Below are 71,039 nucleotides of genomic sequence, written 5' to 3'. Positions count from 1 at the left end.
CTGGTTTTTGTGAGGACAGACAAAGTCCATCTTGAAAAGCCATCTGGGCAAAGGCAGAACAGCTTTGTTCTTGGGCCGCAGCACTCCGTGGCCAGGCGCTGCTCAAACGCTGGGCCTGCATTTCCTCCTGGGCATCCACGCGTGCTCTGAGTCTGCTGCAGTTTTTTGCAGGGTCTGTGGCTTCCTGCTGAGGAGCTCCTCGTGTTCTTCTGCAGCTGCCCCCCAGCATCACTGCTGCCTCCTCTGGTGCCGTGCCAGGCGATGCGTCAGCGTCCATCAGCCTGCACTTCCTTCCTCCCAGCAGCAGCTGCTCCTGCACTGACCTCCATTCACACTGGATGCCGTCCACTTCTAGCGCCAGCTGACCTGCGAGACAGAGAAAGGAAATGTGGGATCAGCACAAATGCAGAAGCCCACGGTTGTGCCACCACCACGTACTGCAGCCTTGGGAAGCCAGCTGCCACTGCAACCTTGGTCAGAATTAAAGCAGGCACCGTAAATTAAGTGTGACTTCTGAACTGAAGTAATTGCCACAATCAGAAATAAATACTGAAATCGCTTACTGAACTGTAGGTGGTTACCTCTGAATTCTTTTGCTTTGGGGAAAATATGGACTTGGAATTGAAGGCTACAAGAAAAATAGGAGCACTTGGCAACTCAGGCAAACTGAGCAGTGCAGGGAAGATTGCTGCATTTCTTTTTCTCCTGGCCCAGAAATGAATTTTCCTACCTTAAAAGAGGTACTTAAAAGAGGTACCTTAAAAGAGAAAAGAGAAGAAGAGCCTGTCAGAGTAGACACATTACAGTCTCACATCACGGGTAGAAGCTGGAGAGCTCTCACGGCACAAAGCTCAGGGCTGCAGAAATTAAGGGTGCCTCTAAGCTTCAAAACAAGGTGAAAGACAAGGTTGAATGCAAAACATCGGCACTTCCTGCAGAGCACATCACACAGCTGTAGGCACCGCCTGAGGGGTAACAGATCAGAAAGGAAAACCTGACTATGTGAACGCAGGGACAAGCTGCTCTCTTCTTCTGGGCCTTTGTTCAGTGAGGATTTCCCCCAAGAGCGCCGCTCAGGCTGCTGCTGTCTCCAGCTGTCGGTCACTTCCACTGCTGGATGCTGTGCCCACAGCTCATTCTGCTTTGGGCAAAGCCTGCTGGGTGAACTCCAAACCAAGGTCACAGCCACGCTAATCCAGCTGGTTGGTCTGAAAGGGCTCAGAGGCCACGCATGGGATCCCTTCTGCTGCTGGTTCTCTCGGGGCAAGAAGCTCCACTCTCACAGCAGCAGCCAAGAGCCAGAAGGCAGAAAAAGCTTCCAATCCCCATGGATGTGGCTGTCTGCAAAGACAACAGCTGCCTGCTCTTCAGCACGGTGACGCTCACCCAGCAAAGCCCTCACCCAGCAGATGCCTTTCCTTACACTCAGGACTGCCTCACGTTTGTGCAGCCCTTGGCACTGCATTTCCAATCCAAGCTCACACAGATCTCAACCATTCCTTCTGTGTCAGTCTACTTGGATCCCCAGTTAGGGCTGCAGCTCAAGAGGTCAGCACAACAGGAATAGCACAACACGCAACTGGAAAACACATCTCAAGGCTGAGAAGAGCCAACCGTCTGACCTTGGGCACAACTCACCAAGAGCCAGGCCTTGCAAACTTGGCTGATCTGAGCATGCGGGAGGAGGCTGGCAATCAGACCAGCAGTGTCCATTTCAATTGCAGCTCCGTGTGGAGAAGAACGCCAACCAGTAGCAGGTGTGGATGAGTTCATTCACAAGCTGCACAAGGAGTTTGTTCTTGATTAAAAAAAGCATGCATTCCAAGTCAAAAAGGGAACAGCAGGAGCTGATATCAATGGAAGACGTTCCTATTCCCACACCTCATCCTCCTACCACAGCTTTCCTTGCCTCACCCCTCACCCCAGCTCCTGGAAAATGCCCGCAGACTGAAAGTCAGCTCTCAAATGCATAGACTCCTTTCCCATCGCTCCATTAAAAGAAGACTTCAGACTTGTTTCACGCACTCCAACTGACCGAGCAGTGGTACCACAATCGCTCCTAACACACGGAGGCCACTCTCAAAAGCTTCTAACAACTCCTGCCCCAAGACCAACATCTCCACAGCCATCCTTCTCACGTGAGTCCAGGAAGCAAATCCACAGCACAGTCTTTCTGAACTACTATCACATGAGTAGCATTTCTGGAGGTAGAAAGGCACAGCAAATAGTCCATCAGAGACATTCTGGCACATCTCCCACGAAAAACAGCATGATTCAAACACCTGTGTTTCTAAAGATAAAAAACATCCAGTAAGCAGCAACGAGAGGCTCTGTCTTTAAATCCTTCCAAAGGAAGAAGTGTTCATATCCACTTTTCCTGACCACACAAACACGGCCCCAGCTGTCAGAGCCCTTCTGCCATAGCACAAGCAGACTGCACGCACATTAAAGAGCACGCACAGCCCCTCCTGAGGTCCTGGAGCCACAGCTCCCCTTCAGAGCTCCACAGGTTACCGGTGTTTCACACTGATGCAGCCTCACTAAAGCTTCATAGGTGTCAACGAAGGCCTGCAGAAGGCAAGAGGCGGCAGCCAGAGGACAGGACATTCTCCATTTATTATCCTTTTGTTGCAATAATCTGACTTAGCCTAACTTTCCTGGATATTTCTCAGTTATAACATCTGTGTATTCTTTGGTTATGCATTAGGGTACATTATAATGTACGTGCTGGAAATTGTCTCATATTAAGCTACATCACCATCTGTTTTCCACTAATTTTTGTTCTTTGCAGTAGGCATCATAGGTGAGACTGAACTGGAAAGTGAACGCGTGACTACTTGGAAAATCAACCCACTGCTGGGGAGAAAACGACAGGACACCCTCTGCAGGTTCCTTCCCCATTCGCCTGGGGCAGTGGCAGCAGAGCTGAAGATGAGAGTCCAGAAGGCACTCAGACAGAAGTGAAAATCCAAACCGTGAAAGTAAGAATGAAGTCTTTACAGAAGTGTGTGTCACTGAATTCAGAGAACTGTTCTCAAACCTCGAAGACATGACTGTCTTCATTGGCGAGGAATCAAACGTGCAGCAGAGGAAACACTCTCTGGCTCCTTTCCCTGTGCCCCAGGTCTGTTCTGACACTGGCAGCGAGGCGCAGATCTTGTGTTTCTCAGGGGGAGAAAGGAGTTACAGCTGAATCCAAACCCAGAGTCGGCTTGGGCTGGTAAAATTCCTCCTACAGCGTCTGTAGGAATTAATGGATTTCAGGGAGAGATTTCAAAGAAAACCAGCATGTTTTATGGAATGACTCAACTTCAAAGCTGTATCAGTCCCTTTAGTCACCTGTTGTGCAACACCAAAAATGAAAACAAAACCCCACCTGCTGGGCAAAATCGGGATTAAGTGAAAATTGAACGGGTTTTGGAGCCATTTCAACATTTTTCCCTTGGTTTTTCCAGCTCAGGGAATGAGAAGAAGCTATAAAGGAGCTAGAAGCCTCTCTGGATAAACTGAAAGAGGTGGGGTAATGTAAGGATGCTGACTGCCTGAAGTGCCATTTGACTTGGTGCTCGTTATCTGGAGCCATCGTGCGTTCGCCAGCTTTAGTGCTTCTCTCTTTAAAGCACTTGCAATACGGAATTGGAAGTTTGTCAGATGGCTTTAATAGTGAAGCTGACAGGAGCTGCCAGTGCTGCTGGAGCCCTGTTCTGCGCAGCTGTCTGCGATGGGTGCATGGAGCAGCACTGAACACCTGCAGCTGTTTCCTTCAGACAGACACACAGACATAACCCTGCCTTCTGCCTTGCTGCCAGGGTTTTCTGTTATTTCCTAGAATCCTGCTAGTTCTCTTTGTTGTTTTTCTGTCCTCGACTGCTTTGCTTTGCAGTTTTTCCCTTTGCTCTGCTATCTAAAAAGTGTTGAATCCCATCCTGAACCCCTGACGGAGCAGCTGAGGAAAGGAGCCGGTGAGCCCTGGGAGCGCAGCTGAAGGCAATGGAGCTCCGTGGCTGGAAGGGGCGGAGCCTGGCTGCCCCTCCTGGAGCTCATTTAGGGGCTGACTGCGACAGGGGAGGGGTTTGTTTCTGGAAGGTTCTCCGCTGCAGAGTGGGTTCTGCAGGTGAATCCTTGGAGATGGTGAGTAGTCCTTTTCCTGCCTCTGTAATATCCTGCCATTGTACTGGTGTTTTTGCTGCTATGTGCGTGATGGCTTTCTTTCTAATTTGCTTTTTGTGTTGTGCTTCTGTCACACACGGGCCGGGGGGGGGGCGGTCGCCGCCGGGCTGCTCCGGGCCAGGGTGGGGGGGGCGTTCGCTGCCGGGCCAGTCCGGAGGGGAAGGGGGGGGTCAGTCGCTGCCAGGCTGCTCCGGGCCGGGTGGGGGGGGCAGTCGGCCACGGGCCCTCCGGTGTCAGGCCAGATTTCCATTTCTTCACATACTGCTGTGTTGTTGCAGCTGCGCTTCTGTATTGTTGTTGCTTTTTTTTTGTTCGTGAATATTAAAACGTGTTATCTCTGTGTTGGTTGTCATCCTGCTCTCTTTTCTCTGTTTTGCAGGTCAGCTCGTGCTGGAAGTTGGTGGTGTCACTGTATGAATGAAGGTCAGTTCAGGAGCAGCTGCTGATGGAAGGAATGAAGTCCACGTTAATGAGCTGAAGCATCTCCTGGTAAGGTGTCAGAGCTGGCAGTAATGTTGATGAATCCGTTGCTGTCACCAGCCTGGTGTTCATGCTTGTTTCCCAGCTTACATTCTTCTGCAGAGCAGCTGGCCCTTGCAGATCTGTGACAGCTGGGACCTAAAAAAGCTACTTTATTAAACTAAAGAGTTTAATAGAGAGTCCTTTGAGATCCTGTTGTTAATCACTTCTGTATGATGAATGATATAACTGAAATGTTTTCAGAAAAATCATTGCAACTTTGAGGAGAGTTTTTGGTAACTTCCATTACTGTCTATGGAGACCTTCTTGACTGTTATGCAGCAGATACCCTGGTTAGTTTTCCCAAGCTAGTGTTTTTATATCTGTTGTTCCTTGATGTAGATCATTAGGGATTGCCATGGAATGCTTTTATGCAAAATTGAATTGTCTCCTGTCCCTTTCTACCATTACGACCATAAGCTATTGCGCAGTTTGAAATGTTTCAGTGGTACTTTAAAGTAAATAGAGGTTCTCTAAATTGTCAGTTATTCATGTATCATCTGAGTGTTAGAAGCTGTAAGCTGCAGAAATGCACTTCAGATAGATGAGCTAGTCTTGGAGAAAGGTGTCTGCCACGAGGAGCAGATGTTTCAGCAGAGCTCTTCCAATACCAGCTCATGAGCCATCCGTGAGTCTCAGTGGATCCCTGAAACTTATGAAGGTTAACGAGGTGGAGTCCAGCACCAGTAGCTGCTGGGTGCCAGCTGGATGGGAAGCAGCTTTGCAGAAGAGGACCTTGAGGTCTTGATGAGCACCTAGTTGTACATAAACCATCAGTGTTGCTAAGGAGGGTAATGCTGTCCTGTGCCATGTGAGCCAAAATATTGCCATCTCATCAAGGAGGGGGGGTGCTTGGTGTCTCTTCATGTCTATTGGTGAGGCCATATCTGGACAACTGTGTTTAGCTCTGATCTCCTCAGCACAAAAGAGATGTGGAGCTAATGAAGGTAGTCCTAACTAAGGACCACCAAGGTGACTGAGAGACTGGAGCATCTCACGTATGAGGTGGAACTGTTGAGTGTGGGAGAGCGCTCAGAGGATCTCATCTCTGTTCAGAAATACCTGAAGAAAGTGGAAAGAGAAAAGAGCCTGGCTTTCTTCAGTGAACAGGGGGCAATGGGCACAAAGTTGCACGCAGCAGGGTCTCTCTGTGTGTGGGGAAGCACTTATGTAGTGTGCAGATGATGGCGTACCGGCACAAGTTGTCCAGAGAGGTTGTGGAAACTCTCAGAGATGTTCAGGAGTTACGTGGATGTGGTGTTGAGGGCGGCCTCTGAGTTGCCCTGCTGTAGCAGTCTGGTTGCAGTACGTGGCCTCTAGAGAGCCCTGGTAAGCTCAGCTGTTGTGTGAGGTGTATTCTGCTGCCTGCTTCTGCCAGTGCTCTCCTGGCACTCCATCACTTGGAACAAATTCACAGATGCCTGGGATGAGCTACATGTGAATGTTGTATGCTTTTTATGTTTCTGAAAAATGCCTTTTGCTGATGATTTGAGCAGTCTGGGCAGTTTGTCCATGTCAGCACCAGTGCTGTGGTGCAGAGTCGGGAATCGGAAACATCTCTGCATTTGTGAGCCTTAATCCAGTTACGTGCAGCTTATGTTGTGGATGAAGGGGAGGTTTCTGTTCCACCACAGGCTCCAAACTGGAGCCCTGCTGTGTCTAGGAGCAAGAAATATTTGTATCCTGGTGTAATTTTAAGCCACAAACCTGAAGTCTTGGTTTTGAGCCGTGAGTGGTGAAAAAATGTGTATTTTCATCACTATGACTGAAATCAGATAATGCAGCTGTTTAATGTCTTTTCATAATAGAATTTATTAAACATCGGGCATATGTATTTGCAGACCAAAAAAAAGACAAGCAAAAGATGCTGTTCATGCCTGAAGTGATCTTTAAATTCTAAGTCAAAGCTGGTTTTTTTTTTTTTTTTCTCTCTTGTATGTCTTTGCTGTGTGTTCTGATTGTCCCTTGCTTTTCCCTTCTGTCTTCCTTTCCCTTTTCTCCATTTTCCCCTTTCTCACATGGTTTCCAATCTCTCTCACATTCTCAAATTCCCCATTTCTTGCTCTTCCCCACCCCTCACACTTTCAGTCTATAACCTGAGCCTTCCCTTCCATCTCCCGCTCTTCTCCTCTCTCCTGCTTCTTCTCTGGCTGGTGTTTCCCCTGCCTCACTCTCGCTTTGCTTCTCTCTCACTTTGCCTCTCCCTTGCACTTCTCCCTTTACACTCTCCTCCCCTTTCTCCTGCTTCTCCTTTCCATCTTCCTGTTCCCTCTCTCTGTTTTTCCCCTGCACCTCTCCTTAAAGCCCCCCAGCTTTGCTGTTCTTTTGCACGTTCTTTTCCCTATTATGCTTGCTTTTTTTCCATTCTCCCTTTCTTCTGGTCTGTCATCATTTCACCATCGCCTGCATGCTTTTCCATCTCGGGAACATTCTTGAATGCACTTTCCCTCTTGGCCATGCTGTCAATCTACTTCTTACGCTCTGTGCCACCCTTCTTTGGGACTTTTATACTGCTCTGTCCACTTTTGTCTCTTTCATACTCCCGCTCCACTCATCCTCCCTCCCTCCGCTTCTCTCACTTTCCTCACACATTGCCCACCATATTTTCCTTCTTTTCCTCCCTCTTATACTCCTCTCTCATGCTTTCCTTATTTCACTTGCACAGTTCTGCTCTCACGTGTTCCTTCTTTCTTTTGCACTTTGCTCTCCCAGAGCCTCGCTTTCCCCTTTGCTGTTTTTCAGCAGTATTTCTTGCTTGCTCCCTTTCACACCTACTTGCACCCATGTCTTTGGCAGTGTACGTTTGCTGTTTCTTTCTCTCTCTACTGCTCCCTCCACCACATGACCATTTCTCTCTCCTTCCCTGCTCCTTCCACCCCGTCCATGCTCCTTCCGTTCCTTCTTCTCTCTTCCTCTCGCATGCTGTTTCCCTCTTGGCTCTTGTTTTCTCTCTCTCTGAAATACTTACCCTCTGTGTTAATCCCCTTCTTAGACACTTTTCCTCTCTGACTTGTGCTCTCTTGAAGAGCTTACCCTCTCGCCTGTGTTTTCTGATATGCCTTCTATGTGTCGCTTAATGTGTTTATCTCTTGCATTTTCCTGTCACGCTCTCTCATTTTCCCATTTTCTGTTCTTCTGTCCCCTTATTCCTCTTGCTTTCCAGTCTTGCATTCTCTCTCTCTTTTGCATTTTTCTTTTCTTGCTTGCATTTCCTCACCTACTAGTGTTTTTTTTCTATTGCATGTTTCTGCCCTTGTCCGTGTGCTCCTACTCTGGTATGCTTTTCCTCTCTTTGCTTTCCTCCTCTCCGTTGGGTGCTCACACTCTAGCGTGTGTTCACAGAGTCATCACAGAACAGCTTGGGTTGGAAAAGACCTCAAGGATCAAGTCTTCTCTCTCATGGTCTCTCACTTCCCTCACCTCTTCCATGCTTCTCCTCTTGCTCGTAAAATCTTCCCCTCTTGCATGGAGGCTTTCCCTCTTGCTTGCACTTTGCCTTGTGCTTCCTCCTTTCTCATTGAGTCCTTCCCAGGCTCTTGCAATTTCTCCCTTGCTTTGCTTCTCTTTTGCAGACTAACGTTTTGTAAGTACAGGTAGCGACAGGACAAGAGGAAATGGCTTTAAACTGGAAGAGGATAGATTTAGACTAGATAGTGGGAAAAGAAATTCTTTGCTGTGAAGGTGGTGAGACACTGGAAGTGGTCACCCCTCCCTGAAAGTATTCAGGAGCAGGATGGGTCTTTGAGCAGCCTGCTCTAGTGGGAAATGCCCCTGTCTGTGGCAGGGGGGTTGGAACTAGATGATCTTAAAGGTCCCTTGCACCCCAGGCTGTTCTATGATTCTGTCTATATCTGATTTCCTTCTGTCTTTGTGGTCTTTCCTTCTCCAGCATCTCTGATGCCTGTTTCTTCTGTTCAGTGGTCACAGTCGTGGGTTGATCGTTCACTAGGTGATCTCAGTGGTCTTTCCAGCCCTTATGATTCTGTGATTCTCTCACTTGGTGAAGGTGGTCACCTAGCAAGTAAGGTGAAGAAAATGTGGTGACATTTAATGCCTTTTTTTTTTGTTTTTCCTGGTTCTTAACAGATCAGACAGATCTTTGGCTGCTTTGCCCTCTCTCATCCTTTTCTTCTAATTTCTGCAACCTCACAATTGCGTGAGATCTGGCTTGTCCGCTTTCCCTCTTATCTGCTCTGCCTCCTATTCGTGCAGTCCATCTCATGCTGTTGCTTCTTCTTGTGCCTTTTCTCCAGTGCTTTTTTTCTTGTTCTTTAACTCTCCTGGGTTTGCTTTCTTAGCTTGTGTGTGTGCTTTCCTTTCCTCTTGCCTGCGTACACTTTCCCTTTCTTGCACATGCTTCTTTTCCCATGGGAAGGGGCTATTTGTCAGGGAGCATAGGGGTGGGATAAGGGATAAAAACGGCTTTAAACTAAGCAAGAAGAGACATAAAATAGAAACACAAAATAAATTTTTGCTGTGTTGAATGTGTGTGATTTTGCTCAACTGCATATGCCACTTGCATGTCTCACTTGCTCATGTTCCCTGTCTGTAAGAGTTCTTTTGTGATGCTGTACTTTTCTTTTTGTTCTTTATGCATGAATCACATCTCTCTTCTGCATGTGTTTTTTTTCTCTGTACCTCTCATTTTCCTTCACTCCCTTTTGTATGTATCTTGGGCTTCCCTCACTGTCTTTGGAGTTCTTGGCACACTTCCCCCTCTTCTCTCATGCTTATGTTTGCTCTCTTTGTTTGGCTTTCCCTCTCTGTCAACACTTTTCCCCTCTCTCATTTCTTGCACGCTCTACCATTTTTTCCTAACGTGGCTTCCCTTTGTAGCTTCCCTTATTCACAGGCACAGCCTCCCTCTCTCTTCTAACTCTCTCGTGCTCCTTTCCTTCTCACAGCCTCAAGTTTTCCTCTCTCTTGCACACACACTTTCCATCTCTTTGCACTGCATGCTTCCTCTCTCACGGGCAGGTTTCCACCCTTCATGCAAACTCCTCACTCTTTCACTTCTGTTTATGTGTTCTGACTTTTCTTCTCATGCAGCCCCTTCCCTTTCTTGCTTGTGTTGTCCTGCGTGTAGTCCCTCTTTCTTGCACTCATTCCCTTCCTCCTTAGTGAACTTTCCCTTGCCCCAGACTTGCATGATAACCCTTCTCAAACATGCTTTTCCTCTCCTGCTGCAGTTTCTTACCCTCAAGCTTCCATGTCCTCTTTTACACGCTTTCTCTCATGCATTTTCCCCTTTGTTGTGCTTGGTTTCCCTCTGTCGCACGCATCCCCTTTCTCCTATGGGTTCTCCCATTTCACTTCTGCTCTCATGCACCTTTTCATCCTCATGCTTTTCTCTTCCCTCTTGTGCCTGTTCCCCCACCTTCACTGCATTTCTTCAGCCATGTGCTTTCCCCCTGTAGTGCAGCTTCTCTCCATGATGGAAGGAGAGGATGCTCTTCGTCTTTAACTGCCTCACACCATTTTTCTCTGGTGCTTGCTCTTCCCCCTCCCTCATGGACTTCTCCCTCCCTCTTGCTTAGTCTTTTCCTCCCCCCTCCATGCTCAGTCTTTGCTGTCTCTTGTGTACTTGCCATCTCTTGCACACTAGCACTGTCTTGCATGCTTGCTCTCTCTTCTGTGCACTTTTCTGTCACAATTTTTCTCTTTTGTGCGTGCAAACCATCTTCTTCTTTCATCCATTCTCTCTCCCATGGCTTATATCTTTTTCCTGTGCCTTTTCTCTTTCTTGCATGATTTCCTTGCGCTGACACTTTTCCTTTTGCTCATTTCTCATGCTCTCATTCTCTCTCACATGGACGTTCCCGCATGCCCTCCTCTCTTACTCTCCCATTCATGCACTTCCCTGTTCTCCCTGTGCCTCGCTCTTCCTCTTTCTCTGTGTGCCATCACCCAGTTAGTTTTGCTCTCTGTGTGTGTATGCCCTAAGTCCATCTCATGCCCATTCACCTTCGCACATGTGCAGGCTTCCTTTCCCATTCCTGTGACACTGTCCCTATCTGTTTTCCTTTACCTTTCTCTCTCTGGCAGTTTCACCCCCTGCCTTCTGTTTCTTTATGCATTCAGTTTATCCCTTGCCTGTTTTCTTGCCTCTCCATTTTCCCTGTTTCTCACATGCATTTTTCTCCTTCCTTTTGCTTTGACTGCCTTGCACTTTCCTTTCTGTGCTCTCTTCCTTATCACCCATTGCACACTTTATCTCAGGCTTTGTCTGCATGTTGTTTTTACCCTCTTGCATGCACTTGCTTGCATGCTTTCCTTCTCTCTCTTGCATGTGCTGTTGTCACCTCTTTCTCATGTCTGCTTGCCTTCTAGACTGCATGCAGTTTCCCTCACTTCCATGCTTCTTCTCTTAGAAGGAATAAGGAGAAAATGCTTTTCTCTCTGTCATGCACACACAGTCCCTTTCTCTTTCAGGCTCCTTTTCTTTCTCTCTGTCACGTTCTTTCCATTTGTCTTGCTTTGGGGCCCTCCCCTTTTCTCGTGTGCTTACATGCCATCTCTTGCTCTCTAGAGCTTTCCCTAAACAGGACCACTTCTTCCCTTTCAGCTTTTACTGCTGAGTGTGTCATATAGCACAGAATGTTCCTTTGGTCAGTCTGGGCCGGCTGTTCTGGCTTTGCCTTCCCCAGCTTCTTGTGCACTCCTGCAGTCCCTGGCTGAGTGGCAGCATGTGAAACATAGGAAACCTGATGTTGCCCAACCTCTGTTGAACAAGAGTTAAAACACTGACATAATATCAATGCTTTTTAGTCATAAATTCAAAACTGTGTACGAGCTATGAGGAGTTAACTCCACCCCAGCCAGAGCCAGCCTACCCTCACTGTTAAGCTTTTTCTCTCAGGACCTTGCATGTACATTTCCCTTCTCTTGCATGCTTTTTCACACCACCTTGTTCTCTCTCTCTTACAGGTTTCTCGGTTGTCCCTTTTTCTCTCTACTTCTTTGTTGAGTTCTGGGGCTTCTCTTTTACTTGCATGCACTTCTTTCTCCCTCTACTAGCTGTTTCCCTCTTCTCCCTACTAGCTCTTTCCCTCTCTTGCATTCTTTCGCTTATGCATTTGCTTTTCCTTTGCCTCACACTCTCTTTGCCATTCATTCTTTCTGCCATGATCCCCTGCTCACTTGTGCTCTTTCCCATTCACTGCTTTTTCCATTCTCTTGCTATTATTCCTCCTATTTACCCCTTGCTGTGTTTCCCTCCCCATCGCTGTCTCTCCTAATCATCCTTTCCTGGACTCGCTTCCCTTCTTTCCTGTTCTTTCTCATCCCTTCCTCGCTGTCCCTACCACTGCCTTCTGCCCCCTGTTCTTTTCACTCTTCTTTTCCCCCTCAGTTTCCACCATTCATGCTCTTAATCTGTCTCCCCTCTTGTTCCTCCTTTCCTCGGTCATGTTGAGTTTGTCCTGCTGTGTCTCTTTACCTCTTGCTCGGTCTTTTCACTTTGCCTTTTTGCTTTTGCCTTCTTCCCTTACCTCACTTTCTGCTGCTCATGTCTATTCGTGCTGTTCCCATCTCCCTCTCCTTTCTTGTTTGCTTGCTGTCTTACCTTTGCTTTTATTTCCACGTGCCTGACACTATTTGCTTTTTCCCCCTTTCAGCCACACATTGCTTTCTTTAGTCTGCTTCTGTTTTGGTCTTTGCCTCAGTGCTGTCTGTGCTCCTTTCCAAACCTCTTTTCTTGCTTACTCTTCTCTATTTTTTACCTTGCTCATTCATTCTTTCTGCATCTTTTCTCCTTTTCCTCATATTTTCCTATGTCCTCTTGTTTGCCTTCTGTCCCTTTTCTCCTTCCCTGCACTTCTTGCTTCATGCCTGCCTTCCCCTTTCCTTCTTTGCTCCTTGCTTGCCTTTCCCTTGCTTCTTTCTGCTCTCCACCTTTCTTCGCTCCCTCACAATCATTTCTCTCCCTTCCCATTCACTCTCCCAGTCCATCCCTCCTTCATGCTCTTCCCTTTGTCCCTCTCCACACTCCTCTGCCCGCTGTGCTTCTTTCCTTTTTCTTTCCTCTTTCTCTTTTCTCTGCTCTCCTATCTCCTCCTCTGCTATTTCCCCTATGTCCTCTCTTTTCTCTCTCACTATCTCTCCATACTGCCTCTCCCTCTCCTGCCATTGCACAGGCTTCTCCCTCCTCTCTCTCACTTCCACAGCCCCCCTCCCTTGTACATGCAGTTCTCTCCATGCACATTCTCTTTTCCTCCCCTTTCCCTCCTCTCCTGCTCTCTGGTCTCTGCTGTTCCCTCTGACAGCTGTTCAGAGAGCTGTTTCTTGTTCCCTCACTCTTCCCTTCTGTTCACTCCATTTCCCTGCTATCACTCTTATTCCTTCTGTCCCCGTTTCTTTTTCCTTCTGTCCACCCGATGATGTTCAGATCTCTTCAGAGCTGTCTCTTCATGTCCCTTGGTCACTGAACATACTCAAATTTCAGAGAGTCATGTGTCCTCTGTACTCCACATTGGACCCCAAGGTGAGAGCTTTACAGTATCACCAAAGCTACGGTGTGAAAAATCCTGTGCTATTTTCCTGCATTCTGCTCAGTTTGAGTCTGTTGAGGAGGAGTGTCTGTAATGAGTGCAGCATCTTCCTCCAAAGTCAAAGAGCTATGGCTCCTAATTTCTTGCCTAAGTGAATAAATTTCTGTTTACTCGTGCTTTTGTGCTCCGTGGTATTAAAACTGTCTCATCATTTTCAGAAGTGCTAGCGTGTGGGTTTACAGATCCTGCAGTACTCCATTCTGCTTGCAAGAGAGTGTGTGGCCCTACAATCTTTATGTTGAGCATTGTTTTTAATTATTCAACTTCATGCAAATTCTTGATAACTCCAGCACTCCTGTAAACTTGCCAAAGGAAAAGAATGTGTGATACTGGGGCTGAATGGTGACATCACTGCATAATCCCAGGAGTGTGTCTCCTTGCTCCACAAGGAGTAATGAGGCTTGCAGAGGAGTCTACTGCACGTTGCACCAAAGAGAGGACTGAAGAAAGTTGGAAGCTGTATTCATCTCTCTTTTCAGTACTTTGGGAATTTCTTCCTCACAATTCAGAAATAGGAATATTCTGGATGAAGCACAGCACCACCTTTATTTCCTCCCCTCTTCTGGTTAGCAGGGGCTGTGTGGTGCTGCTGGGTTCTCAGTGGTTCACGTTCCTGCTGAGGCAGAAGTGTTGTCGTTCAGAAGGGCGCTTCCTGAAGGACAGGGCTGTATTTGTACATTTCCTCTCACATAGAGATGTCTGTAGATGTGAGCTGTATATTAGCTATTGTTCATGGTCTGCCTTGCTATTTTTCCTGTTTGTGTATTCGCACATTGCTGGAGATTTTGCTGGAATTTTAAATCACATGGCAAGAATTCGGACAGCAGCCTACGCTTACAATCAAGTTGAGGTTTTAAACTGTGTGTGTGTGTCAGGTTATTGTTGTTAAGTACTGTGAAAAGTAAATCAACCTTTTGAAAAACACTGTCAGGTCTGTTGCTTTAAGTGGTGTGATGAGGTTCTTTAAGAAAATACAGTTTATTTATGCTTGCTGCCCATTTACGTGAAACCACATGGCAGAAGGACTTTGAGTTCTTTTCTTCTTCTCTTACCAGTCTTACTTGGCACGTATACGTGGCAGGTCAGTGTGGTTGTTTCCTTCTGGTCCAGTGTTCTTTGCCAGCTGATAGGATTTTGCTTGCCAGATGCATGGGATGTGAGCAGCCAAAATTCTATCACAGTACTCTCTGACAGTTGGGGATTTGAGCTCAGAGCAAGTTCTTATAGTCCTTAACAGAGCTTCATGTTACAAAGCACGGTCAGTCTAGCAGGATTCAAGACATTCCAGCAGACTGCACGTAGCATCTTACTGCATTTCCCTCGTTTTTCTTGGGTTTCTTCCGTGAGATAATCTCAAGTAGCTGCTGGGTCTGATAGTTGTTCTGAAGAATTACTTGTTCTTCTAATAAGACAGGCATTAAAATTTTGTGCTTACCAATTCTCAGGTGGATAGGATGAATGAAACGATGTTCAGAACAAAGCAAAAAGGAATGAGTATTTTTCACATCTGTCTTTAGTAGATTGTGTTTGGAAAGTGCCTTGAAATCTAAGCTCAAAACAGCTTTGAGCTTTTATATTGAAATATTAGAATTAACTGTGGCAGATGTAAGATACAACCACAGGTGGATAAGCTTCCTTTGTAGTCACTGGAGAACAAGGATGTATGCTACTCATTTGTGGGTAGAATTAAAATGAGTTATTTTGGAAATGCTTGCGCTTTTGTCGTCAGTGTGCTGGTACTTATCCAGATTGTCTAATGCTCTGTCACACATGCTGTGGAAGTAATACATGAAAGACTATGGCAAATGAAAATGCTGTGATGTGGAACTCGGGAAATGCTCAGTGCATCGTTGTTCCAGCTGCCGACACTCAGTGCTCCGTTTCTGCTGTAGAGCTTTCAGCTGTGTCCAGTCAGTAGCGTGCAGGAGGTGCAGGGTGCATGGATGGTGACAGTGAGCCCAGATGGCTGATGGCAGCTCTGCTGGGCCACATCTGCTGATGTTTGCACGCTGTCACTGCTCCGCTCTGTTCCGTGTTACTGAAGGTGTCTCCCTGTTGTGCTGGCTGATGGTTGGAGGTCTTGGCTGAGCTTCCTTTCACTGACAATACAAATCCCAGAGTGCAGTGACAACCTACAAAGAATTACACTGGCTTACATTTCTGCATAACATCAGCTGAGCTCTGCTTGCTGAAGCAGTCGTCGTGCTTGTAGAGCTGCTCAAAAGTGACTTTCCCTTCTAGTCTGATGTGCAGCATGTGGGGAGCAGGAAACATTAAGTATAAAAAGTAAGAGAATTTTTGCTTATATTTGAGCAGAATTTTTTCTATTCTGGCTGCAGGTTTTTGTTTGTTTTTACCATCAGTTTTCAGTCTTTGTGCTGTGGCCAACAAAAATGGACTGCTTGCCTCAGGCAGCTGTGGATAGGACTGTACGTGGGCTGCTCTCCTTGTTTTTATCCAGGATTTTCCTATCTGCTTTTTTCACACTGTTTCTTAAAGTGCATAAGTTCTTCTCAAATGTTTGTTGTTTGTTGCGGTGGCAGGAGTGATTTGAGGAGGGAGCCCTTGTATTAGTTAAGCCACAAGATTAAAAATAGCTACTGTAATGGAAAAATGCAAGAAACTGACTCTGTCCTCTGTACCAAAGAGTGAGAATTAAATAATCTGTGCCCCTCTTCCTAGAAGTGCCTTGTGCCACTGTTCATTTGCCCTGTTGGACTGCTATATTCTAAACTGGTCAGTCTGGCTTCAGTTAAGTAACGCTTAAAGTCTCTGCATGGCCTGCCTGTCTGCAGCAGTCTTTGGGTGGAATGCCTGTTTACACCTTTAGCTGAGATGACAAAGAGCTGCTTGCTTACACAGGGGACAGGAAAGCCTGAAGGTGCACCTTAACAGAAAATCAAGCCAAAGATTTCCTCCTTGTTCCCTGCTTGTGTGACACTGATGTAAAATGCTCTCTTCAGAAGTGCTTTCTTCAGAAACGCTAAGTGGATTTGGGGAGAATACTTGCAGAAAATTGACTAACGTTCAGCTTCAAAATAATCAGGAGTTTTGTTTTGCTTGTTAGGAATTTCAGTTATTTGCTGATACCTTACTGCTTCACAGTCTGAACCTGTAACAAGAGCAGTCTGATTTGACTTTGCTGGTTTTCTTGAAGCTGAACACGTTAACACTTCCTAAGGATTAACCTGAGTAGAGCTTGATGGGGAACTCGAGGCACGGCAGCAGGCATGTGCAGCCCTGCGTGTGCGTACAGCGCTGTGCTGCACAGGAGCAGTGTGACAGAAGGCACATCGAGCAGAGCACTCAGTTTGTGTGACTCCATCTTAAAGGAGGGATGGAATTCATCATTGGCTGTCACAGCTTAAGTGGAGAAAGGGGGATTGGAGAATCAAATTAACTGTTGGAAAGGAGTGGCTGCTTTGTGTTGTAGAAATGTGAGGATTATATTGCAGTGCTGCCTAGAGTTCTGGTTAGCAATCTCTTTGACTGCAGCTCTGAAATAGACGTGGATATTTGTGCCATTGAAGTGCTTTCTTTCCTCTAAGGGAAGGCAGAGTCTGATCCAGTGAGGTTCAAAAGAAATGCAGTCCTTTATGAAGAATCAGTATGTGGGGAAATGAGCACATGCAAGGCGTGAACTGGGAAAGTGGGCATCTTTCAAGACTCTGGTCAATTTTTAGAAGGGATTTGTGGTCTTTATTAAAGGTTGGTTGGTGTCTAGCCATAAGAGTTGCTGTTCAGGCCTGGCCCAGAATCACACTGGATGAGAGTAGGGTGTATGGGAGAAACAAGGCACATTTATTCTTGCAAGACTAACGGGTGTTTTGTTAGAACTTGGAACTCTTACATCCGTAAGATACTTTGCATTCAGATTGACACTTGGAGTGCTGTGGAGTTTGTTTCTGGCTCAAACCTTTGGCTAGTATGTGGAAGACAAGTAACAAAGTACCAGCTGTTTCTCAGAGAGCACTGAGCAGAGATCTTGTAAACTGACACTGCAGGAAGACTAGAAAATGACACTAGTATAATAAAACTAATACAGTAACAGTTACCTTCAAATGCACCTGTTCAGTATCCCCAGTGAGAGGCAATGGGCGCAGTGGAGAGCAGCAGCACACAGGAGATGGAAGAGCAGAACTGCTGCAGTTTGAGGTCTGTTGGCAGCACTCTCAGTGACCTCCCGACGTGCGTTCTCCACCTCAAGCAGTGATGGCACGGAGGCGTTCCTCACTGATCCGTGTGCATTTGTCTGAAGTGTCTCCTTAATGTTGTGGTCAAATATGAGAACAGTGCAGAGAATTTCTGAATTCCTGTGGAGGCATTCGTAGGGCTGCCTGCGGAGCTTTGTAGCTTTGTTTAAAACTACAAAATGTGTGGTTCCGTCTGCCAGATATTCCGTATCAATGGGAAATGTGCTTTTCCAACAGGAGTGCTTTTCCTTTCGTGGTTTCGGCTGCGTATTTTTTCGATGTCTAGACATCGAACTGGTTCTGTTAGAACATGGAATTAGTATATCTAATTTACACGCCTCTCTTTCTGCTCTTCTTCAGATATGAAGAGGAATTAACTGCTGCAGAGACATTTCAGTAAGGAGAAGTTGATGCTTTAGATGCGCCCTGCTGCCTGCTTTTATTTTCACTCTGAAGCGCAGAGGGGTTGCCGGGTGTTCATTACTGGCCAGTCTAGCTGCCGGGATGTTGGGCCAGGTGCATGACCTGCTGCAGCCATCTTTCTCTGCTCTGCTAGTGGCTCTTCTGCAGTGACAGAATCCAGCTGCAGTAACTGGATTCCCGACTTCTGGAGTCCGCTCCCCCATTTTGATCCCCAGTATTCCCCACTTGGACCCCCTTTATGTCCCATACCAGCCCTCCCCCCCCCCCCCCCCCCCCCCCCAGGAACACCAGCTCTGCCCTCCCTCCATCCCCCAGACCCCTTTTCCACTCATGGAAGCCTCACTCTCCTTTTCTCCTCCCCCCTACAGCCCCCCCCACTCTCTGCCCCCAGACCCCCTTTACACCCCACAGAAGCTCTTCACAACTCCCCATTTTCCCCTTCCGCCCCTCCCGCCATCACCAGACTCACTTTCCACCCCACAGAAGCCCCACTCACACCTTCCCCCCTAGATTCCACACAACCCCCTTTCCAGTCCACAGAAGCCCTACTGAACCCTTTCTCCCCTCACAATTTCCCTCATCCCCCCTTGGAATCATGCAGAAGGATCTGTGTGAGACATCGTACAGACGTTCAGGGGCATCCAGGGGGTTCTGGACTCATGCAGAAGAGTCTGGAGATGTCCCAGAGGGGTCTTGGGGTGTCCCAGGAGCCCCAAGTTGGTCCCGTGGCACCCTGGAAGGATCTGGAAGTTGCCACTGTGGGCCCAGGAGCTCTGAGGAGGCCCCGGGCTGATGTGGGGATGTCCCAGTAGGGTCTGGTAGGGTCCAGGGAGTCCTCATGTGGGTCTGAGTGGTCCTGGAGTCATCCAGAAGGGTCTGTGGATGTCCCAGAGGGGTCTTGGGGTGTCCAGGGGGTGCTCATGTGAGTCTGGGGGTCTGGCCACCCCTCTCACCATCTGCTGTAACATGATCACAGCACTCTCATCAGTGGTTTGGACTCTCACACTTTGTCAATTGTGTCACCGAGAAATCATAAGAATTGGAATCGTTGGGGTTGGTTAATATGGACTATTATTTGTACTCTAAAGAACCCATTCTTTGTTCAGTGTATTACATTTAGTTTAGCTCCTTTTAGGATTGGTTTTGATCCGTGCTTATTTTCCTATGAATACAGAAGGTGGAGATGTGGGATAAAGAAAGTTGTTATCTTGCTAATGAGTAAAAAGGCTCAGCAGTAACTTGAGCCAGACGTAAAAGGAGGGCATGGGGGGTACAAGTGACTCTAGGGGTCAGAAAAGGGAGTCAGGACGGGGAGAAGTAAGGGAAGACGGGACACTGGGGGGCAAACTGAGAGGAGTGGGGGATGGTAGGAGACTCTGCAGATCAGAATGGGGAAATTGGAGTGGGGGGACTTAGGGGGATGGGGAATTCTGGGTGTCAGAGGGGACTGGGGGGGAGATGAATGTAGGGGACAAAATGGGAAGACTTGTGGGGGCGCGGGAAAGGGGACACAAGGGATGGGGGTGGGGGACCGAGGAAGTAACAGGGGGGAGGGGTCAGACAGGGGACCCTGGGAATCAGAATGGGCAATAGGGGCAGACGCTGACGGAGGAACTGAGGGGACGGGTGGAAGAGGACTCCATCACTGAGAATGGGGGAGTTGGAGGTGGGGGATGGGGGGGAGGGTAACCCCGGGGTCAGACTGAGGTACTCAAGGGGTTGTGGGCCACCCGTGGAGGGGATGGGGGGAAGGCAGTAAAATACCCTGGAATGAGGGGGTGGGGGGGAGGGCGGGCACAGGGCCTGAAGGCTGAGTGGGGCTCGAGGGGCTGTAGGGGGGGAATGCTGGGTTAAAGCCTGCTGTCTGGGCAGGGCACCCTGCAGGATTCGTAGTTGGGTTGCCGGCTGGCCTGGGTGATCCTGCCTGGGCAGCAGTATCCCGGCTGGCCGGGGGTGCCCTGCCAGGCCAACATCTGGCTGGCCAGCCAAAGTGGGGAGCCGTGCCTGGCCAAAAGCTGTCCTGCCAACTGACTCGTCTAGCTTTGCCAGGCCAGAAGATTCCCAGCCAGCCGGGGGGACCTCGCCAAGCCAGAAGGCAGCAGGCCGGCCGGCCTGTGGGTCCCTGCCTCCAAAAAGCCGGCTGGTCAGACAGGGGGGCCCTGCTGGGCCAAAAGATGTCAGGCTGACTGTCCCGGGTAGCCCTGCCTTGCAGAAGTCTCCCAGCTGGCCGGGAGGTCATACTAGGCCAAAAGCTAGGGTCCCAGCATGGCCAACAGCCAGCCAGCCAGCAGCTTGGGAGGGCCTTGCCGGGCCAAAGGCTGGCCAGCCGGCCCAGCGGGCGCTGCCAGGCCAAACGATGGCCATCCGGCTGGCCGGGAGGGCCCTGTGAGGTTTCAAGCCGGCTGGCCCTTGAGGCCCTGCCAGGCCAGAAGTCTCCCGGCCGGCCGGGGGGCTCCGCCAGGCCAAAAGCTGGCTGGCATGAGCAGGGGGACTGTGGCAGGTCAAGAGCCGATAAGCTTGTGATCCAGACAAGTCCAAAGAGGCGCTGCATTTCCTGTGGCACCAAGTAAAGCATCGTGTGACGCTCTGATGCCCTCTCCCAATTCTTTCTCCCTCCAGCGGCATAAAAAGAGCTGGCATAAAAAGACGCAATGACACCGTCACAGGTATTCTGGAGATGTTTAAAGGAGGAGGCTTTATTGATGGTTTTGCCCCTCTACATTTCACTCTAGATCTCCTTGTTTGGCCTGGAGAAGGGAAGGCTGCGCGGTGACCTCATTGCAGCCTTCCAGTCCATGAAGGGAGCCTCCAAACAGGAGGGGAGTGGACTCTTTGATGGTGTAGCTAAGGTCAGGCCAAGAGGAAGTGGTGTTGAGTTGAAGATGGGATGTCAGGTTGGACTGTTGTTTACAGAGAGAGTGGTGAGATGGTGGAACCGGATGCCCAGAGAGGCTGTGGATGCCCCGTCCCTGGAGGTGTTCAAGGCCAGGTTGGATGGGGCCCTGGGCAGCCTGGTTTACTATGAGCGGTGATGCGGATGGGATTCATGCCTCTGTTGTGCAGCCTCCAGTCTGTCTGTCGTGTGCACCCCGGGCCTGAACCAGTGTGGGTAGGGTGTGTCCTTCCTGCGGGGTGGGGTTTTGGTCCTCGGAGGCTGACCCTCGGGAGACCCCGTTTCTTCTTTGATGGGTGGCAGCGATCCAGGTCGCTTGACGGCAGACTCCTCAGGCAGGCTGGACTCACCACGCAGTGGTGATGGTGCCATCTGCTTGAGTGCTTTCTGCACTCGCATGATCTTCCTTGCCTTCTTCCTGAGGAGTTTCACGGAGTCGCATGCCAGAGGGAGCCTGGATGGTCTGCCTTGAGGCTGCGCAGACTCAGCCCTTGAGGAAGCTTGGGAAGCTCTTCTGGAAGGCGGTCTTGGCCTCAAGGACATGTGATGGGGTGAGGCCTTGGCTGCCTGCAGTAATCGCGCCGCACCCTTATGCTGGTCTTTTTCAGCCCCCTGTTGCTCCTCAAGGAAGCTGACACGTTTGGTTCCCGGTGCTCGGCGCAGGTCTTGTTGGCTTGATGTGCCCGCCTCCCCCTGCAGCTGGCAGGTCACCGGCTGCTCTTGGGCTTCAGGCACTGTCCGGATCGCTGGCAGCAGACTGAAAGGACAGAGCGGGAGGGGTCCGCGTGAGTGGCTGATGGCTTTGGGGCTGCATGCTGCAAGCCTGAGCCAGGAGCCTTGGCTGCCACGCAGCCCTCCCCACAGACTGCTCACCGGCTGCCCCGTGGCTCCTGAGATGCACAGAGGGGCAGCCCTGTGAGCTGGGGGGCTCCTGGCGTCCCCATCCCAGCACGGCGGGTGCTGTGTTCAGCACTGTTGGGCGGCCGCAAACAGGGACCCTTTGGGGCTAGGGAATGGGCTCTCGTTGGGTCACCCCTGTGCACATGGCAGCCCGGAGCCCTCAGCCTCACCTGAACCTCGAGCTCTCCTTCCGCAGTAAGCTCCTTATCCGTTTGAGTTCTCCTCCATCAACGCTGTCTGAGCTCAACCGTTTGATGAAGGTTGGACGGTCAGCAAATCTCACTGCAGTGGGGAAGGCAGAGGAGATGCACCGTCAGCCCTTTGGCTCACTCACCAGGGGTGCTCAGGCCTGCTCCCAGAACAGCCGAGAGGGCCGCTCTGCTCCCCCCGCTGCTGCCATCTGCACCGCCCTCGGACCCTCCCTGACAGCATCCCTGGCCCCACTCCTCCTCTCTGCAATTCAGCTCTGTTTTGGGACTGCATTAGTGGCGTTGGCTTTGGGAAAGAGGAGCTGGGTGGTGATGATGAGGTGGCAGGGTGACTTTTGGGGACCGTATCCTTCCGCTGGGGAGGGCAGGGCCTAAGATCCGCACATCCTCCAGACAGTGCCAGGGAGGAGGGCACGTCACTCCCAGCGCCTTAGTGAGGGAGAGGCCGACAGTTCCTCATGGGAAGAGGCCATGCTGAGCTGGCGTGAAGCTTTGACACAAGTCAGAGACCGTGGCTGATGGTCAGCAGGGGATTTCCCATCTCAAGTATGTTGCCCGTGCCACGGGAAGGAACCGGCAGCTGCTTTACCTTTCTTGCCCTGGTCCAGAGGTGGCAAAGTGCCTTCTTTCTTTGTTGTCTCCTGACTAGAGAGGCTTCCTGAGGACTTGCGGTATACTGCGGGTGGCAGTTTGGGTACAAGCTCCATTTGAAACCTGCGGGACAGGAGAAGACAGCGAGCGGTGTGACGCAGTGCTCCAGCAATCCCTGTTGTTCTCTCTGACTGTCTGCTCACAGGCACATTTTCATGCTGCATTAAGCACACTACTTTCTAAAGCCTTTTGCAGGGTCAGTCGGGATAGGTGAAGGGGAAACAGTTTCAAACGGCAGGAGGGAAGCTTTAGATTGGATATAAGGCAGAGATTTTTGACAGAAGGGTGGCGAGGCACCGGAGCATCTTTCCCAGAGAGGTGGTGGGTGCCCGGACGGGCTTTCAAGGTGGGGCTGGACCAGGCTCAGAGCAACCTCCTCTGGGGGTAGGTGTCCCTGTTCCCTGCGGGGGAGTGGGACGAGGTGCCCTTTCGGGGTTCCTTCCAGCTCACATCGCTCTGTGATTCCGTGACACACGCTCACGGGCAGGACCGTCAACGGACACAGGGAACAAGAGCTACGGCACGAGAGCTGAGCAGCTGCATGAAGCAGCAGCTACAGCCGCCAACATACTCACATGGGAAAGACGACAACGCAGCCAGAGAGCGCCAGGGAGGACACCGGTGCCACCCGGGACACCACCACGTCCAGCAGCCAGGGGGCCTGCAGGGGAGAAATGGGGAGGATGTGGGACGTCCTCGTCACGGCTGAGGCACAGGGGGCACGAGGAGCCCAAGGCAGGGAGAGCTGGCAGCAGCTCAGCACTCGCACGGCCCGAGCAGCCGGCAGCTCCTGGTGGGCCACAGCGGGCACAGCAAGGGTCACGGCAGTGCCTGGGCCACGGAGAAACTGCAGCTCACCTTGAAAGCAGCTCTTCTGAATTTCTCTTTCCCTGACAGCTTCTCCAGGAAGTCAAAGAAGTATTTCATTTGGAAGGTCAGTCCATCAATGAGGAGCACGCCGACGTCCTTTAGGACAATGGCAACGTTCTCCCCATTCTGCAGGCAGCCGGAGAGCAGGGACATGGTGCTTTGGATGCCTGTCCTGAGTGTCTCCCAGTTCAGAGAGGCAGCTGCGGCCGCCTTGCTGTATTTCATGGGCTCCACCTTCCTAAGGACTGAAAAATGCAAGGGGCAGAGTTGATGATAGGGTTGGTTTTCCACAGGTGCTTCCCTAGAAGTGCTTCTGGTGGACATCCGCCAGAACGGCCCCATGTTTGGACGGGCTCCTCAGAGGGGGAGGTTTGCCTTTGAGAATGGAGGCGGTGGCCGTTTGCCCTGTCCACGAAGCCAGCAAAAGTTTAATCCCGCCTCCTACCTGGCAGGGACTCCTTGTGGGGCTTGAGGTGGTGCGTGGCTATGAGGTTTGAAGCCAGGTTAAACACGGGCCACTGCAGAGTCACGGTCCCTTCGTCAGTCCGGACCTCTTTGGGGACAGTGTCAAAGGTGCCGAAGGTGGGAATCCAGACCCCAGAGTGCTGAGCCCTCTCTGCTTTCTCTCTCTTCTCTCCTTTGCTCTCAGTGTGCTAGGACTCGCTCTCCTTCAGCGGCCGTTGCCTGCGTTGGTCTTCAAGCAGGCGATACGGAAACAAGCACTGTTCCAAAGTGCTCTGCCCGGAACGTTGATGACCTGTTGTCAGGAAGTTGCTCAGTTTTGCATGTTGTAGAAACAGAATTGCTGAATTCTGTGACTAAGTCTTTCCTGCAAACCTGCAGTAGCTGTTAAATGTCCCAAGCAATGTGGGAATAGTGTTAGGGATTAGCATCATAGAATCACAGAATCGCAAGGTTGGAAACGACCTGCAAGATCATCCAGTCCAACCACCCTCCCATTCCCAGTACCACAAACATAGCAAACATCTTGTAGGGTTGTTCTGTGAGGATAAGCAACTGCCAGCGCAAGAGCACAGATTGAACAAGCGTCAAAGAAGCCAGGGCCTCTACACAAGGCCGGACTGTGTGACTCGGTGAGAAGGTTGGGGTGTGACAGGCAGGCATCGAGATGCTCCCCTTTGTCCTCCTTCCGAGCTTGTCTCTATGCAAGGGAGGCCAGGCAGATATCCAGAAACAAGGACCAAGTGTGGAGGGAGGGTCAGAAGTTCATTAATGAATTGGAAGTTTACGCTTAGCCAGCAGAGATCTCTGTTTGTCCAGTGTTTGACCTCACGGTCTCTTGCTGATGGGAAGAGAGCAGATGTTTAGGGGGCATGGAAAATCCTGTGTCGATCACCATCAGAGAAGAGATTTAAACAGGAGAGAGTTATCATAACCTAGTATGGATCGTTCAGTGCAGAGATGGAGGGACATCATGGCTGATCTGTACAGGGACAGTCTGGGGCGTACCTGGCAGTGTGCAAGTCAGAACAGATGGGGGTTTCTGTTGGTTTGTTGGTTGGTTTGTTTTGAGGCTGTAGGTGTGAAAGATGTTATGTAATGTCCATGAGGAAGTTTGTCCACACAGTGGAAGAGCAAACCTCATTAGGAGACGCCTGGGATGAATGCTGACTGCAACGTGCTGCCTGAATTTGCCTTTAACAGCGGAGAAAACATCCATAAATAAATAGACTTGTTCAATGTACTTTGGGCTCTTCCTCTTTAAGTGCACTCCTGGTAGCTCTCCAGTTATCTGTACAGGTTCTGAAGGCTTGAGGAAGATGTCAGGACGGCGCAAGGCACTTGAGGGCTCTCTGGGTTGTGCTGGTCTCCTTGGGGTATCTGGTGCTGAGTCCATAGCCCAGAAGCACGTTTAGCATCTGTCCACAGAGTGAAGGTTCTTGTCAAGGCAGTTATTTCAGCCTTCTGAGTGGAAGTCCCCACAGGTAATGGCTCGGTGTCATGCACCTTGTCAGCAGCAGTTACTGCATGTGCTGCCTTACAGTTTCCTTGTCTCACAAAACTGCTTCCGTCCATGAAGCCGGGAATCCTCAGCGTCGCCCAACGGTTCCTCCTGTAGCTCTGAGCAGCTGGCACAGAGTCTCCGTGCAGTCGCACACTGCTGGCTTGGAGGCAGCCCTCCGCTGGTGTTCTGGGTGTTCAGCAAATTGCTTCCCTCTCTTGGATCAGTTGTGCTTTCTGTTGAGAAACTCGATAGCCATTAAATCAAGAAATTCAGCAAACTCACATCCATTGCACACCGTCCTCCTTTGTCACTGTGGCATCCACGTACTGCAGTAAAGTTGCACCGTGGCATAGAGGAACCCAAATCTCAGGCTCACAAGCTGACCGGTTCTCAGAAATCATCGGGCTGCTCTCACAACCCTGGCAAACGCTGTCCAGGTTAACTGACTTTTATTCTGGTCAGCGTTCCCTGACCTCGGTCCGTGCACGAAGGTACCAACACCCGTGCCTGCCTGCCCCTTGGCTTTCACAGAGCCCGTCCTTATGTAACAGTCTCGGTTTCTGATCGGGTGTCCCAAGGAGTCAGCCCACCGCCCAGGCAGGACCGCTGCAATCAGCGGGGTGCCCCTGATGTGCGGAATCAAACTCTCTAGCCCACGTAAGGTGAAAAGAGCAGATACGTTTTATCTCAGCGCTGCGCCTCACGCCGGGTGCCGGGGGGATCGCTCCTCCTAGCTTGCACGCCACAGAGTGGGGTCTCGATCCATTCCTTAGCCAGGCCATACCTATTCAGTAGGATTTCCCAAGACCCACAGACATATTCAGTACTTTCCCGGGAATTCATTTACATGCTGTCCCCCCTCCCCAGGGCACGCGCTGTAGCTTCCATTGGATGAAGGCTCGACCTCTTCCTCCCCATTCAGTGGTCGTTTGGGATGAAGTCAGTCGTCTACCTCGCCGACCTTTGGCCCAGTTTTGGTAACTCTAAATGCAGCAGTTGCTTTGATTTACTGTTCGTTTGTCACAGTGATGATCTTTGTAGCATCATCCAGGGCACTGCCTGCTCTGCTCAATATGAGGAGTTGGACTCCATGCACACAACCAGGGGTTGCATCCAAGATTGAGTTGGGGGTTAAAATGATACAGTTTGACCTCATGTCAGAGGCCCCTTCAGTTGCTCTTTTGCTGAGGGCCTCTTGGCAAAACAGTATCATAGAATCACAGAATCACCGAGGTTGGAAAAGACCTCAAAGCTCATCCAGTCCAACCGTTCACCCATTCCCAACAGCTCCCACTAAACCACGTCCCTCAACACAACATCCAGCCTTTCCTTCAACACCCCCAGGGTCGGTGACTCCACCACCTCCCTTGGCAGTCCATTCCAGTGCCTGACCACCCTTTCTGAAAAGTAATACTTCCTAATGTCCTAATAGAATAGTCTATAATACAAAAGTTACAATATTTGTACTTATTATTTCATCTTATCTACTAAGTGTGCCTAAGCATGGAAGGATTACCTATAGGACAAGTGATAGGGATTAGTAAAGAGCTCCTTCATTGGAATGAAGAGAATCCCCAGAAGAATCGTTAGTACCAACAAATGACACTGGATGGCAGCAGAGACCATAAAATTCTCATCTTGCTGGTTCTAACTGCAGGAACAGCATTTCATTCCCGCAGTAAGTCCGATTCTTTATAGATCTATTTAAAGAGATGGTAGGCCTGTTGGATTCACTCAGTTTCAGTCAGCTGTCCCAGTTCTGTTCCCTCCCAGCACCTTGGGTCCTTCTCTGAGAACGGCCTTGGCTCTGTAGAACGCTGCTTATCAGCCACCATAAACATCCTTGTGTTATCAACATTGTTTTTCTCCTTGAATCAAAAGGACAGCATCATACCAGAAACTCTGAAAACAGCAGTTCTATCCCAGCTGAAACTAAGACATTTGCCGACATAAAGAATGATGAAGGACATCAAAAAGCAGAAGGAGCGAGGGTTTTTTTTGCATCCTTCAGCAAGGTGGATCACACTGCTCCCTGTGAGCAGCAATCTGTCTTGCAGTTCAGAAATACTTGGTAACCTTTCTGGAGACTGCAGCTCTCTGTAGATTTTTGTTCTGAAATTTCTCAGTCAAAGTCCTCCTCCACAGGGCCTGTTCAGTCAGGAGTGAGCAAAAGGCTGAACACCACAATCAAGCAAGCTCCTCGTGTTTCTCACCTTGTGAATTCAGCATCACTGCAACTTGAGCTGTGCGTTGGACAGAAACCTTCCAGTGCTGCCGGGATAAAAAGGGTGCAGAATTGGCTTCAGGATATTTCACAGGCAAAAGAATTCACAGAATCTGATTCAAAATCCCGAAGTATCAAATAAGCAGGACAAAAAAATGGCTTCTAAACAAACGATTAAAATGAGATCTTAATGGACGGGTAAAAAGGAGGCAAATAATCTCATGTTCACTGTCAGCATCTGTTTAAAGTGACTAATTGTTGCTGTTAGCAATGCTTTGGTGTTTTTCTTGTTGTTTTTGTGAAATGAAGCCATATATTGCATGTATATAAACAAAATCCACTAATACCTTATTAACTATATTAACTGACGTGAAGAAGTATTTTGGTATGATATTAAAGCTTATTTATACAGCTTTTCTTTGATTGCCAAATGTTTTGTTTTGGTTTTTAAAACAAAATTGAATCTGTCATTAAAAAAATCAATTCTTAATCACGTGCCTTATGTCAAGGCTCATTTGTTACATTCCCATCCCTCTCGCTCACCAATAAAGGAGCAAAATTCTTCTTTTTGATAAATTGGGAAAAAGGGAATCTGAATGGTTTTAGTGTAAATGCAAATGAACTTTTTGGAGTGGGATGAATATGGGAACTCATATGTCATGAATTAGAGTGACAGACCAGGAGAAAGGTGTATATTTCACATATTATTTGTCCTGATTACGTTATACTCTGCTCAGCTTGTAAAGAGATGTATCAAGGGGAGTGGTGTTACTCGTGTCTGAAGTGTGGACAGCAGTGGTGGAACAAGTTTTGGGGATTGTTTTGGGGAAACTTCAGGGTAAAAGGAGTAATTAGTGGAAATGTTAATAAACTAATAAGACAACAAAATAGTGCTATGGAAGGGTCGCAAGGGAAAGAAATACCAGCAAAACAATCAAACAAACAAACAAACCCCTCTCAGGTGTGTGTTGGCACATTGGAAGGATGCTGCAGGAGGGCCAGGGATCCACTGAGAGATGGGGGGGCTGGAAGAGCCCAGAGAGGGCTCTGCCCCATTGGAATGAAAGGAATGTGTAAATTACTGAGAAAGGGGGAACAATTTCTGGTTGCAAAGATGAAGGATGGGAATTTGGGGAGCAGATCTATTGCTTAAATTACAGCTGGGGGAGCAGGATAAAGAAGTTTATCTCTCGGTGGATACGGGTGCCTCTTACTGCCTGTGGATGATTTTGTAACAACAGAAGGAGCCAGTGCCCAATAAATGAATGAATGAATGAATGAATGAATGAATGAATGAATGAATGAATGGCTTGCTTTTTGGGATTAATTGAATATAGACTGAGAAAACAAGTAGGAATACATAAATTGTTGTACATGCCAGGTTACTCTGGCAAGAAATTAAATACAACTGAAGCTAAGGATCAAACAGTATTAACTGATTGAGAATTCTAAGTCTGCCCTTAACACAAACAGGGGAAAACAAGGCTGTAGCCCCAGAAGTTACAGAGATCTTGAATAAGATACGCTTAGGAGTGTGGGTATCAGGGATACCTGGCAGAGCCAAAAATGCAGCCCTGAGCAGAAGTGAAGTTAAAAGCAGGAGTGAGCCCAGGCAGGGTAAAGCAGAGCCCTTTGAGGATATGTGACTGTAGAAGGATCAAAGATAATTTTTGAAGTTTGGATTACTAATTGAATATGAATGCAAATACAGTACTGCAAAGCTGCCAAACTAACTAACTAACTAAATAAATAAAAATGGAAAAGAAGTGCTATAGTTTGGAACAAGATTTGAGGGTAAGCAATAGAACAGTTGCATGTATTCACTAAGTGGTGAACAATCCATACTTCATTAACCATGTTAAGGAATGAGTAAGTGGAGTTTACCTTCTGGACTTGAAGGATGTCTTTTCCTTTGCACTCAGGGCTCCTTACTATTCTCCTGCCTGTTCTGCAAAACCATCCAACAAAACAAGTTATGAAGAAAGAGGCGGGGAGAAGAAAAATAGAATGACATTCTCTGTGACAAATAATATTTTATGTGTTAGGATTTTTAAGCACTGCATTTATGAAATGTCTTTACGTCAAGCTTTGAGTGGAAAAAATATAATCCAAGTTTAGTTATCTGCTCAGAGAAATGGTAGCGTAGAGAGCTAAGATTGAAGCCAAGCAGCAGAACACACTGCTGTACAGTGACCATAAATTAAACGGGTGTAACAGAGGATCCTAGCGAAGGGAAAGGAGTAAGAACAGCCTCCTAGGCACAGCACAGCAACCCATTTAGTCTTACAGGTATGACTGTGTGCAGCCTGTCTGCCTGCAGAATGAGAGATTAGGACTCAGTGAAGCAGAACACGCATTCTGACCCTGTGTGTGGGTACTTCCATAAGGTTGGCACACAATGCACTTCTTCATCCTCACAGTTTCTTCTGCCTCCCAGTTCTACCTGTGATAAGCTGACACAAGAGAATTCCAGAATTCTCAATATAAAAACAACAAGATAATCTATCACCATGGGTGTAGTTGAGCTTCAAAACAACCCACAAGTGAATCTTGCTTCTCACCCATTCTGCTGGTTCCTACCACCAGTGGTCATTCATTCCCAGCAAGAAACACTAGCCAAAAAACAAATACACTAAAAATGTAAGGTTATTTTTGTATTAAATTCTTAAATTAAAACTCAGGGAATGTTGAAACAAGCAAAAATGTCAATTATTCAACCACTTGGGATTAGTGATCTAAGATACACGTGGCATTGCTCTGCTAGGCAGTCACGAGGCTGTTTTCAACATGCCACATGCAGCCAGTTCTCCCATTTTCTAGGCTTAGAGCAACTTGGATCAAGTCTCAGGGAGAATCTGAACTCTTGGGAGAGGTTTGTGTTCATGCCAGAAAGCAGAGCAAGCAAGCAGAAATCAGAGCTTGCACAGCAGCCCAGCTATGGGCCAGTTACAGCCCTCAGCTGCAGTGCTGGCATCGTTAGCTGATTTCTGATATTTAGGAGGCTTAAATTTCAACATCTAAAAAGCAAACAGAAGCCTAATATTGCAGCAGGAGGGGTCGTGCACTGAAGTTATTTAAGCACTGATACGAAACTTGAGTTTGTTGGAACTGTATGTTATATACACTTGGTCAGCAATTATCAAACTCAATTTATTATCCTTTTTTAAAATTTAATCAGTTATTATCAAGCTCAACCCTTGTGCTGGTCATACCACCTGTAAAATCTCACTCTGTGGCAATCACTGTTTGCATTAAAGTTTGAGGGACTTAAATCTCATTGCTGCTGTGTTTTTTTAGGCCCATCTCAAGGCATGGGTCTGTGGGCCCCCACCCCATCAGTCACGGAACCAGGTGAACCAGGCCTGGACCATGGGCACACATTCCATACGCAGCTGTCAGTGAAAGCCATTGACCAGGCTGGGCTCACACTGCAGCCTTTCCTTGCATTTGTTGGTCAGGTTTGTGTCGTCGTATGTTCCTGTGAAGTGTTCCTCATTTATGTCATTTCGCATCTGAAAAGTTCTTGACCAGAAACAGAAAAAATTTAGTAACATTATTAACCCTTGAAATTCATTGAAAACATTCCCAATTCTTTCCCTGCCTGAAGAGCAGCAAAGTGGTAACTTAAAGTTCGAAAGAAGTGATGGAGACTTCTACCTTAGTCAGCCGTGCTGATGAATGTATCCTTCTGGTTTGTGCATTAAGGGCTGTGGATTGTTGTAGCCCCTGTAAGTAGCTTCTGGATGGGAAAGTCTCATCCAGGAAAGAGCCAATAATGTGGCTCACATACAGAACAGACTCACGGTTCCTTTCATGAAGGAAAACCTGCAGCACAGTGCTGTGAGCCATAGCCCCTATCTAGGTGTTAGTGGGCATTTGTGTGCAGAAAAGCTCCACCAGAACTACCTCTGACACTGCTGTGAGTTGGGTATCAGGCTGGTTGGTGTGGAATTCTCACACATTCCTGACGCAGGCTAAAGGTATCATTGCATAACAGAAAAAATCAAGCTTGGAGCTGTACTGTTTTGTGAGGGATATCCTAACACCTCTGCCAGCTCCTGTGTTTCCTTCCTAGATCTCAGAAGTTACTTGTATTAACCTAGGGTCAGTGCTTGCCTCTTACACTCAGCAAAGCTAATAGCATTTGGAGAGCTGTGGGAGAGTCCTCTCTACGTGTACCTGGCCATTAAGGGCAGTAAGTCAGTGAGCAAACGATGGAAACCAGTCCTGGTCAGAGCCACTGATCAGCAGGGCCATCTGAGAGCATAGAAAGGGTGATCTGGCCAAGGACTCCTCAGGGGTCTGCGCTTCTCTGGGTTATGTGCTCAGCTGTGTCGCAAAGGGGAAATGGGGGCTGTGTCCCCATCTTGGGCAGAGACCTTGGGCAGCCCGGCAGGAGGGCTGTGGGGCAGCAGCAGCTGCAGGAGGCTGCCACGCTCTGCTCTCTGTGCACTGTCACACCATCCCTTCTCAGCTGCTTGTAAAACCTAACAGAAATGCTTTCTTCATTCACCTTCATTCACTTAAAGGTGCTGAATTATCTTAGCATGACAACCAGGGAACAGGGGAGCATCAGAAAGAACGCTCACTTTTTAAGCATCACAGAGGCTTAGTCATGAGCTGCAGCAATGTTTTACATAGGACCACAGTTTAAGTCCTGGCCCTCTCGACTTCCCATGTGTTGAAGATGGCTCTATTTGGTATGGCACTGAGCACATATTTCAGCTCTGTGATCCGCAGCCATGACTTAGTTAATGATCTCAATAAATCCTGCTTACACAGAGACAAGAAGAGAATTATGCAAATGCATTTCTGTACCACATCTATTGATAACTGGAATCGTACCATTAATGAGCCCCAGCATATCAACACCAATAACTTCCTTTTTGTAGCAGATACGAAAAATGGGGTAGTTTAAGGAATTTTATTTCAGTCAAGTTACATCTGCAGAACGTGTAGCAAAAGTTGACAATTTTGTGAGAAGAGGAAACATGCCGTGGGCATATACACATATACACATATACACATATACACATATACACATATACACATATACACATATACACAAAGGGGGTGGTTAAAACTATAAGAGCTGACAAGATTTCTCAAACACAGCTGTGAAGGAGATCACAAATTACATTTCCAAACCGATTTTTCTAAAATGATGATTAACGTCTCAGCACAGCATTGTGCCTTTCTGAGCAGCAGTCACACTTGGCAGCTGGATAAAGTGTCTTCCGCCAGTCTCTTGCAGACCCACGCATCCCCTCTGAGCCTCTGTCTCCTGATACCAACTGCTTCATCCTTACTGAGCCCACACACTTCTAGTTCAAACTTCATGGATTCTTTGCCAAAATCTGGCTTTGTTTGGCATTTCAGGGTGCAGCTGTACAAAACAACGGAGAAGCAGAATAATCATTTAATCATGTTTCAAAGCTGGCGTTGGACAATTTCAAATGAATAAAAGCACTTCATTGCAGTACTCCACTGGCATTCCTATTACTGAGAAAACAGCCCAGGATGAAGTCAGCTGAGAGCTGTGACACCCAAATCCAGCAGTGGTACCTTCTGAGGTCCCTTCCAAATCTGAGGATTCTGTAATTCTGTGATCTCTTGGCTAAATATTTGTGTGTATTTTCGTAGAAGATATCTTTTTCCTAAAACTGAAGATATTACGGAACCTTTCCACACTGAAAGCTGCAGAACATCCAACCATGCAGACAAATGCTTCAGCTCCCCAGTGTGATCATCGTACAACTCTGGAATAACAGCAGGAACGCCAACCAACAACTTCTCCACAACTAATATCAAAGCACTGCAAGTTCTAAAATCAGCATAGAATCCAAAGCAGCAGAGATGGGCCAGGGAAGCACGGAGACAGGCATGGAGCCAGATGGATCCTTGACAGGATGGCAGAAGACAGGCTTGAAGCCATGTTTCGAGTATCCTATGGCACTGCCCCTACCACACAGCTGGGGAATTGCCTGTGCTGTGCTGCTCTGCTGAGACTGAGCGCTTCAGATGTCAAGGAACACACAAGGTTCCATGAGGCTTTTCTAGCCCTGAAGTATCACAGTGCAAAAAAAAACACAACAAAACAACAAGGTACTTTCCAACCTGAAGTTAATAGTTGCAGTTTTGTTTGTTTGTATCGTGTCTAATGCTACATGCAACAGATTTGTCCACTAAGTAACTTCTGCAACCTTCAGACAGCCACATGTAAAAAGAGACAGAGTACACCAATCGTCATGTCACAAACACACTAATACTGCAACTGTCACAAAGATCAGAGAAGGCAGGAAGGTAAAACAGCTTGAGAAATGAATGTAGGTTGTGGATGTAAAAGGCAGAGAGAGAAAAAAAAAAGAAAAAGAAAGTTCTTCAATCTCCTGTTCAACCTCGAACATGCAGGACTCCTTTCTGTAACATCTGCAGCAAAAATTACGTAAGGTTTCATCTTCCACTGTTGTAATCTAGTGCCCATAGAAGTGCATCAGTGATCTTGCATGATGCTGTGGGCAAGGGAAACTGATGCAGAATGATAAAAGCTTTTAGAGGTAAAAAATCTCACTTAGATTTGTTTCCAATTACTCGACATGCTGAATTATTGGTGCAGTCTGGACGCTTGTCAAATTAGCTGGGTAGGTTTGTAGTCCCAAGTGTCTTGAACTTGTAACAGTGCCATCTTATATTTAACAAAGCACTAATTGGATAAGCTTCCAGATCAGAATACAGAAGCTAAACTGCATTTAACCAAACTGCAGAACACAAAGTAATCCTTTTATTATAGACACGATTGCATGCATCGACCATGAGACAGCTGATAACAGGATCTTGCATGGAAGAAACACAGCGATAATTAGGACAGCGGTCCTGGACTTCAGGAGATCCAACTTTGACCACTTCAAGGGCCTAATATCCCATGAGCTAGAGCACTGCAATGTAAAAGTCCAATAGAGCTGGTAGACATTCAAGCACCACTTCTTCCAAGCTCACAATTGGGGAATCCCTATGGGTAAGAAATCAAGCGCAGGTGGCAGGAAACCTACAAGGATGAGCTCAAGAGAAATCTCAAATGGAAAAACGAAAGTCTATGAAATGTGAAAAGGGGTCTGTGCACTTCGTAGAAATACAGAAATGTTGTCAGGACATGCGGGGTTACAACAAGGAAGGCTAGGACACTTTTGGAATTATATCTGGTGAGGGAGGTCAAGGACAACAAGAAGGGCATCTTTAAGTCAATTAATAGCAAAAGGAAGGTGAGGGAAAGTGAGTCCCACTGCCGAATGCACTGGGTGTCCTGGCAACAAAGGACACTGAGAAGGTGGAGTTACTGAATGCTGCTTTTGCTTTAGTCTTTACTGATAAGACTGCCCTGCAGAAACCCAGACTCTGAAGGTAAGAGAATGAGTCTGGAGAAAGGAAGATTTCCTGATGGTCGAGAAGGATCTGATTAGAGATAGGCTAGGCAAACTTAAGGCACACAGATCCATGGCTTTGATGGCATGCACCCACAAGCAGTGGGGGAGCTAGGAGAACTGACTGCTGAACAACTCTCTTTCATTTTTAAAAGGCCAGAGAGAACAGGATAGGTGCCTGAGGACTGGAGGATAGTCGTGTCAGGTCACTCTTCAAAAAGGGCAAGAAGCCAAGAAACCATGGGCCAGGAAGCCTCACCTCTGTCACTGGGAAGATGATGGAGCAGTTTATTCTAGATGTCATCTCCAAGCAGTGGAAGAAAAGAGGGTTATCAGGACTGGTCAACATGGGCTCACCGATGGGAAATCATGTTTGACTGATCTGGTACCAATTTATTTTATACATCCACATTTATTTATCCACCCTGTTTATTTTACACATCCACAAGTCTAATGAGATGCATCCCAGTCCTAATGGCATTGGCTGATATAATCTCCAATCCACTCACAATGATATAAGTTGTGGCAATCAGGTAAAGTCCCTGGAGACTGGAAAAAAGGTGACATCATTTAAAAAGGATGACCCAGAGAACTACCGACCTGTCAGTCTCACCTCTGTGCCAGGAAAAATCACGCAACAGATCCTCCTGGAAGCTACATCTAGACAGGCTGCAGAGTTGGGCAGGGAGGAATTGAATGCGATGTAACATGGGTGAGTGTAGAGTCCTGCATCTGGACAAAAACAACCCCAGGTACCAGGGTAGGTTGGGACAGACCTGTTGGAGAGGAGAGCAGGGGAAAGGGACCTGGAGTCCTGGTGGACAGCAGGATGACCATGGGCCAGCACTGTGCCCTTGTGGACAAGAAGGCAAAAGGCATCCTGGGGTGTAATAGAAGGGCTGTGGTCAGTAGGAGAGAGAGGTTCTCCTCTCCCACCACTCTGCCCTGGTGAGACCGCATCTGGAATATTATGTCCAGCTCTGGGCCACTTTGTTCAAGGACAGGGAACTGCTTGAGAGAGTGCAGGACAGAGCCACAGAGATGATGGAAGGAGCAGAACATCTCCCTCACAAGGACAGAATGAGGGAGCTGGGTCTCTTCAGCTTGGAGAAGACTGAGGGTGACCTCATTAATGTTTATAAATATGTAAAGGGTGAGTGTCACGAGAATGGAGCCAGGCTCTTCTCAGTGACACCCAGTGATAGGACAAAGGGCAGTGGGCACAGGCTGGAACGCAGAAGGTTCCATGTAAATATGAGAAAAAAATTATTTAGGTGAGCGTAACAGAACACTGGAATGGGCTGCTCAGAGGGGTTGTTGGGTTTTCTTCTCTGGAGACATTCAAAACCCACCTGGAAGTTCCTGAGTGACCTAACACAGGAGCGCCTGCTCCGGCAGGGGGCTGGAATAGATGGATCTTTAGAGGTCCCTTCCAATCCCTGACATTCTGTGATTCCATACTAAGGCACATAGAAGGCAAAGAAGTGATACAGGAGAATCAGCATGACTTCACCAAGGGCAAATCCTGCTTGACCAACTAGCGGCCTTCTATGATGGTGTCACTGTATCAATGGACAAGGGAAGAACCACTGATGTCACCTACCTCAATTTCAGTAAGGCCTTTGATATGGTACCTCACAACATACTTCTCTCCAAATTGGAAAGATATGGATTTGATGGGTGGACTGTGGACAAAAAAGGGGATGGAATCTTCAGCTGAGTCTGAAAGGACAAGGGGAAATGGTTTCAAGCTCAAAGAGGGTGTTTTTTAGATAAGGAAAAACTCTTCTACGGTGAGGGTGGCGAGGCACTGGAACAGGCTGTCTCATAATGCGGTGGATGTCCCATCCCTGAAGACTCTCAAGGAGAGGTTGGATCAGGCCCTGGCCAACCTGATCTAGCTGTGCATGTCGCTGCTCCTTGCAGGGGTCTTGGACTAGATGGCATTCAGAGGTCCGTTTCCACCTCTAAGGATTTTATGATGTCATGACCAGCTGGGTAGACGAGGAAAGAGCAGCGAATGCTGTGTACCTTGAATTCAGCAAGACACTGAATTGACATTGTCTCCCACAACATCCTCATAGGTAAGCTTAGAAAGTGTGGGATAAACACTGGATAGCGAGGTGGATTGAGAACTGGCTGACAAGCAGAGCTCAGAGGGCTGTGATCAGTGGCACAGTCTAGCTGTGCCTCCCTTATGAGGAAAGGCTGGGAGACCTGGGGCTGTTCAGCTGGGAAAGAGAAGGTTGAGAGGGAATCAGTGTTTGCAAATACCTGAATCATAGGTGTCCAGTGGATGGGGTCAGATGATTTTCAGTGGTGATCAGCATCAGGACAAGAGGCAATGAGTGCAAAGTGGAACACAGGAAGTTCCATGCAAGCACCTTTTCATCATTGTATGTGAGGGCATAATGCATTTTTTGAATAGCAGCACTAACCAGACCTACCTGGCACCCATGTCACAAGTGAAGATAGATCAACTTCACTGTTGCTGAACCCAGAAAGACTAATGATCTGGGTGTGAAAGACTAACTCACTGTGATCACAGAAATCACATTATTATTAGCTACGAGATATGGTTTAGTAGCTTGTGATACTAATAGGAATGGGAGGGTGGTTGGACTAGATGATCTTGCAGGTCGTTTCCAACCTTGCAATTCTGTGATTCTGTGACCAGCAGTTCAAGGGAGGTGATGCTGCCCCTCTGCTCTGCTCTCACTGACACACCATCTGCAGTACTGCGTCCAGTTCTGCAGCCCTCAGCACAAGGACACGGAGTTGTTAATCAGGTCCAGAGGAGGGCCATAAAGATGATCAGAGGGCTGAAACACCTCACCTGTAGGGAAAGGCTGAGAGAGCTGGAGCTCATCAATGTGGAGAAGAGAAGGCTCCAAGCAGACCTTGTAGTGGCCTCCCAGTACCAGAAGGGCCCTACAGGAAAACTGGGGAGGGACTTTTTATGAGGCCAGGTAGTGACAGGACAAGGGGAAATGGCTTAAACTGGAAAAGGGTAGATTTAGACTACATATTAGGAAGAAACTTTTTACGGTGGGGATGGTGAGGCACTGCAACAGGTTGTCCAGCAAGGTTGTGAATGCCTCCTCCTTCCAAGCATTCAAAGCGAGGCTGGATAGGACTTTTGAGCAACCTGATCTAGGGGAAGGTATTCCCTGCCTATAGATACTAGATAATCTTAAAGGTCCCTTCCAATCCATACCATTCTATGATTCTACTCTATGATTCTATATTCATAAGGCTATTCTTGTTCTCTAATTTGTTGTGCTACTTGAATAGAATAATCTTGCACAGAACTTGCTTAGAAGATGCAATTAAATCTGCTGAAGCATAAGGAAACAGACTGCTGGACTTTCACCCAGCTGCAAGTAAAGAAATCCACAGAGCTTACTCTAACTGCAAGATAAGGAAGTAAGAAAGACTAAATTGAGACTCTGCAAGCATTGGCAGATCTCACAGTCCTGAAGATTGGAGAAAACAATCCACCAAGAGACAATGAAAGGAACCCATCCATAGCAGGAAGATCTCCAACCTCAACAGTACTATCGGTCTTCGTGGCCGACGGGGAACATGCAGCAAAAGGGCATTTCTCTGTGCAAGGTCCTTCTTCAAGAGCAATCACCTCGAGTTTTTTGCGTAACTTCAACTCTGTATGGCTTTTATTTTTTTTGGTGGGGAATCAACCACCAGCCTAAGAAGCCTGTATCAGCAGCTGACCACACTAACAGTAAATAAATGTTTCCTATTGTCTGGTCTGAACTTCCCCTGATGCAGCTCTGGGCCATTCCTGATCGTCCTGTCATTGGTTCCCAGGTAAACACAGCACCTTCCTCTGCTCTCCCCTCTTCAGGGAGCTGCAGAGAGCAAAGAGGTCATCTCCTGGCCTTTTCTTCTCTGGACTAGGCAATGCAAGTGCTCTCAGCCTCTCCCCAGAGCACACACCTTCCAGTCCTGTTAGGAGCTTTGTTCCCCTCCTCCTGGCTGCCAGGGCACACCACTGGCTCTGATTAAACTTGCTGTCCCCACCACCTCTAGACCCTGTCCTAGTACTGCTCTCCAGACACTTGTCTCCTCATCTGTATGTTTGTTCTTATTCCATTGCTGGTACAGTGTCTGGCATTTTCCTCTGCTGATTGCCTAACGCTCTGATCTATCTAGATTCTTCTGCAAGGTCTCCCATCCCTCCAGGGAGCCTCCAGCACTTCCCAGTTAAATATCATCAGCTGTAGAGGATGCACGCCTCTCCTGCGTCCAAGTCAATGGGAGCCCCATTCACTGTGACTCTTTGAGCTCTGCCACTGAGCCACTCAGTATAGCCTGTACCTGTCCATCTCACATTTGGATGACTTGTCTGGAAGGATGCCACGAGGGACAGGATCAAAGGCCTCCCTGAAATCTAGAAAGATCACATCCTCTGTTTTCATACACAAAGTGAGTGGCCTTATCATAGAACAAGATTTGACGACCAAGACTGGCTGCACACATCTCTCTTACAGATGTTGAGGCCACCAGGCTGTTTACCAGGCAGAGCTTCAGCACACAGAAGCGTTTTTACCATAATGTTGTGCTGAACTCTAACACTTACCCCTGGCTTGCTGGCTGTGTTGTACTGCACGTCATTTGTGATGGAATTCTTAAGTGGACGCGCTTGCCACGAACCTTCCTGGATTGAAGCAAGAGATAGGTTGTGACATCTGGTCACAATTCCACCTGAAAACAAGAGTATTTAGATCTCTTCAGAGAAGTTGCCAGTACAAACAAAGCTTAGCATTCCAAACGTTTCTGCATGTCTGGAATATTTTCCCCTTGATGTGCAACGTTCACACCTGATCACATCAGGCTAGTTTCAGACCTTAGCTGCTCACACAACAAGTTTAAGATAAAGAAGCAGACTGCTCTTGTTTTTGCTTGAGAGCAGTACGATTGCTGAAAGTGAAATGTAAAGCTGGTGCCAGAATGGCTCTACTGAAGTGAATGGCAAAGCTCCTGTTAATGCATTTTGCACAGTATTCCATCTGAACTCCCATTTTTGGGGGTCATGTTTCAGCCCAGCTCCAAGGAGCATCAACATTCAACTTGATTTTCAGCAGCTTTTTGACTACTATGAGAACCATGGGTAAAATGCTTGATAGACTCACAGTGCAGTACAATCAGCTTGAATTACTTATAAGGCATTAGAAGTCCTCTGATAAAGGACTATGAAAATATCACAGACTAACATGGAAGAACTTCTTCCCCTTGTAGGTAGATTGTTCTCATTATTTTCTGTACCTGAAAAAAAGTAGACATGTCTCTCCTAGGTAAAACTTACATTTTATATCTATTCCTACTAAAGTTATATGGAAATCTTAACAATCCTTCCAAATTCTACCACTTTCTATTTAATAGAAAGACAATTCAATTTCAAGAAACAATTTTCAGATTCAGGTTAAAGCCAGAGTACTCATCGTGTTTTAAATCTCTTCTGCAGCTTGGAATGTCATTAGTGACATTGATACAATATCTCTAGAAGCACTCAGTTTAGCTTTTCTCATTTATTTTCAAAAGTTACTGGAATGGATTCATTTCTTTAAGAGTTTGTGAGCTGTAATTCCCAAAACTTGTTTGGTTGTCTGGGTGAGGAGTTGATATTTTCCACTTATTAATGAAACATTTCAGAGCAGTGAGTTCAGCCAGCACCTGACACCTGCTGTGCATCCATAAGTTTCTGTTTTGAGTTTATCTGGACTTCCAGAGATTCATCAGGATTTTAACATGGTAGAAAATAACAGAAAGGCTTAGGAAACAAAATTAAAGGAGAAAAATAGAACAAATGTGAACTTCAGAAATGTAGTTATTAGCTACAGATAGACTGTGGAGTTCAGCAGGGGTGCCTTAGCTCTGAAAGGTATGAAAGATTTCATGTTTGAGAAGAAGCAAGCATTAGAGTCTGTTAATACAGAAAGGTTATTTACTGCAGTAGTGAGCTTAAATACAATGAGTTACATACATTTATTACCTCTGATATTAATGCTGATGTACTCTCTCTGCTCTGGTTGTGAAACACAGCAAGTTCTGTTACACAGTCTTCATCAAGGTGCCCCAGCTGCAAGAACAAGACCTGTACTGAAGAAACAGCTTCCAAGTCATCTCTCAGAGCCAATATCACCATGATAGTCTTCTGATATGCAGCAATCAAGTCAATAGTTAGCCACCATTTCAGATTTTCTATTTTAAATAGTTAGCATCAGGGCTAAATACTGCAAGGAGTAAACAGAGTCACGAAACTTCAACAACTGGTCCCTCTGTGGCAACAGGTTCTGCATTCAAGTACAAAAGCCTGTCAGCAGATGAGATTTTCACTAGAGCAGAAGTTACACCTCTATCCCCTCTTAATTATTCAGTTGCACAGCATGCACAGCACAGTGCTGTACGATCAGCACAGCTGTTCTTCAGAGAAACAGTGGCACCCAGAGGCCAGCAGCAGCCATTGGCTGCAAATACACAGCAACTTCTCAGTATCCACAGAGGAATCTCCCTCACACCCCCAATTCCCACCCCCACCCCAACCCCGCTACCCCAACCTCTCACACAGGTCAGACAATTGAGAGATAAGGAGCACAAGCACAGTTCCAGAGAATCATAGAACGGCTTGAGTTGGAAGGGACCTTAAAGACCATCAAGCTCCAAGTTGCAAAGCTGCAACTCACCAGATCAAACTGCCCAGGCCTCATCCAACCCGGCCCTGAATACCACCAGGATGAGACATCCCTACCTCCTGTTTGATCCACCGCACCTCTCAGCACGGGGCTGCCTGCAAACTTTCTGAAGGTGCAGAAGAACTGCAGACAGTTATTCTTTTCCTAAGAACTTCAAGGTGCCTGGAAGCACAAATAGAGACCAGCAGTTTTATTCACTTCACCAGAAGGAAGGTCAAACACCTGAGCTGTGAAGAACAGTTACAGCACCTATGGTTACAGTAAATGTTCCACGAGCATTTTGTAAGTGAGACTGCGTAGATACAGCCCAAAGGCACGCTCAGTACGTTCAGCTTCCTTTGAGAAACAGCTTTTGTGTACAGATCACTTTTAATTACACAGCACAATTAAGAACATCCAAATGCAAGCTGCTCAAAGACTGTGTAATTATTAAAACTGCAATCATTTCTATAACCATTAACTAGTACTACGTGACTATTGGAGAATTTTCAGCACAAGGCAATGCTAACCTTTTCTTCAAGGACATCAGGCGTGGAGCAGTTTAACTTGTTTAAACACTGCATATTTTCTAAGCACTCCATCAATGTTTTGAGCTGATGCAACAGCATTTTGTAGATCACTCTGAATAGAAGCAGCTCTTTTACCTGCAGCAGTTGGTCAAGTAGCAGCGTGCTGCTAGGGGAAAGCCATTTTGGAACAGTGTGTTTTCCTCTCTGCAATAAAAAAGTTATTTTCTTCACTAAAATAAGAGAGGATTGAGAATGAACCTTGAACAACTAGCTCAAAAGGAACTACTAAATTACTTGGATGATATTGACATCTCTTTTCTTTCAAAGCGTAGGAACAGAGATTACAAACTCTGCTTTAAGAACAGCATGAATAAATTTAATGGTAAAAATTCACACGTGCTTGGCTGAGGGCAATGCTGGAAGGGAAACTGCTCACAAGAGCTACAAAATGCCCAACAGCACAACAGAAATACTTTGTTCTAACAGCAGTTATGGCACATAGTCAATTTCCTTAAGTATTTCCAAAATGAAGTGATGTGGAGCATTACAGGGAAAAGAACACTGAACACAGATGCTGTGATCCTGATTGGATTCAAGCAATAGACTTAAACCAATTCTGAATTTTAGATTCCAGGATATCTCAGGATCTGTAACGTGTGACAGTCAATTACACAACAATGCCTCGGTGTCTGCATTCCAAGCACTTTTCAGATCACAGCCACATAAAATTAAAACAAATTCAGTGCAGAAATAGCAAGCCAGTATCTTAATACTTGTGAGAGTATCCATTTTTTACTGCATTCTGACTCAGTTCTGAAACTTGCTCATCCCAGTTCACTTAAACAAGTTCCACCAGTTCAAGCACTGCAGCCCTCAGCTCCTGTGTGCATCAGACAGATAGAACTAAATGGTGCAGAAACAATCTTGGACAGCTTTAAGAGCTCCATTCTGCTTACAAGCTCTCAGTCCAAAACTATCCACAATTTTAAGGAAATGTACACCTGAAGCAGTTGGATCATTTTCCATTTGCCACGTTCTGCAAATTGGAGTAGTGATTAGCACAAAGGATTTTCTGCAGTCCTGCAGAAATGGACAACGTCCTAATTACAAAGGGACAAGGGCTCAGTGCACAACACAGTTCACACCAGCCTGAAAAGCCGTGTCACTTGATTCACATGCTCAGGTTGTTGTGCGCTCTGAAAGGAAACAGAACGAACTGCTGAATTCAAAGGCAATCAGTGGGGTCCTACATTTCCTCCTGGTTCTGGAAGAGGAAATTCTGAATATCTGAATAATATATAATTCTAATTATCTGAATAATCTGAATAGATGCAGAACTTTGCTCTTCCTAGACATGAGAAGAGCTGGCATTCAATAACATTCATTTCTGGTAAATCAAACGATGCATTTATATTTTTACTACAGGTAGTACAGGGAGCAGCCAGTTGAAGAACCAGATACAGAAATTAGCCCATTGGCAAGTAAATACTTCTCCTTAAACTCTGCATGCTATCATATTATATAATCAGGCTACAGCGCCACATAGGCCAACACAAGTGTAAAACCAGATCCACAAAATACTGGTAGACAAAGCAGCAAAAAAGGGGACAATATTCAGCAGACAGGCCTTTCCACACACAGCACAGCTCAGCATGTTCTGCCATCAGAAAAGCAAGGCCTCTTGTCATGCTCAGCTATTTCCCTTCTCAGTGTATTCTAGCACCATCAATACCTCCTGTTGTCCTCCTGTAGAGTGCCATCACATTGCCATCATCAAAAGGAAGAAACCCACACAGCAGAGCATACCGCAGTGCATCCATGCTCCAAAGATCTGCCTAAAAAATAAAAGGACAAGTTTACAAACCTGAAGCACCTAAAATGCCTTACTGACAGATTGTATTGTCTGCCCTTGCCAAAGGCCACATGCAGCCTATGAAAAGCTGGCTCTTTCCCTCAGGAAAAAAGCCTTATGGCTCCAGAGAAAGCATATGACCCTAATTCAACTGCTCTTCCGCTCAACTTAAAGCACTACTAAAACCAATATCTTCATCTTAGCTCATCACCCTTCTGCAGTACCTTATACCTACAAGGATTTCACTGGCAAAAATGAAATCAAACCCATCACAAAGGATTTGGCACAGTTAAGTGTTACTGGCTACAATGAGAGCTGCCAGCAGTCAGCTGTGAGGCTCTGCTGCTGTTCTCTTTATGTACAGGCACAACAAGGCTCTACACCTCACAGTGCAATTCTGACTGTAAAGAAAAAGGAGGCTTGAAAAGCAGTCTGGGGAAAACAAATAAATAAAGCAAGAATTAGAAGCCATCAACAGCGGTGCAATGGTACCCGAAAGAATTGCTCCATCTTTAACAGCAGAGCAATTCAACAAGCATGAGGGCATTTCAAACCAGACCAGTTTGGACAGATGAACAACTGCAAGTAGTGGGTTCCAAAGTTCTAGACATGAAATCAAAGCTGGAAAAACTCTTCATGTTTTCATCTCTCAATTTTTAGTACATTGTGCATTACAGTGGAAGCAAGTCAACACAACTTGGAAGCTAAAGACAAGTCTAACAAAACATGTAAGATCCTGAGACTGCACAAGAGTTTGACCAATGATGGACAATTAGCAGAGCAAATCACTCTTTCAAAAACTTACTAATAGAAGGAGATCTCTGAAGTTGCTGTTTTATAGAGCCCCAGAGTAGGGAACAATTGGTGGAGACAGATGAGGATCAGCCAGAGACAAACCAGCCAGCTGTGTGAACTGCAGCCCATTGCACTTTTCAGTCTGTGGCCATTGACAGCTTCTGAGAGCCATGGAGCAACGCAACCCAGCAGAATTCAGGAGGGGAACCAAGTGAGCGTATCTGAGCTCTACTGCCTTTAAACGCTCTCTGGGGAGGGAAAGAGAGGAGAGGTGCAAAACAAACAAACTCTGGTCTGCGTACCTCTGAGCCAATATAGGCTTTGCCCTGGATTAGCTCTGGTGCTGCACATGCTGGGCTTCCACAGCATGTGTTCAGGCGGTCATCAAGGCCTCCCTGGAATAACACAGAAAATAGAAGAGTTTGCTTTAACAGAGTTCATGCTTTCTGTAAGGACACTTCAGAAGCCTCAGAGGCTTCTTCTCCTGGGCATATTTTCATTCATTATACATTTGGTTTTCATTCAATAGTGACCTCACTAAGCAAATATTGTCTAAGACCATGAGCACTGTACAACTATACAGATCCCAAGCTGCTCACTTATCTGATGTATCCTTGGAATGATGCATTATTTCCCTTAGCTGATCACCTACTAAGATGAACTGCCTGTGCAAACACAAAACTGAGAAAGAAGTCATGCAAGAGCTGTTGTGTTTGAGGCTCGCTGGTCATTTAGAACAATTTAATGCAATCACTTTACAAACTTTACAAAGAACAACTAATAGAATACTTCCTTATTCAGAGTATCCTATTACTCTACTTGGATTTTGTGCTAAAGAGGTCAGAGCAAGATGACATTATACCACTGGGACAACAGCCTGTTGGTCTTGGTTACCTGCGAGAGGCTCTAAATTTGGCCAGGAAAAGCGATTTGAGGATAAGTAATTCTCTTTGAATCAGGAAGGCACTCTTCCCATTGAATTCTTTCTTACCAGCACCCATCTGGCATGTTAAGTAAAGGCTCCTAGAAAGCAGTTTTAAGATCAAGAAACAATTCAGTTCAAGCATAAACAACCACAGGATCTGTTTGTCACCTGCAAAACTCATTTGGTTTTATCCATGATCTCAATCTACACACAGTTCCTTCGAAGAGATAATGGCATGCCAGCCCAGTGCTCCTATGACAGGCCCTTGCATAAGACAGGTGATACACGTACAAGATTATCTACGGCCTACACTATGAAAATAGGAAGTCTGGGTAGAGAAAAGAATCTGAGTGTGCTTCTGAGCAATCTGTTCACTCTCACACAGCTAAGGCCCTTCCAAGCAAGATGCAACTGCATGTCAACCATAGAGACAGCTTGAATTTAGGGTGTTTGGGCAAGTCCCTGTTGCATACTGTAGAAAAACATGCATTACTTGGGGGCACATTATATTTGATTTCAGATACTCTTACCTTTGGCTTTGCACAGAGTCCAAAATCTATCAGCTTCAAATTATGAGAAACATGTCTCTCATCAATCAGTGGATTTTCCTGGTAAATGAAAAAGCAGTCAGGAATTATTTTCACCTGAACACTCAAGGAAACATACTTTCTCTTCTGTTATTTCTTGTTGTGGTTAGTGGTTAGCAGTCTACTAAAAGTCCTCTCTCTTTCTCTTAGAGATTTTCAGTGACTGCTAACAAGTTCCCATATTCCAGGTGGGAAATACTGGTTTGTATCTGTTAGAAAGGGCCCGGGGACTAGGAGGACAAGTGGTGAAAGACCACAAGATGAATGCAAGCCAGCAGTGTGTGCTGACAGGAAAAAAAGCACAACAGGATAATTAGCTGCATTAAAAAGCAGCACAACCAGACCAGCACAAGCCACCCCTGATTCACACTCATTGGACCACATTTACAATACTGTATTTAGTTTTTGGCCAGGAAAGATAACAACCTGAAGCAAATTTTGTGGATGGCCTCCAGTCAGTGCAGGGAGCTGAAGCTCCCACTTTGTGAAAAGAAACTGGGGAGAAAGAGGTTTGTTCAGAGTGCAGAGGAACCTCATGGCAACTTCTAAACGCCCACAAGGGAGGGATGAAGACAGACTGAGAATCTGTACAGCAGGTCATGGTGGGAGAGTGACAGAAAACAGTCGTTCACTGAAACAGCAGACTGGATATATAAGGAAACAAAACTGCTCAAGCATTGAAGATTGCCCACAGAGAGCATGCAGCCTCATCCTTGGGAGAGGTTGAGGATGAAAACGAAAAAGCTCTGAGAAACTTGGTGTCAGGATTCTCAGAGCAGCAGGTTCAGGCACAAATCTCTAGAAGTCACCTCCATTCCAAGTTACTGTCTGAGCCTGTGAATCCATCAACTTTTCAGCTGGAAGCCAGTTCCTTCCAAAAAGTACAGGCAATGCTTTATTTTTCAGAGCGGAAAGATTCTTTAGATATAAGGATTTCATAAGATGCCTAGGAAAATCCTTGTGCTGTAATGATTTGCTTTACTCAGCGATATCAACAACTTAAGAAATGCAAAGTTCTAACCTACTTGTGTAGAAAGACTCAAACCTTCCAGTATCTAACCCGTGCTTAAAGCCTTCAGTGAGGCACAAAACTGGAGCAGTCTACATAACAGACTGACACCACAAGGGCTCTCTCTAGATACAAACTGCAACAAAGGGCGTAAGGAAAGTGTGAAAACAACATTCATACCAGATCTGTGTCTCTGCTCCACTCCCATTAGGGCCTTGATGTTTTACTCCCCTTTCAGAGGAAGATACTTCTTCAAGATAACAAAATCCAGCTCAGCTGCAGAACATAGTATCGAATGGTAATAATTATCTAACATTTTCTGTAATGGAAGAGTTCTAAGCACAAGATAATGAAGGGTGTCTGAGTTTCAGCTTGGATAGAATTGTTTTCTTCAGTGTCTGATATGATACTCCAGTTTTGCTCTAGATTGCACACTGACATCTGTAGTTACTGCTAGGCAGTGTTGCACAGAGCCAAAGTCATTCTCAGCTGAGAGCCCAAGGAAGTGAGAGGGAACAGAATTAGGATAGCTGACTTAAACTGGCCAAAGGGATATCCCACACCATATGACATGGTGTGGAAGGAGTTCTGAAGGGCATAGAAGTTCATGTAAATCTCTTCTACTCCTAGGAGCCTAACTGGACATCGACTGGTAGGTGGTGAGCAATTGCTTTTGCATTCATCGTAACTGTTATCCTTTTCCTTTCCTCTATCTCAGTAAATAATTTTATCTCAACCCATGAGTTCAACTTTGTGTTGTTTTCTCCCCCCTTCCATTATCTCCTGCAATTCACTGGAAAGGAGTGGATTGAGTGAAGCACTGCGTGATGCTCAGGCACCTGCCAGGTTAAATAAACCACAACCACAAAGGGACAACTTTCTCTCCCAATGGAAAAACACGTTCATTATTATTTATGAAAGACTGAATACAGTTCAAACTTACTGGTTTGAGGTCTCTGTGGGCACGACCCTGACTGGGAACATAAGCAATTGCTGAAACAGCCTGTTGAAAAAAGACTCGAGCTTCCTCTTCTGAAAGGTGGTCCTTAGAAACAATATAATCAAACAGCTTCCCTCCAGGACAATGCTTTAACGAGAAAGGTAAAGGTATCTGACAACGTGTTTAGAATGCATCAGAGAAAAATAAGCAGCAGTGAGAGCACAGCAAGCACAGGACACCATTCCCCGTGCTCAGTCAGAGCAGTACAGAGTGCTCCAGTTATGCCATGGGCCAGCACTGTGGCACACCACACAAGCTACACAATCTGACCCTTGCCTCCAATCTGGTAACTGAGGCACTGCACTCAATGTCGTGGGTGGCATAAATCACTCAGGAGATGGCAACAATGTGGGGGCTCTGGTGTCCTGCAGACCTTGCAGATGCTACTTTAAAAACTGAGTGTGAGTTAGGAATTAAAACCAGTTCCCTTACTGTGAATGCTGATTAATGTCTTTTACAGAAAGACAGAATACAGAACATTGTATTCTTAATTTTAAAACCAATGAATCTTGAACCCATTCACCATTGAGATATTTAAGAACCATTTCATTTCAGTTTTATTTCTATATTATTGTCTACTGCTAAAGATAAAAATAGTAGCCTTAAGTGTGGCACAAACACTATTTCTTACCTCCAAGACCATGAATATTTTCTTTGATGTCTCTGTTACATGATGCAATTGGCAAACATCTTGATGACTTCAGTTCTTCATGGCACCAATTTCTGTTCCAACATGAGGCAAGCCATCCTTAAGAGACCATAAAAGCAAGCTATGAAATTGCTGATTAATTTGGCACACCAGGTACCACATCTGACTACTGTGTAACATAAGATGTCAAAGCCTGTATGTGACACAATTCAGCATCAACTCAGCAATGGCTGACATTACTCCCACAGGAATTCTAAAACACAGATCAGAGAAAGCTGAAAGGTAAAATATCCAGTATTTTCATTAGCACTTTGTTAAAATTGCTGCAATAATGTTGAACTTCCTCCATTTTACAGCCAGAGAGTATTGCCCTCTGAACAACGAGGAACAAGATCTGTGGTGTTCTGCTCATCTTTTTCCAATCCTACAGCATCCTTCAAAAGGCAATGGCACTAGTATGCTGCATTTCTATATACCACCTCCCTGTGTTCTTGTGAACTCCACAACTCCAACAGAAGGTGTTATCATATTTAAAGATCTTTCGGCTTACCCCTAAAGCAACTTGGTCCATGATTTTTGTTGCAACTTCTTCACCAGTAAGATGCCGTCCGAGTTTCACCTTTGTGAAACCACCTAAAATTCAAAACAAAAATGCTTAAAGTTGAGTGTGAATTCTTCTCTAATATAATGGTACAGGGAAAGCAGAGTACCTAGCATACATTGTGTGTAATGTTTTAATTAGAGGAAGAGGTGATCAGCATAATTAATTCCCAACTGGTTTCAAAATTCAATTTCAAGTTTATACACATGAAACCTGATGTAGGGATCTTATAAGAGCAGTTGATCTATTCTCAGATAAAGAGAGTGCTGAGTCAGACTGTTAGGCACACTGTTTTTGTACAAAGATCACGCTTACCCGTTCCAATTGTTTCATATAATTCATAGTACTTGAGAATTTCCTGGTAGTCGATGGCAGACATCCTGAATTCCACAAGACCTTGAGATCCTCCAAGCACCTGCAGTGAGGAAGAGCCAGCAGGGTTTACATCTTACTTAGGACACACTCTTAGAAGCAGAAGGGGCAGCTCCAGCACCGCCCATCTCCTCACCAAAGCGCATCCCGTCTCACCTGGCAGTAACAAATCACACTGCATGGCTTGGACTTCCCTACTGCTAACAGTACAGAACACTGCTCAGAGCTTTGTGCCACAGAGCAGCAGCAGAGCTGGACTACAGCTTTAGAATCATAGAATCACAAGGTTGAAAACCACCTGCAAGATCATCTAGTTCCAACCGCCCTCCCATCACCACTGCTCCCACAAGCACTAAACCAGATCTCGTAGCTCCTCATCCAGACGCCTCTTGGACGCTGCGAGGGACAGCGACCCTGCCACCTCTCTGGGCAGCCAGTAGCCTATCCTAATTCTGTTTCTCTCCCTGAGAGAAAAAGTTCTTCCTTCCGTCTAACCTAGACCTCTTCTGGTACAACTTGGGGCCATTTCCTCGAGTCCTGTTTGTTGCCTGGGAGAAGAGGCCAAACCCCTCCTCATCACAAGGAGCTTCAGGAAGTTGTAGAGTGCTATGAGGCCTCCCCTGAGCCCCCTCTTCTCCACACTGAACAATCCCAGCTCCCTCAGCCACTGTTCATAAGACTTGTGCTTCAGACCCCTCACCAGTTTCGTCGCCCTTCTCGGGACACATTCCAGGGTCTCAATGTCTTTCTTGTAAGGAGGGGCCTAAAACCAAACACAATACTCGAGGTGCTGCCTCACCACAGCTGAGTACAGGGGATGATCACCTCCCTGCTCCTGCTGGCCACACCATTTCTAATGCAGGCCAGGAGGCCACTGGCCCTCTTGGCCACCTGGGCACGCTGCTGGCTCGTGTTCAGCCAAGCACCCCCAGGTCCCTTTCCTCTTCACACACATCCAGCCACTCAGCCCCAAGCCTGTAACGCTGCATGGGGGTTATTGTGGCCAACGTGCAGGACCCGGCACTCGGCCTTGCTGAACCTCGTTAGGAAGCAGCGGGAGCCTCTCCCCATAGGGCTAAGCGGCCCAGCAGCGGTCTGTCCGTTAGCAGGGCCGCCTCAGCTTCGGTCCCACCCCGCGCGCCGCTCCGGCACAGCGCAGCCCGGCCTTTCTGCAGGCCGCCCCAGGAAAGGCCGCTCCACCCGATGAGCCCCGCCGCCTCAGCGCAGACACACGAAGCGCTACTCCCAGCCCCCCAACCTCCTTTCCAGGGCGACCCGGCCTCCGCCGCATACCAGAACCGCGCTCCGACGGGCCGAAAGCGAGCGGGGCAGCCGGCAGCTGCACAGAGCGCGGCCCGGCCGGCAGCTCGCGTTCCAACTTCGCTGTCGGAACGCTCACTTCCGGTCAGGGGAGAGGATGGACCAATCACCGCAGCGCCGAAACCGGAACGACTGTTGTCGCGCAGTGCATGATGGGAGGAAGGTAGAAATGGGATGCAGAGCGGTGCCACAGCAGCGCCACGTTGAGTGGGTCTCCGGCTCCACTGCCGCACCGAAGGGAGATGGAATGCGGTGGTGAAACTGAATTTACGCAGCCCAAGGAGGCCTGGATTGCCGCATAACGCACGTTAATGACGAATCTGTCAGAGCCGTTTTATCACTGCCCCCAAACGCACTTTGAGTGCTGCAGGAGCATCAGTGGAATTTTGAATAAACTTAGCATATTTTAGCAAAGCTGCAACAGCTGCGTGACAGAACTTTGGGAAAAAAATAATCTTTAACGAATGTTGAATAGTGTGATTTAATTATCATCCGGTAATTAAATTAATCAAAAAAAGGGAATCACCTCCCAGCCAATCAGCTCCCAGCCAAGCAGGTGTGACCAGCCCGAGCTGCTTCTACACTCCAGGGCCCATGGAGTCTTACCAAGGGGTCTCCAAGGACTCCCCTGTTGACCTCCGGCTTCCAGTGCTCCCTAATGTGCCACAGAGGTTTGTCAGGGCCCCACAGTTTGCTCTGCAGATATCCAGACACTGCAGATTGCCCCAGAGCAATCATGTGTGCTGCAGGGGGGCCAAGCGACATCTCAGAGCACCCTAATGCCTTCTGCATCCTGCTCAGTTTCTTGGTCAGTTCCTTTAGAAAGAAAGCAGGACAGGAGGAATGGATGTGATGCGCTCTCATCGGGAACTGAGCTACTCCAATCCTGAGCTCAGGCAAAGTCTGCTGTCCCAGCCCACCACATCCACTGTCTCCCCCTCCGTTGCCCAAGGACATTTGGGACCTCCCAGGAACTGGAGGGTGCCGACCGTCTCATGCCTCCTCAGCTCCTATGCAAGGCCCTCACACCCTGTGCTGTGAGCATCACCAACCACCACAGCCAGCTATCTGCAGGCTGAAATTCAAGCTCCAGCACAAGCACCTTCAGAATCAGCATCTCCAGCCCATGGCTTTCACCACCTGGCACATCTCCAAGGCAGTTTCTCCCTCTGGGCAAGTCAGCAGTGCCTCCAAAGAGTTTGCTGTCTCGATAAGTCTCTGCTCACTGCTTCTTCTGGAGGAAAGCCCCGAGGAAAAGCTTTGCCACAGAGCCCCATAAGACCCCATAGAGCCCCATAGTGGTGGGAGCTCGCAGAGAGCTGTGGTGGGCTGCTGCAGAGCACGGCATCCTGCCCACGGGCACGGAGCAAGTCAAGGTTCTGCGGCTGGCAAAGGGAACCGTGCGGATGTGCCGCGGCGCTTCCCCCTTTGTATCAGCAGGAGGAGCCCCGCAAAGCCCTCGGCCGTGTCAGATTGGAGGCGCGGAGCAACTGGGGAAACGTAGAACGCACCTGCGTGTGCCGAGTGGAAATTCATGGCAATTCGCAAAAGACAGCAGAGATTTTTAGTAGCAATAATGAGAATAAAAGGTCGGTTACTTTCTGCCCGCGCTGAGGGCGGTTACTGGAGCGGCGCGTTGGGGCCGGGCGAGGATGGAGCTGCGGGACCGACTGGGGAGAGGCGCGCGGGGCCATGTGACGTCATCGCCCTGCGCCGCGATGAGGCGTCCGTGCGGAAGTGGTGCGGGGCCGCGCGTTGCTCCAACGCCGCTGGGCAGCTCCGGGCTCCGAGCGCCGCTTCAGCTTCTACAAGTGGGTGTTCGGGGGGGCACCGGGGTGGGGGCCGCTCTGCGTTGGCCCCGTGGGGCTTCTGTAGTGCTCAGGGCCTCTGCTCGGTATGGGGAGGTGCGCTGTGTCGTCCCGCCCCCAATCCAGGGTACATCGCTGCCTCGTTCCCCTCCACGGTTCGGCCATAAACTCCCCCAGTCCCTCTTTCTGTCCCCCAGGGTCACACTCTCCCCCCGATCCTCCCCAACACTGATCTTTAGAGACCCCCCAACTCCAGTTCCCCCATTCCTTTTCGATCCCCCCCGCCTCCCCCCCAGTTCTCCATTTTTACCCCCAGGGTCCATTTCCCACCCTCACCTCATCCCCCTCATTCCTCCCCTCCTTATTCCCCCATTCTGATCCTCTCCTCCCCTCCTCCCAATAGCCCCTTCAGTTCCTCTTGCCTCAGATCAGATGTCCACAACATAGACACCTCCCTGTGAGGTACCTCACTACTGCTAATTAGTGAGCCACTAATGCTCACATGTGGAGATTAAGGATAGGAAGGAGCTGTTCAGATGCAAATATCTGGTGAAATGGGGGCTGTTACTCCCAGAGCGTGGAAGGAACGTTCCTTTGTCCAACAACACCTGCACTGTCAGTAGATACCCACATCTGGGACAGCTGAAGCTGTCCCTGCTGTTCATTACGAGGGCAGCCTATAAAGGGATTTAGCTGAACAAATGGAGTCGTGTGCCACAGGAGCATGATTAAGCTTATTTCTTTCTCTTCTGCTTTATCACCTGTATTTTCTAGATCTTCCTTGACTGCAGTGGCTGTTGTGTCATGGACATTCCCGTGTGTCCTCAGCTGTTATCAGCAAGTTTGTCCCAGCTTTTGTGTCTTCTTGCAGGACTTTATTGGATACAGCTAGTGATAGATGGAGATAAAATGAGGGATTCCTTTGCAAACTGTATCCTTAAGTGTCCAGAAGTGAAAGAGCCTACGACTCACGTGCAGTACACCATGAAAAAGATTCTCTCATTTTGGTCACTTGAGCTATTAAGGATAGCATCGTTAACTGTTGCGTGGTCTTGATCAGGCTGCTTCCCAACTGCTTGATCAAGGAGAGCAGGCAGAAGCCTTTTGTCAGCAATCTGAGGTGTCTGCAGATCAAGGAGCCTATGTGTGCCCATGTGCCTATGGGAGCTGCAATTGCCCTGGCATTCTCTGGCCGAGCAGAACAACAGGCCACCGAGTGCAGCCAACTTCTTCACACAGCTGCTGGGGGGAAACACAGGTGATGCTCAGCTGGGTCTCACACTGGCCAACAGGGAGCTGGTCAGGGCTGTGATAGTCAGGGCAGCTTTGGCTGCTTTCACCTGACATGGACCTGATACTCACAGAGGAGGGTGAAGGCTCCAGCTGATAGAGTTTCCTTACAAGTAAAGGAGTAGACAGGGGTGGTGCGGGCCTACTGTTGTGTTAATAAGCACAGGAGCAGAGAGGGCTGATGTACCTCACGGCTTCTTTGCCTCTGTCTTCACCAGCAATGCTTCCCTGGCTTTCATGCCTGAAGGCAGGATTCCAGAGCACAACTACCAAATGGTGGGAGAACTCCTCGACTGCAGCCCTGCCAAGAAGGTCTTGGGCTTCCCTGGGAGACAAAAAGCTTCACCTGTGTCAGCAGTGTGTGCTGGTAGCCCAGAAAGCCAACAGTATTGTGGACTGCAACAAAAGAGCGGTGGGCAGCAGGGCAAGGGAGGCGATCGTCCTTCTCTGCTCTCAGTTTCTCAGATACTGAGAAACGTGTTGGTGTTTGATACTTGCGGTGGATTTTATTTTTTAAGTGAGCACTGGGAACCAGTGAAGTTGAGCAGAGGAGCCTTAGTGGTGTGGTTGTATCAGGTGTGCCTGATTTCATCATGATAGGTGGCCTCTTAGTAGAGTTCAGGCTCTGACCCCTCAAAGCAGTAATGGGACGAGTTCTGTGTGATAGCAAGGCTAATGCAGAAAGGTTTTGATGAAGCTGTCCCAGAAGAGTTACCGATCCTTAGCAGCCTGGCTGGTGTGTGCTGTAATTACTGAGACACTCCTTCCTCTGCGTTTGATGAAGCAGATGCTGTTACATAAGATCCAGTGCCTTAATGCCCTTAGCTTCAAAGCACGGTGAAGGCAGTTGGAAGGCAGGAAGGTGACAAGTTGGAATCATATTGTGAGCCCAAATTCAGCAAACCATTACTGCTAAACAGGGGCCTCAGGCATGTTTTAAGCTTTTCTGATTCCTGTGAGACTTGGACGTCTGTTTATAGGCTTGCAGTGCAGGTGCCTAGGAGCCATGTTTTTCCTAGGGAGAGCGGTGTGCTTGCGTACCTTGTGTGCTCTTCAGCAAGGACATGGTAAAACCCAGTCCTGGATGTTGGGTGAAGAGCAGGGAGAGAGTCACTGCCATGGAGGAGCACAAAGTAGTAGCCAAGGGATAGGAGAAATAAGAATGCCCTTTGTTTCTTTTCTCTAGGATCTCAAGAACTATTGACAAACATGAAAATATTTAATATGCGCATAAAAAAGGATAGCAGTACTAACAGTTGGAAAAAATAATGTGAGGTACCCAAGTTTCACCCCAGGTCAAAAAGCTTTGGAACTCTCCAGAGTAGAGAACAGTTTCTCTGGTTTTTCATTTTGCTGAGCACTGAAAGCATCAGAGAGGACTTGCTGGCATCTTGCTGGCACCCCCACCAGCTCCCTCAGCAGCCCAGGACGGAGCCCGTCTGGTCCCATAGGCTTGTGACAGTCCAGATGCAGGAGGAGCTCGCTGACTGTCTCCACCTGCATCCCTGGGCTGCGTTCTGGGTAGCATCCCAGACTGCAGATTGGGGCATAAAGTGCCCTGATGATAACTGATCTGCCTTTTACAGGCAGGGGTAAAGAAGGCATTGAGGACCTCAGCCTTCTGCTTATCCTCAGTGGTCACATGCCCCGCTGCATCAAGAGAAGGGTGGAAATTCTCCTTGGTTCTTCTCTTACCACTGATAGGTTTATAAAAGGATTTCTTATTCTCTTACTGCGGTGGCCAGTCTGAGTTCAAGTTGGGCTTTTGCCTTCCTAACTTCCTCCCTGCGTACCTTAGCAACTGCCTTGCAATCTCCCCAAGCAGCCTGTCCTGCAGTTTGTCACCTTACTGCCCTTCTTGTCTCCCTAGAGCCCATCTGACAGGAAAACATTATTTGAAGACTCATTTCAACGGGTATAGCATAAAACATACTGGTAGTGGGCATGAGAAGTGGAATTGAAGAAATCTGTTATGTGTGCATCATTCTTAATGCCCTGCCACCTTAATAATGTTGTTTGGATAGAGACTAACAATACCTAGCAGCGTACAGCCATGCTTGTGTATCTAAAGATCATGCAAGAATGTGAAATTCTGTCTCCAAGTGTCGCTGTGTCCATGAAACAAATATAAATATATAAATATATTTTTTCTATAAAGACGAGAACTATTTTGGAAATGTCCTAAAAATACTGCTCAGAAATAATTTTGAACAGCGTTAAGTTTTAAAGCATTGTAACTCGGTACTGATTTTATAAGAGCGAGCTGCCAGGGTTGTTGTGCACCATTTGTTCCAGTAACAGTGGTGATTTTTTTTATTTCCTCACAGTTAAAAGCAGGAATCGGGGGCTGAGGAGTAGAAGGGATAAAAAGTCAGTTAAAACTTCTACTGCTGTAACAATAAATAATAATTTTTTAAAAATCTGCAAACTTAGGCTGGTTTGTGTGTCTGGAGAGGTAAAACGTTTCGCTCAACAACGATGAAGCGATTTTTAAAAAGCTTGGGAGGTGAATGCGTTTTAAAAAGCAGAAATATGAAAGGTGGAAAGTAGTGAATCTGTGGTGATGGATCTTGGGGGTGTTATCGCAAGCAAGGAAGAAAGGGTGAAAGAGCTTTTGGGATGTTTGCGAGTTGAAATAGGAGCTCTGAATCAGCTTTGAAAAAGCAGCAGTTCTGTGCTGGGCAACGTGCTGCTGGAAGGTGCAGTAAGTGAACGTTGGGTTAGGAAACTTCAGGGGTTGGTGTTTGAGTAAAGATGGGTGAAATTGAGACCTGAAAGGGAAAAAAAGATCCAAGGCTTGATTCTTGAGATGAAAGAACCTCAAGTAGGTGTGCATGGGAGGTGGTGTCGATCTGCCTGAGGGCAGGGAGGCCCTGCAGAGGGATCTGGATAAGCTGAAATTGCTGGGCTGAGGTGAATGGGATGAGGTTCAACAAGGCCGAGTGCCGGGTCCTGCATTTGGGCACAACAACCCCATGCAGCGTTACAGGCTTGGGGATGAGTGGTTGGATGACTGTGAAGGGGAAAGGGACCTGGGGGTGTTGGTTGGTGCTGGGCTGAACACGAGCCAGCATTGTGCCCAGGTGGCCAAGAGGGCCAGCGGCATCCTGGCCTGCATTAGAAATGGTGTGGCCAGCAGGAGCAGGGAGGTGAGCATCCCCTGTACTCAGCTCTGGTGAGGCCGCACCTCAAGTGCTGTGTTCAGTTTTGGGCCCCTCACTGCAAGAAGGACATGGAGGCCCTGGAACGTGTGCAGAGAAGGGCAACGAAACTGGTGAGGGGTCTGGAGCACAAGTCTTATGAACAGCGGCTGAGGGAGCTGGGATTGTTCAGTGTGGAGAAGAGGAGCTCAGGGGAGGCCTCATAGCACTGTACAACTTCCTGAAGGGAGGCTGTGGTGCAAAAGGGTCTGGCCTCTTCTCCCAGGCAAATAGTAGGACCCGAGGAAACGGCTGGAAGTTGTACCAGAGGAGGTTTAGGTTGGACATGAGGGGAAACTTCTTCTCTGAGAGGGTGGTCAGGCACTGCAATGGCTGCCCAGGGAGGTGGTGGAGTCGCCGTCTCTGGCAGCGTTCAAGAGGCGCCTGGATGAGGAGCTACCAGATGTGGGTTAGTGCTTGTGGTACTGATAGGAATGGGAGGGGGGTTGGACTGGATGATCTTGCAGGTCGTTTCCAACCTTGTGATTCTGTGATTCTGTGATTTTTTTCTTTGTAAGAAGAATACACCATTGGTCATCCTGGGACTTCCTGGGTTTTAGAAACCAAACAAATACAACAGCGAGGGAAAGGCAAGCTACAGGAAAGAAATTCACACTAATTGGCCTTTAATCAAGCTTGTGAATAAATTCTGCTACGTACCATGTGTAACAGAATTTACCTTAAGAACAGTGTCAGCCCATTAGCGTTCTGTGCAGTCTGAGAGTGAAGGAGTGCTGTTTAAGGTGTGAACTTCAACATCATCTTATAGAGGATTTGCTCAAACAAAAAGAAACAATCAAGAAACCCCTGCACACGTGGCAGGCAGGAGGTAAATTGAATCAGTAGAGTTTTCCTCTTAGGGTATGTTCTGTGAAGGCTTTTTTGTGGGAAAGGTTTGAGGGATGAGGGAGGAGGAATTGCTTTCGTCATGAGTCATCCGAAAACATTGTGCAGAAATTGTAACACTTGCAGAAGGAACTTATTGGCATTTTGCAGTTGTGCAGGATGCTGATTGGGATGGAGAGTAAGGAGTATCTGCAGGAGACCGTTCTCTTCTGGTTTTAGGAACCCAGGCAGAGCTCAGGTTGCAGCCTAAGTAATATTCTTTTCCATGCTCTGGGTGCTGTGTTACGCTCCCCAGAGTTTCATCTCTCCTTCAGATTCCAGTTCTCCTGACAGGTTAGGCTTGAATTCAGCATATCTGCTTCTCCCTGGTTTCGGGTTCTTCGGGTCTCCTGCCTGCTTTTCACCTTTTTATTAATGGAGAGTGGAGTTTCTACCACAGAGCAAAGTTTCAGGATTAACAGAAACAAACACGAACTTTCCAAACGGACGGAGTCGTTTCTTGGTAAGCTGGCAGTCCTGCTTATCTTCACCATATCACCTGACCTGGATTTTACCTTGTCGTGGATAATGACTGAGATTTCTGGGGACAACATCAGATGAATGTAGCTCTGCCTTTTTTTTCCTTCTCCAAATGCCTCGGGACTGCTGTGCTCTCATTAATGCCATCAGTGAGTACATGCTGCCTCCTATTTGAGCCTAGAATGCTTTCCATAGCAGAGTAGTTGGAAATGCAGGGTTTTAACTTAAAACTGTTTGCACAGAGTGAAGGTCGGGTTATCTACCCATAGTTATTACATTCTCATTTCTTTTATAAAACTTGTTGTCATCCATACACTCTACTCTGTTGTCATCCGGCCCTCTGCTCTGGTTTGTGTGGGACTTTTGGGAAGGAGATAGGGGTGGAGTTTCTGGCGTGCCCTGATGCCAGGAAGGCGGTTTCCAGTGCTGGCAGCCAAAGCTGCCTGGGCGGTGGCTTGAGCTCCCAAGCGAGCTGTCAGCCACTTGTTACCTGTGAAGGCCTTACCTCCCTGGCCTTCCAGACCACCTCCACCCACACCCGCAGACCCCCATCAGCAGCTGGTGCGTATTGTAGGGCCAGAATCCACTCCGAGCTGTGGATTCTCTGTGCAGTCTGAAAATGAGCAAAATGTTTTCCGATGCATAAAAACTAGTTTTTTTTAATGGTAAATTCTGGGATACACAACTTCTATTTTAACAGCTTGCATTCTGTATCACTGTACAGAAAACCCTTCCTCAGGTTCGGCTCCTCTGTGCCCTGTTGCTGGCCGCAGAGAAGGGCTGCCCGCTGGGCACAGGGAGCGCCTTCTAGCCGCCGTCCCCTGCCCTGCAGCCCCCTCCTCATCCCGTGCAGAACGCCACTCACAGCAGCACAGGTGCCATTGTGGAACCTTCCCCATGTCACAGCCGTCACCTTGGTCACTGCCGTCCCACCCGGCGCACTCGTCTCTGAGAGTGCTGGGCAGGTGGCAGCCATGTCCAGCACGAAGAGAGCGAGAGCTGAGGAGGAGAGAGCGGTTTTAAATGGGAAGAGGGAGCTGGGGGCCCCAGAACCGAAGAGGAGGAGGGGGCCCACCATGACCATCAAGCAGAGGAGGGAGAGGAGGAAGGGAGCCCGGTTCCATCGCGCCCGGGCCAGCGCTGTGAGCGACCATGGGGAGCCCATGGAGGTGGATCCGCCTCCAGAGGAGCCCATGGAGGTGGATCCGCCTCCAGAGGAGCCCATGGAGGTGGATCCGCCTGCGGCACAGCTGGCCTGGCACCACACCACCGTGCCAGGCCCTGTGTTGGCGCGCTCACAGCTCCGCCATCGCTGGTCCGGGCGCTCGGCCCCTTACCCTCTGCGCGGCCCCCGCCCCCGGCATTAGCTGGGTGGCATTGCTAACATCTGCTCCTCCTCCACCTTGTTGCTCCTCTGCGGTTCTGCAGGCCCCCAGTTCCATCTTCCCCCTGTAGGAGTTAGGTCCCAATTCTGGGCTTTGTTGTTGATTTTAGAGTTAGTTTTAGTGTTGAGTTCAGTTTTAGTGTTAGGCATAGGTTACTGTTAGGAGTTTAGAGTAAGGCATAGGTTACTGTTAGGAGTGTAGAGTTAGGCATAGGTTACTGTTAGGAGTGTAGAGTTAGGCATAGGTTACTGTTTGGAGTTTAGAGTTAGGCATAGGTTGCTGCTGCCAACTGGCAGTAAATGCTGCTCACTCGGTAAGCACTCCCCTGATTTATCCTGCAGAGAAATGAGTGCGACTGCCCTGAGAAGGGAGGTTTGATGGCATCTGCGATGAATTGAATTTCTGTCTTGTGACTTTTCTGTTGTAGAACATGGAGGAGCAGAGCGTGAGTGGCTGAGAAATTTAGTTGGGACTCAGGGGAGCCATAGGTGCTGTGTCACAACCTTCCTGAGCGGCCCTTGCAAGGTATGTGTCTCTTACTGTAAGCGTGTGCTAAGGCAGTGCTGTTCAAACACAGCTGGTGGCACTGTCTGCAACAGATCTGCTTTCTGTTAAGCTTTTCCCTTCTTTTATGTCCTCCTGTCCTTTTCAGCTCCTGCTCCCCTCGCCTGCAAGTGGAGCAGTGCTCAAGCTTGAGGAGTCTTTTTCTCGGCAGGTGGAAAAGATGGTGCAGCTGCAGGTTTTGTGTCCTTCGTTGTTCTTGGGTCAGTAGAGCAAGGAGATGTTCAGAACAGCTCTAAGTCAGCCTGTAACAGCAGTGTGCGTGAGAGAATAACGACTCTTTCTCCCCTCTTGTAGAAAGCAGCCTCCTTGAGAGCAGGGGAGCAGCAGGCGGCCTGCTGTGTGGCTGCTGTGGGCATTTCTCCCAGCTGAGATCCCCGAGCCCACGCTGGCAGAGAATGTGCTGCGCCACCATCTCTTCTGTGGAGCCACTTTGCAGCTTCTCTGCGTTAGCTGCAGTCGTGCCAGTTTCCAGGTGCCATAAGCCAGTAAGTCGTGCTCTCTGAGGCTGATAGAAAGGCACGGGCAATGGGCAGGGAGGGAACAATCTGTAGCTGTGGCCTACGGTGGTGTGCCCGGCACTGCTGAGAGTGCCGTCGTTTGTCCTGCCCTTCCTTCCGTGTGCGCGTGTTCCTGATGCACGCCAGGAGCCTTGGAGTGCAAGCTCTGCTGCTGCTGCTGCTGTGCTGTGTGTGCTGCCAGGCAGTGTCCAAGCCCTGTGCAGGCGCTGCCTTGCAGGAGATGGCTTTGAGTTCTGGTTTGTGTGGGACTTTTGGGCAGGAGATAGAGGTGGAGTTTCTGGCGTGCCCTGATGGCAGGAAGGTGGTTTCCAGTGCTGGCAGCCAAAGCTGCCCGGGTGGTGACTTGAGCTCCCCACGCAAGCTGTCTGCCACTTGTTACCTGTGAAGGTTCCCTGACCGTTTCTGCCTTGATTCTTGTAGGACTGGCACAGTCTTGGGACTCGGTCTGGTGAGACAGTGAAGAAAGCCAAGGCAAGTGCTGCTCTGCTGAGGAAGGAAGCCAAGAAGGAGAGCAAGAAGAACTGAGAAGGGCTTGAGCGAGAAGGCCCACAGGATACTCGAATCAGCTGGAATGCTTCCTCGGAGGTGGCACCAAAGGCAGCGGACTGAGTCGCCTGGTTTTCTGGCATGGCCGTGCTTTCCCTGTCACGGACAGTGCAGCGGAACTGAGGCACCTGGAAGGGAAGGGCTTGTGCTGCATTCCAAGCAAAGAGGGCTTGCCAGAGGCAGGTCTTCATCTATGGCAAGAGATGGAGAGGCTGTGTTCCTTCCGGCTGCGTCTCTTCAGGGCCGGAGCCGGTCTAGAATGAGATTGAAGTACGGCTAGCCGGGCCTGGAGGGAGAGGAGCTGACGTAGCCACAGGGTCAGGCTTCTCCTTATGTCTGACTGGAGGCTGAATGACTCATTGCTAAGCAGAAATCCTGGACACTGTGGTTTCGTTTTGGGCTGTGCTGATCAATGCAACCCAAATCCTTTTGTACTGAATAAAAGCGAAACCAACCTTTTAAAATGGTGCTGCCTCTTTCTGTAGCTGGTCAAAAGGTCCCGTGCTTGGGCTGGCAATTGTGGGGCGATGAACCGGTCGGCTCTCCCCTGAAATTCTGCTGGTTTTCCCCCATTTCCTTGTTGGTCTTCCCAACGGGTGGCCTTTCAGCCCACCTGTAACTGCTAGCGACAGGCTGTGAGCATCCCTTTGCTCTCCAAGGACCGCTAGCAAAAGCACGAAGGAGGGGAAGCAGCCCTGGAGGAAGAAAGGCGTCCCTGCACTCAGCCCCTTGAGCTTGCCTTCCCTGATGGCTTTTTCAGCCTTGGGCTGTACTGAGGGCTGCCGTTTGCCCCAGGAAGCCCAGCTGCACGCAGCAGCCGTGGCCTGCACGTCAGCCTGGCGTTGAGGCACGAGGAGTTGAGGTGTGGGTGGGACGGCATGAAGAGCAGCGCTGGGAGCGGGAAGGAGGAGAGGGCAGTGGGAGAACGTGCCTGGGGCCCAGAGCTCAGCCCCGAGGAAAGGAGCCGGTTGCAAAGAGAAAGCCAGCTTCCACTATTTCTAAGTGGTCGTTGCATCCTAGGTCTGGGTCTGGATCCAGCGAGGCTGAGTCACCTGCAGCAGCTCCTCGGGGCTGGGTCTGAGCCCGGCGCCCGGGGCTGCGCTGCCTGCAGGAGGGCTGGGGCTGGGGCTGGGGCAGCCGGTGCGGGTGCAGCACGTGGGGATGTGGGAGGGCGTGCAGCAGGGGGGGCGTTGGGCCCGAGCCCCGCTGGCATTTGTCACAGCACAGGGGCTGCAGGGGACGCCGGCAGCGCAGAGCGGGGAAAGCTGGGCTGTGTGTAGGCCGGGGCATGAAATCTTCCCTCGGCACACAGGGAGCTGCTGAGGTTTTCCCCCAAGTCTTCGTGCTCTCCCATAATAAGGCTCTGCAGCAAAAGCAGCCGGGCACTCCTGATCCTTGGGGCTCAGGAAAGGGCCAGAAGAAGAGGGGTGGCCAGCAGGGACAGGGAGGCGATCGCCCCCCTGTGCCCCCACTCTGCTCTTGTGAGGCCCCATCTGCAGCGCTGCGTCCAGGTCTGGAGCCCCCAGTGCAAGGAGGACAGGGAGCTGTTGGAGAGGGGCCAGAGGAGCCACAGAGATGAGCGGGGGGCTGGAGCAGCTCCCTTACGAAACAGGCTGAGGAGCTGGGCTCATTTGGCCTGCAGAAGAGAAGGCTGCGGGGTGACCTCAGTGCAGGCTGCAGTGCCTGAAGGGAGCCTACAAACAGGAGGGGAATCAACTCTTGGAATGGGGAGATAACAGCAGGACGAGGGGAAATGGTTTGAAATTGAGGGAGGGGAGATTGAGGTTGGACGCCAGGGGGAAATTCTTCACAGAGCGGTGAGGTGCTGGAACAGCTGCCCAGAGAGGCTGTGATGCCCCGTCCATCCCTGGAGGTGGTCAAGGCCAGTTGGATGGGGCTCTGGGCAGCCTGGGCTGCTATGGAATGGGGAGGTTGGTGGCCCTGCGTGTGGCGGGGGGTTGGAGCTTTGTGATCCTTGAGCTCCCATCCAACCCTGGCCGTTCTGTGATCCTTGTGATCCTTTGCTGTTTCATGCTCCTGCTGCTGCTGCATAGGTTGATGTTGGTTTACTCTGTTTTCCTTGTTGTTTTTCTGTTGCTTCTGTCTTGATTTCCTGCTCCTTCTGCATTGCAATGCATCGTTTTTTTTCCAGTTTTGTTGATTTTCTTCTCCCTTCTGTTTCTGTTCTTTGAAGTCCTTTTTCCTTTCCTAAGCACATTCCCTTCTGTTTGCGAGGATTTCAGGTGATTTAGCTTTGCTTTCCTTGGCTTTTTAGTTCTTGCCCTTTCTTTTATTTTTCCTGGTTTTCTTGGCTTTGGTTTGCTCTTTGGTTTTGCGTTAGTATCTCGGCCCTGCTTTGCTTTTAAATTTTCGTTCTTTCTTTCCATTGCTATGCATTGGTGAACGTTTTTATCAGTTTCCTTTGCTTGGGTTCTTTGCTTTGTCATGATCGTGTGTTGAATTCACTGGCTTTCCTCTTGTACCTCTCGACCTTGTTTTGCTTTGCTTTGTTTTCCTTCTTTGTTTTGTTTTGCCTTTTTGGTTTTCCTGCAGCGAGCCTTTTTGCTTTGCTTTCATTGTCTTTGTTTCCTATTTGTTGGTTGGTTGTCTTTCCTGCTCCTTTCTTTGCATGATCTTGTTCCTTGCTAGAAGCATTCTTTTACATTTCAGAGTATGTTTCTTGGCTTTGCTCTGCATCCAATCTCCGCATCACAACTCTATGTCAGACTTGATTTTGGGGTGGAGGAATGTACATAGGTCATAGACTTGTACAAGAAAAGCTATTGCTGTGCCCAGGAGGTGATGAAAAAGAGCCCCGAGGAGCCAGGAGCACAAAGGCAGCGTGTTTCTGCGAAGGCCGCAGCGTAAGCACATGTGAACCTTGAAGGGCTGCTTTGTGCCTCTCCAGGAACTGCTTTGGAATGGGGGATTTTCTGGAGTTGTTCCCGGTTGTTGCTCGGAGCTGAGGCTTTTCTCCTTGTCTCTTTGCAGGAAAGCAGAGCGCAGGGAGCCTCTGTGGTGAGATGCTCAGGTGAAATTGCCTTCCCTGCACCAGCAGCCTGTGTGTGCCCACGTGATGCACGGTGAGGAGAAGCCTGCAGTTCTGTGAGTAAGCCTGGCAAATGGAATAATGGTTGTGGCCTTTTTGGCAAGCGTGTGAGGAGGGGTCTTTGGACAGGCCGCTCTTTGGTTGGTTTGGTTTTGCAGGGAAATTCATTTCATTTGTTTTTTTGCCATTTCAGTTGTTAGTTGCAATGGTTGGTTGGTGCTTGTTTGAAAAATATTGGTCATCTAGACAAGCAGTGCTCTCGCACCAGAGAAGTGAGAAATCTCCTGTGCATCCAGTCTTCTCCACGAGCCTTCCATTTAGAGACATTTAGTGCCTCTAAATGCCTGTAGAAGTGGTGGGGGGATAAATGGGGAAGAGATGAGGTGCAGTTTCTGTGCATGCCCTGCTGACCACGTTCTTCCCTTGTCCACAGTGTCCACAGGCCAGCCCCTGAAGCCCCAGTCATCAAGACCCCGTACGTCATGTCCAACGCCATCTGTCTGCGCTGCCCCTGATAGCCGAGGCTACCTCATGTCCCCTCAAACTGCCAGGCATCCAAGCTTCTCCTCCGCTGCCTTGTGCACTGGACTTCACAGCATCTTGATGGTCAGTAGTGGTCCCCTGGAGATGCTGAGCAAGAGTTGTGAGCTGCACCCTTTTCCTGGACCATCCCAAGCCCTTCTCAGCCCAGAGCCTGTCTCTCTCATCTGGTGTTCTATGGATAAGTCAGCAAGATGGGACTTTGCCAGCCACCTGGTTTCAGCTTCATCACCCCAATGACAGCAGGGCAGTCCTGCAGCTCATGGCAGCCCTATGGCTCTGCTCCTTTGCCAGGCTGGAGAGCTGAATCAGCTCCGATTCTACAGATCCTTCCGAGTCCTGCTGCTAAGCACCGATACTTGTGCATGCTTTGGGCCACATCAGGACTGGAAAGAGGAGTAGATATCAGGCGGAAGGATCTGGCCTTCTGCTGGTGACAGCCACCTGCATGGCCTGTTCCTGCTTTCTCTTTTCCCCAGGAGGCACTGTGCTTCCCAAGCAGTGCGTGGACCTTTCTGATGGCAGTGAGCAGCAAGGAGCCAACTGGGTCTCAGCTTCCTTCCTGCCCTGCACTTGACTGAGGGACCCTGCGACCAGCTCAGAGGTAAGAGGTGGCCATGGGCCCAGCTCTGCCAGCTCTCACTGTGAACGGGAGCAGTTCAGGGAAAGACACAGCCTGGGTGAGCCTGAGCTTTACTCTAGCATCTGAGGGAGCTGTGGACATCAGCTGTGGACACGACTCATCGAGGTGTGGGTCAGCTGTGGATGCTCAGTGTTCTTAAGCAGCCCAGCTGTATCTCACAGGCTGTAGTCACAATTTCTCTGTGAGGCTGAGATACCCTGAGGATCACGGCGTCTCTCATTTTGCTCTCACGCCCTTGCTCACAGTCTCTGAGGAACGGCTTGAGCCCTGTGCCCACGTCCTCGCTCATGTGCTGGAGTCACCTTTATGCATTTTGGTGTCAGGGCTCTTGGGGCAAAACGTGCCTGGACACTGCCACACATGTAATGCCTTCCTGCGGTGCACACTGGAGGATGCAGAACTGGCTGGGTCTGTGATGCTTTATGAAGCTGGTCTGAGCTATTTCAGCAGCAGTGAGAACTCTTCTCACCTAGTCTAACCCTTAGAGCAGCATGGAGTGACCGGTGCTTCCTGGGGATGAGTCTTTTTTTCTACTTTCAATCCCAAGTCCTTTCCTTTCCACGGAAACAGCAGAAGTGTTCCTTCAGAGCTGATTGACCCCTGCTGTGTTTCTTTTCACCTTTTGTGGATGAGCATCTCTTTGCTCCTCCCATTTTACAGCTCATAGCGGGGTCTCCAGGACACCCCACAGTTGTGGGGAGCAGCTGGCACAAGAGAAATAAGTCCTGAGGCTGCAGCAAAGATTTTGGGTCCTTTGCAGTGGCTCAGTGGGAGCTTGCAGAGGCAAAAAGCAGCTGGAGATGTGCTCTGCAGTTCTGTGCTGGTTTGCAGATTCCTCAGGAGTTGTCCTGGGTCACCTGGCTTCCACCAAGAGTGCTCCTCTTCTCTCCACAGATCACATCCCAGGTGCTGTCTGTCTGTCTGTGGTAGGTAGCAGAGCAAGGAGGCCTCTCCGTGCCATTGTTGCAGTGATTTCAGTCTGTGGCACCCACATTTGGACGCATAGATGCTCCATCTGGATGTTAATTTTCAGGGGGATTAAAGCTTGTTGGATTATGGGCTCTTTCCATATTATATGCATTTTGTGCAGTTGAGTCTTGCAGTATCTCTATAATTCACTCTTCTGCCATGAGGTGGGATGGTGCAACGTCCTGTTCTTCAGACGAACTGCGAGTGCTGCCCAGATGGTGAATGAGACAAGGGATTCACTGCTTCTGACTGACAAGAATCCTGGGCAACACTTAGTAGGCCAGTATTTTCTGAGAAGGAATTTATTATCATGTATTTGTTAATGTTTCTGTTAACACCAGAACACTCTGGGGTGTGTTTTCAAACCAGGGTTTCCAGTCCTGCTAACAAACAGTGGGGTTTGTGCACGTACCTCCGTGGGCTCGCGTGGAAACATACGTCAAGCATCAGAAGATTCCTGGGTGTGTGTTGAAGGCTTACTGCGTTCTCTAAAGACTGAAATAGGATTTTCCTGATGCTGTAAATTCTGATCTTATGGAATGTACGTACTGGGAGAAATTGCTCTTGGTGGCTGAAATAAATGCTGGAGTTGTTCAGTGCAGAGCTGTCACGGTTCTGGTCTGCCTGGTGCCACAGTGGAAGAGCCTGGGCTATTCTGGAGAGAACTCTGTTCATTGTACTTAAGCAGGAGCATGTCCCTGCGCTGTTATTCAGAAGAAAAGCTGTTCTAATCAACCTTACCTCAGGATCTTGTTTCTCAAATCCAAGCAAGACAGGACTGTGCATGCGTGTGCATTGCATATAATACTGGTGTTTGGTTTCATGAGATTCACAGATTGGTGCCTGCTTGCTCTGAAGTTGGCTCTTGGAATGCGGTGATTGAGTGTCTCACTGACAGTGCGACAAGTAGGACCTGGTTCTTGCAGGTTTGTTTCCTTGCCTAGCTTTATTTCCACTGCTGGGTAACTGTCCCTGCAAGAGCTGCTTAACAAAAGGAATGAAATGCACATTTTGCTGGAAAATTACCGCTGAGTTTTGCCCATTTCCTTTAAATGGAAAAGTGAACCTAACATGCCTTGCTGTTATCAAGGGATTTGTTTGCTGGAGGCAAGCTGAGGAATGGTGCCTGGGGCCTGTGGGCACAAATAGATCCCAGTTTCCTGTTCATGCAGCAGCCTTTAAATGTTGCATTAGCAATGTTAGTGAGGCCAGACAGATCCAGGGACGTCTGTGCCCGAGGCTTGAAGTAAAGCTGGAGAAAAGCAAAACAGTGTAGGGGAGCTCGGGGTTGCAATTTAGGAAGCGAATACTGAGGGAGGCTAAAGGCTTTGCTAATGCTTGGCTGGATGTAAGAAATGTTCTGTGTTAAGAACGTGTTTTCTATGTCAGTGGTCTACAGCATTTGAGGTACTTAACTCAGTGCAAATGAGAAAAGCTGATGCTTTTTGTCTACTTGGTAGTGGAACAAGGAAAATTGAGGAAGTTTTTTGGAACAACTTTATTCTTCACATCTTTCCAGGAAAAAAAAACAATTCAGTCGGCCTGGGCTCTCTGTCATTTATTATTTCTGAGCCCTTGGAGCTGGATTTCTGCTCTTGGCTTTTCACAGGAGATTGGGCCAACAGAAAACAGCTGATCCAGGAGCTCAGCTGGATGCAGGCTGACCTGCTGCTTAGTAAGTCCCCTCCAAGCTCAGTTAAAAACTTCAGTTTTCTTCTCCAAGTTACGTTTGTCTGAGTTAAGCAAGCACTGAAGCAAATCTGTTTACCTCTGTTTTTCTTTCTATGCTGCTCTTTCATTTCTGGACCTCCTGTAAGAATGACCACATGCTTTGCTTTTCACTGATTCTGGGGTATCACAGTGAACTTTCTCAGTCACGTATCTCGTCGTGAGCCATAGTTAAGGATGGAGGAGCTTTTCCTCCCTGCATGTCTGCTGCTTTCCTGGCTTTCAGTAGAAACCCCCTTGTGAGCAGTGTAATGGCTCAACCCTTCCTGCTGAGCAGCACGGTGGGTTGTGGCTGAGTGCTGACACCGTGACTGTGCAGGGTGGGCTGGTGCAGCACACAGCTGTGATGGCTCTGTTCCGTCACTGATCCAGGCTTTTTTCAACTTAGTGACGTTATTTTGGTTGTTTCTTGTTTTTTAACATGACGTGCAAATGTAACGACCTGAAACCCGAGAGAGAAGAGCAAACCAAAACTGCTCTTGGTTGTGTCCAACGTGTAATTCAATGAGTCCCTCTGTATATTTTTAAGAGATTTGAAGTGGTCTCTGGATCGCTGCTCATCTCATTTCACACTGCCCTGCAGTGTTTTCCCTTTCGGTGCCCTTTGGCTCTGGTTCTTAACTCTATTATACAGGCTCCACTTCAGATCTTCTTCCAAGGCCCTGCACCTGAACTGTTGTCTGGTGCAGAATCTCTTGAGTGCTTTTAGCACTGAGTGCACAACGTCCCCAAGTTCCTGCTCACCGCTGCAGTACCGTCCTCAGGGAATTCCAGAAGCTCTGCTCAGTGTGACCTCTTCTGCCTTCCAGCAGCACGGCCTCAAGCAAGCAGCTTTCTGCATTTTCGTACCATGCTTTCTCTCCACAGTTGATTTTCAGCATTCTGGCTGATGGAGTTACCACTCTTCTCTTGACCTGATTCAAAGCGATATTAAAATGAACGCTTTTCTAACACAGTTCACTAAAGATGAAGTCTATATTGTAGGAGTCTGAGCATGGGATCATTTGCTTGATGCGTTGTTATTGTGATGGACTAAGAGCTAAGATATTTTTAAAGACACAGGAGCTTTTGTGTATTACAGTTTGGTGTGAATAATAAAGTTTCTGGGTTTTTACTCGGGGGGGGCAAGTTTGTGGCACTCTTTCATTTAATTTTGGATGGCACTTGTCTGAAAACTGCGCTATGCTCATTTCTGGTTTGCAGATAAGGCACTTTTAGGGCAAGCTGATAATGCACCAAAGTCTCTGAAACCCTAAAGTTGTGGTTAGTATAAAGTGTAGGAAATTAGGTCACCATTACCTCACTGTTCTGTTGTGGTTTTTTAAATTATTTTCTAAATTTTAAATCCTGTCACATCTCCTGTAGTGGCCACCGTTGCTGTTTCACCTGTAGAACCCAAGATGGACGGAATCCCAAGCTGGCAGCTTGAGGAAGCCTGAGCCGGAAGGCCTGAAGCTTCAGAGAGGTGACTTCACTGCATGAAGGCAGCACCAGGAGAGAAACAGCAGGAAACGTCTGAGTGCAGACTCATCTCTGATACTGCAGCAATAGGTTAGATTTGGGATCAGAGTGTTTTGCAGAGCTCCTGGTAGGAGTTGCTCTCTGGAGCCACAGCTCTGCAGTTATTTGCCTTCTGGAGATACGTATTTATTTGGATTAAGTTCACAGGGAGCCTAGACAGTGCTAGCTGAGTCTTGGCTAGCTGACTGTTAGATGTGTGAAACGAGGTGGCATAAATTTGCCCTCACAGCTGTAAGTAGTGAGGTGAGAGTTAAACTCACCATGGGGAAAGGCAAAGATGGGAATGCCTGCCCAAAACCAGCCTTTAATTTGAGTGTGGTGAGCACATCCCTCATGCTAGTGACTCTAAATGCAGTGGTTGCTTTGATTTACTATTTGTTTGTCACAGTAATGATCCTTGTAGGATCAGTAATGATCCAGGGCACTGCCTGCTCTGCACAATATGAGGAGTTGGACTCCATGCACACAACCAGGTGGTTGCATCCAAGATGGAGTTGGGGGTTAAAATGATGCTGTTCTGTGTTGTCTGAGATAGCAGAGAAAATGCAGTAAGTAACAGCCTGCTTGCTGGAGCAAAGTGCTGCAAGGCACCGACA

The 71,039-nt window shown here is 48.2% G+C and overlaps 1 protein-coding gene across 1 annotated transcript; it reads right to left on the bottom strand.

The window, feature by feature from the left end:
• Positions 1-32,775: 32,775 nt before the first annotated feature.
• LOC306957690 (maternal embryonic leucine zipper kinase-like) lies at positions 32,776-50,004 on the bottom strand (the record flags this gene model as incomplete). The annotated part of the gene is given in 13 exon segments (XM_079551162.1): positions 32,776-32,953; positions 36,620-36,707; positions 37,433-37,499; positions 39,586-39,663; positions 42,343-42,407; positions 43,940-44,042; positions 45,157-45,249; positions 46,310-46,387; positions 48,319-48,462; positions 49,007-49,075; positions 49,079-49,123; positions 49,575-49,657; positions 49,941-50,004. Coding segments are annotated over 13 exon segments (1,155 nt in total).
• Between the last annotated feature and the right edge of the window lie 21,035 nt (positions 50,005-71,039).

This window comes from Tetrao urogallus, assembly GCF_951394365.1.
Source record: "Tetrao urogallus genome assembly, contig: scaffold_38, whole genome shotgun sequence".
NCBI classification, from domain to species: Eukaryota; Metazoa; Chordata; class Aves; order Galliformes; family Phasianidae; genus Tetrao; species Tetrao urogallus.
The sequence above is the reverse complement of the archived record's forward strand: the minus strand, read 5'-3'. Positions and strand labels throughout refer to the sequence as shown.